The sequence below is a fragment of the Thalia democratica genome, chromosome 7, assembly GCF_965202585.1.
Source record: "Thalia democratica chromosome 7, ktThaDemo2.hap1.1, whole genome shotgun sequence".
Taxonomy (NCBI): domain Eukaryota; kingdom Metazoa; phylum Chordata; class Thaliacea; order Salpida; family Salpidae; genus Thalia; species Thalia democratica.
In genome coordinates, this window is record NC_139171.1 from 61602563 (window position 1) to 61674651 (window position 72089).

At 25.7% G+C, this 72089-nt stretch overlaps 5 protein-coding genes and 1 non-coding gene across 6 annotated transcripts; 4 read left to right on the top strand and 2 right to left on the bottom strand.

Moving 5' to 3' along the window:
• Positions 1-4391: 4391 nt before the first annotated feature.
• Positions 4392-4464, bottom strand: Trnaa-agc (transfer RNA alanine (anticodon AGC)). Its single transcript has one exon. It is a non-coding gene; the product is annotated as a tRNA-Ala (tRNA).
• A 952-nt stretch (positions 4465-5416) lies between these two features.
• Positions 5417-10916, bottom strand: LOC145840970 (uncharacterized). The gene is made up of 5 exons (XM_082948328.1): positions 10798-10916; positions 9403-9874; positions 8727-8861; positions 6168-6242; positions 5417-5722 (listed from the first exon to the last, which is right to left on the bottom strand). The coding sequence occupies exons 2-5, from the start codon at positions 9862-9864 to the stop codon at positions 5651-5653; spliced, it is 744 nt and encodes a 247-aa protein (XP_082804454.1). The 5' UTR covers positions 9865-9874; positions 10798-10916; the 3' UTR covers positions 5417-5650.
• A 5200-nt stretch (positions 10917-16116) lies between these two features.
• Positions 16117-17986, top strand: LOC145840870 (uncharacterized). The gene is made up of 2 exons (XM_082948208.1): positions 16117-16334; positions 16911-17986. Exons 1-2 carry the CDS (start codon positions 16281-16283, stop codon positions 17103-17105), a joined length of 249 nt encoding a protein of 82 aa, XP_082804334.1. The 5' UTR covers positions 16117-16280; the 3' UTR covers positions 17106-17986.
• On the top strand, positions 17263-25679 carry LOC145841684 (uncharacterized). Its single transcript, XM_082949036.1, has 6 exons — positions 17263-17286; positions 19100-19278; positions 19620-19726; positions 20089-20448; positions 24354-24597; positions 24978-25679. The coding sequence occupies exons 1-6, from the start codon at positions 17263-17265 to the stop codon at positions 25150-25152; spliced, it is 1089 nt and encodes a 362-aa protein (XP_082805162.1). The 3' UTR covers positions 25153-25679.
• Positions 25680-26499: 820 nt separating this feature from the next.
• On the top strand, positions 26500-30843 carry LOC145840187 (uncharacterized). The gene is made up of 4 exons (XM_082947356.1): positions 26500-26948; positions 27180-27701; positions 29328-29505; positions 29912-30843. Exons 1-4 carry the CDS (start codon positions 26648-26650, stop codon positions 30057-30059), a joined length of 1149 nt encoding a protein of 382 aa, XP_082803482.1. The 5' UTR covers positions 26500-26647; the 3' UTR covers positions 30060-30843.
• A 22610-nt stretch (positions 30844-53453) lies between these two features.
• On the top strand, positions 53454-60585 carry LOC145840255 (parkin coregulated gene protein-like). Its single transcript, XM_082947445.1, has 5 exons — positions 53454-53592; positions 54072-54206; positions 56332-56503; positions 59368-59517; positions 60096-60585. Exons 1-5 carry the CDS (start codon positions 53512-53514, stop codon positions 60254-60256), a joined length of 699 nt encoding a protein of 232 aa, XP_082803571.1. The 5' UTR covers positions 53454-53511; the 3' UTR covers positions 60257-60585.
• The last annotated feature ends 11504 nt before the right edge of the window (positions 60586-72089 follow it).

Consider the following 72089-nt stretch of genomic DNA (forward strand, 5'->3'; position numbering starts at 1 on the left):
ACGGTTTGTATCTTTTCCCACATAACTTGTACAAACATTGACAGGCATAAACCTGTAATAAAATTGTATTATCAATTTATTTTAAAACTATATAGTAGTAAAGTTAATTAGAATTTAGTAGAAGTTAACAACTAATTTAATCCAAAGATATTTTTTGCTTTTAACAAAAAGTGATACAACTGGCTTAAAAGTTGTAGTGACATTTTATTTTTAAGTTTATATAAAATTCATACTTTTCTTTAACAATAAATTTGTCAAAACGTTGTAATTTCAACTTAGTTAAAGTTCACTTTTTGGTTTTACAAAACTTTTATTATATTTTAGATAATTTCCATTGTATTCATTTTGGAACTAGAAATAACAAAAATATGGAGACATAGAGTAAGAAAATCTAAAAAAAAGGAAATAAAATCAATCTAACTAAGATTACCTAAACAAAAATGTATGGTTTTAGATTTTATATAGATATATTATTACATTATGTATGTTATAAGAGTTGCAGTTGCCAATCTTTAAAAAAAACTGTTTTATGGGTTAAAAAAAAATAGAAAAAAATTATTTACACTCAAACTTGTTATAATAGTTATTTATGGATAATGGAATAATTTGCTTACAATGTCATCTGTAAAAATTTTTATAAAAAATTATATTAAAATAATACAAATACTTTCGAAAATAGGTTGAAGTTAACATATGTTAAATATAACTCATGTGAGCTTTTGAAGTAAAGCAGTTTATAATGTAGAAGAAAGGAAAAATAAAATGTTTAAAAAAATACATTATTTAGCTAAGAGAAGCTCATTTTACAATGAATAAAGGGGATTAAAAGCTTTTTTCGATAAACATTGGCTTTTGTTTGAAAGCTCAAAGTATAAACTTGATCAGACTTTCTAAACTTTGATATAGTCATGTTTGTAAAAACTTTTCTGTAAATAAAAAACTTTTTAAATGCCATTTTTGTAAAAAATTAAAAACTTTATACAAATCTATCTTCCCATTTATGTTTTGAAGCTAGATACCTCAAATTTTTAGGAAACATTATTTTCATAGTTAAAATGTTTTAGAGTTAAACTTTTTTAAATGTTGTAAAATAAAAAAAAAAGATAATAAAACTTGAAACTTTTTTCTTTAGAAATAAATGTATGAATACTATGAATAAAATGAAGTGCTATGAAATTTTGAAAGTATTACTAAAAAATAAGAAGTTAGGTTTTTAGTGAAACGGTCTACTTTTATTCTTCCAAATTATACCATCTACAAGAAGCCTATTGAACTAATAAACTTTCTCTTTAACCTAAAAAAATAAACTATTTTATGCAAGTATATGATAACTATACTTGTAAAAAATAGCATAGATCCCCTGCCCTTTCAAAATTTTTTTTCAACAAAATTAATAAAATTTGTTTAAAAAAAATTAGTCTTATGTTTATGATAAATCTATTGTTTAAACTATTTTGTTCATGTTAATTTTGTTTTCAAAATATAAACTAAAAAACATTTTTTTTTAATCCCATTTTAAATGTTTCTTTTTGACCTGACAACCCTTGCCCTATGCTCTAAGTTTAGTATTGTTGATGTGATTTAAAAAATGTTAAATAGATGTAAGGAAAAAAAGAAAAAAGAAATTATCGAAAAAATTAAAGTGTTAATTTTTCTTTAAAATACAAATAGAATAGCTGGAAGTTTCTAAATTGAAAAAGAAAAATAAATTAAATACATTCATAGCTCTTAACAAAAAGTCTGTAGTATATACTGCTTTGTGTTGCTTTTGTAGAAAGGGAAATAAGAAAAATGTAGACGAAATGATGAAAACCGAAATTTTTAGGAGGAGACGGTATGGTGCCAATAATAGACTATGGTTTCATAGTTAATATTGGCAGTAATGGGTTTTAAAAAGAGGGTTTAGCTTTTTTTTCGTTTAAAACTAACTTACTATAAAGTAAAAAAAAAACAAATTCTTTAACATTGATCATAAGTTTAATTTTATTAAAGTTCTGAGAATCGATGATCAAAAAGTCTTTCTCCTTACCAATACATTTGTGAGCGTTCACATTCTTCTTAAAACATTTGAATTTGCCACTAATAAAATAAAAAACTTTTACAACATCAGCTCTACAAAATTCTAAAGACATAACTTAAAAATAGAAGTCAGGAAAATGCACTCAACAGGCTAAATATAGTCTGACAAAACTGATTTATGGTATTTGGTGTACTTACTAAATAAAAATTAACTTAGCAGTAAAAGGCAAGTCCAAGCTTTTTTATAACAAAACAACACATAAGATCTCTTTTTGCTTATGAGTACAGTCAGTTTTATGTTTATTTTATTAAATATGTATGTGTTATGATATATGTATTTTATGTTTTAAATCAAAATTTTCCAAAAAACATTGCCCACAAAAAACTTTTTTAGTAAATGTTATAAGATGGTGGCAGCTCTATTTTAAACATCAATTAGACATGTTCTAGTTTAAACAATCAAGTAAGTTTTAAAAAAATAATATTTCTGTGTAATTACTTTTGTAAAATATGCTTGCATAGTTCCACTTAAACTACTTAAGATAAATTAAGATAACAATTTAATTGTGTATGTTTTTGATTTTAATACTTTGTTGAGTTTGAGAAGAAAACAACTTTAATTTATTTTTTCTGTTGTATTGTCAGTTTATAAGTGGTCAATTATTAAAAGGTAAAAGATCAGATGTGTAGAAAACTTGTGCAAATCAAAAAAATTTAAATTTTTGATAACAAATATTTTTTATGCTTACTTAATTTTGTTTTTTAGTACATAGGGTTGCTTAAAAAATGATTACTTCACTGTAAAATTACTATTTAAAAACATTGTTTTTAAACTGATGATATAGTTTAAAAAATTTAATTTTTAACTAGCTTTTTCTTGTAAATCTGGACTGCTAACTAAAAAAGTTGCTCACCCCTGAGCTAGAAACAAGTACTATAGGTAAGTTTTATACAAAAACTTATATTAGTGCAAATATAGACTTTTAATTGTCTTATACAAAATATTTATTTTCATTGAATTTTGTAAATAACAATTTTATTTAAAAATTTTTTAAAATTGGTTTGCTTAATGTGTTTTCTAGGTTAAGTGGAAACTTAATGTAAAAAACATATAACTGTGTATATCTAACACACTAATTGTTGATTTACTTTGGTAGCAGTGATCCTTTAGTTTGGCTGGTTGAAAAATTGATTTCATAATATTGATTGAGCTACAAGCTTTTTCCATTTTTTGAGGCTTTAAACATAACACTTAAATCATGTGATTATTTGGAACTAACTTGTCACTTTTTTTGAACAAAGTTGTTTACATTTTAAGTTAAATGTAAACTGCACATGGCTCATTCAAATTTATTTGCTTAATTTCAAAAATTTTTATAGGTGGAAATTGGAAAAATGATATTGGTATTCCAATACATCTAAACATTACCTTATGAAAAATTTAGTACTTTTCAAACTATGAAATGTGTTTTACTTTACTGAAAATAAGTAATTTGATTGTAGTAAAAATATTCAAAAAGCTACCTAATGGTCTAGCATTAAAACCTTTTTGAGTTAAAAGTTACACTAGTGGTTGACACATACACAAAAGTTTATAAATTAATTGGTTTTGCTATCAAAAACTTGTCATACAAGATTGAAATTTACAAAAATTTGAACTTTATGTATATTATTAAATAATTTAAAAAACTATTTTCAAATTCTATTTGAAAAAACATATAAACTAACATATTTTATCAAGTATCAACAGTTCTACTCACTTTACTGTTGTGGAAATTCATGTAACAATAGAGCTTGTTTACACTGAGAACACTTCTTAACATTAAATAATAAAAAAAGAAGTTTGTTAATTAATTTGAAAATTCAAACTGACCAATCAAAATAAAGTGTTCAAGCAAATGTTGCTACAGGACATTTCTAAAGTTTTTTTTTCCAGTTCCTACAAGGAGCAGTTTTACTTAACTTTGTTCGATTTACTTAAACTTTATTGATTAGAAAACTTTTAAAACTCTAACGAAAAAATTCAACTTTTTACAGATAATTGGTCGTTTATTTATAGTTATATTTAATTTTAAAAAAAGTCTTGTGATGATAATTTGTTGAGTTTTTTGGTACAATTAGTACAAAATTTATATATAAAAACGACTAAAAATACTTGTCTCAGGCGATTAATTGCCTTGACTTTTTTTTCTTATGGTTTTGATGTTTTTCAAATTTTATTAACAAACCTAAACCTTTGATTTTTGTTTTGTAAACTGTACCAAGTACTTTGTGCTATCTAAAGTCTTAGACATTAACTTCGATAAAACATATAAAGATTTATTCAAAAGACATAGTAGGTGGTCAATTAAGTTTCTATTTTTGGCAAAAAGTGGAGGTGCCGGGCATCGATCCCGGTACCTCTCGCATGCTAAGCGAGCGCTCTACCATCTGAGCTACACCCCCACGCGCCAAGTATGAAATTTTTCTGTATATATACATCGTACTGCTTCATTACGTCATAACGGCTGTGCGAGCAACAGTTCTGAGCGTATTGATTCTTTCGAACGAGATTTTGCAATCTTGTTTTTTACAACAAAGTATAAATAGTTTAGCATTAAAATTTTAAAGTTGTTTTTAACAGACAAAATTTTACTATACAAAACTTAAACTTTTAAACTTTTATATCAAATCATTAAATTAGTTTTACTTAAGTTGAAAACTTTTTTAATAGTCTGTATTAAAAAAAGATTAAAGAGCACATAAAAAGTTTTTTCAAATAATCGTTTATAAAACATGTTTTAGCTTTATATAACGTTCAATTTGTTTGCATTTAAAAGTTTTTTTTTAATTAACATGAAAAATTCTACTTGAGAAGCTTTGTTTAAACAAAAATTTAAACAAAACAGTAATCACATAATTTTTAAATTTAAACTACAAACAAATTTATATATTAAAATGTATCAATTCTTTAGTTTGTGTTTTTATCAAGTATTACAAACGATTTTCACTATAAGTTAAAGACTAAACTTGATAAAAAAGTTTAAAAACACAAAAAAAGATATATTAATTATTTTTTTTTAATGGTGAGAAATAATATTTTTGTAGCACTTTTAAAACAAAAAAAGAAAGTAAACAAAAAAATTAATTAATTACCTTGCTTTCATAGCTTATTGCAAACGATTAGTTTGATCTAAAGCTAAAATGCTTACTTAAGTTAAAATGCAGAAACAGATTTAAAAAAAGCATAATTAATTAACAACAACTTTTTCCTAATTTTTTTTTAACCCATATAAATCGATTCCTAATAAAAATAAAGAAAAAAAAATTTAAAGCAGTATGACAAGCTTGTTGTTTATAATGATAATTAAATAATTTTTTTTATTTACTTAACAATTTTAAAACTTTTTATTGGCTGATTAAAACCAATCATGGCTTTTCAGAACAAGAGTTGTATGGCAACATGTTTTTTACGTTCAAAAAAAAATTAGAAACGTTTGGTCAGAGAGTTAAATTTATAAAAAAAGTTTCAAAAAAAGTCAAAATTCATTTATTTTATTTGGCAAATAAAACTTATTTCAGATTAATTATTGGCTAAAAAGGTCATTCACAAAAAAAAACTAATTCTCGGCTTCTGATTGGCTAAATTATTTTATTCCCGGCTCGTGAGTGGATGGTCAATGTGCAACTTGGCGTGGTTCAACGCAACTTCGTCATAATCAACCTAATAAATATTATTAGAATATATATATTTTACATGATTAAGATGACAATATATTATAAATATGAATATATGTTATAAACACTAATAGTTTTTTTTAAAGTTTTGGTCAACGGTCCTCGACAAGTTAAACGGGATCTAAATATTAATTTAATTGTATAACAACCAACAGTTTAAAACTTTAGCTTTAATGAGAAGTATATGATATAAAAATATCTCATGTACGAAACGGCTGTATAAAGCTGTTGTTTGTTGTATCATTAATAAAAGAAATATAATATAAATATATATACTATACACGATAAAAATGAATTCATAATCAACACAGTATGTAAAAACATTTTATAAAATAATAAATGAATAGTAACTTAAGTAATAAATGATTAAAATGTGTAATGTACTCATCGACCTGATATATAATTACTAAAATAAATATTAAACAATTCACCATGTATAACATGCTTTCATCTGCATTGTCATTTAAAATTCCCATAAATCTATCCAATTTCCTGTTCTGAGAGTTCTGTTTAAATTTGTTTAAAGTTAGTATCAATTTAAAACATTTCGTTCAAAAATACTTAATGTATCAAATTTCCTGTTCTGAGAGTTTTGTTAGGTAATTACTTAATGTTATTTTAGTTATTACTATTACAGTAACCTCTCGCTTATTTACGCACATTGTGTCCACAGAAAAAGTGCGTAAAAATATGAGAGATTGTAAAGAAACTATAGGTACCAAATATACTCACTATAATGGCTGTTTTTTAATATTGCTTCTAGTTAAAAGCAGACTGGGCACTTTCCCACTTTTAACTATTTCTTTACTTTATTTATAAATATAAAAACAACAGATAAAACTATACATATATTAAAAAAAGGATTTGAATTTCTATAAAATAATAATACGAGTAGAAATAATTTTACTACTTTAACAATAAGTAGAAATTATCTTTATTTTTATATATATGTGACATTTATACTCTTTTCTACTTTGTAAATTCATTTAATAATTAAGCATTTCTTTACAATTCTAAAATGGTTTTTTATTAATATATTGGGCAAGACTGCTGTATTATTTCTTTGTGTTTTAAACTCTCATTATTTTATTATAATTTTATTATTAAACACAGTCATGTTTATCTTAGAATTTTGATTTAATCTCTTATTGTTAACAAAATTTCTGATATACTGAGGTATAACTAAATGTTTATCAATCAGTCAAGGAACATAAATTTACAAAGTCTAAAGATATAGAGAGGTGTGTTGGCATTCAAAAACATATTTTAATTCAAAAATATAAATTAAACCTAATTTTTGCAACATTAAAAAAAATGAAAGTTTTTATTTGCTGAATTTTATAAAATTCTGAAATGCGTTACTAAACGAGAGTGCGTAACGTCACGAGTGCGTAAAGATCCGAGAGCTCACTGTAATTATTAAAAAAGTATTGACTAAATATATGGATCTTGTTGTTTTAGAAGCATTGTTTTTAGTCGTTAAGTTTGATATTAGATTGTTTTTAAACTGTTTAAAAAGTTTAAATGAATCTATCAAGTTTTATGTTTTAAGTGTTCTGTTATATATATTTTTATTTTTTATTTTTTTAATCGAATAACAAGTTTAAATGTATTTATTGAGTTTCTTGTTATGAGTTTTCTGTAAAATAGATATATAATTTAGATTGAATTTTTTGAAGTACATAACAAGTTTAGTTTGTCCAGTTTTAGCTTGAAATGTTATGTTTGAAAAATATTAGCAATATGTCTAACATTATGTTGAATTTCTTATAAGTTTTCTTAAAAAACATACAGGCTAAGAAAAAAAAAGAACTTTTTAGAAACTGTCGTTCTGTTGTTTTTTCAGTTTTATGTTTGTATAACTTTGAACATCAGTACTAACTGTTCTTCTGCATGTTCAATTTTAAGATATAAGCTTTTGTGAATTTAAAAAGACATTTGTCCGATAACATTAAATAGTATTTTAAGGTATTAAGTACCAAATAGCATTCTTTAGACAGTTTAACTGCTTTTTAAAACATTATAGTTTAGTTCTAAAAAATCATAATTAAGAACTTCATGCATAGTAGACAAAAAAAAAATCACTTTTGAGTACTATAAAACGTTTTGATGACAAAATCTTTCTCAAACTTGAGGTTTAAAAAGTTGTGTTTTAATTTGAAAGTTGAGAAATAATAAGACATTTAACATAAAGCAACATATATAAGGAAAACTATGTGCAAATCAGATTTTTTTTTTTGCTTTTTATATAACAGTTTTAATATTTTTTGTTGCCTATTTAAAAGTCCAATACCAAACAACAAATCTGTTGGTTAAGAAAATGTAAACAATAACAATACAAATAAATTACAATAAACAATACATAAACTAAAAAAAAGTTTTTAAAGATTTGATTGTATACAAAAACACGGAAGAATATTTTTAAGAAACTTATCTTTAACCTTGTTATACTTTATAAACATACAACCGGTTTATTTTACAAAAAGCTAATTAACATCTAGGTCAATTAAAACATAGTATAAAAACTAATATTTTGAATGACAAATTCGCAAAAAAGTCATTAATAACAATAAAACACGTTTGTAAAATAATTACCAACGTGTAAATACCATTTATATAGTTATAGTTTAAATTAGTTTCCATCTATTTACAGTAATTTTCTCATAACTTTTTTATCTAATGTTAGTAAATGCGTTTTACTTTTTAATATAGAATTATTGTATCAAAAATGATGAATTGTTAAATTTTTGCAGTAAAACTTTTATACACTTTAATTTTATTTCACAAATGACATTAGTTTCTTTACTTAGCTTATTTGAAATTAACACATCTTTTTCAAAAGTATACAAAAAAGAACAAGTTATTTATAACCTGTTATACTCTTTGTATTTCTAAATTTTAGTTGTGATTAGACAAAGTAGAAGTTGCCAAACTAAGACAAATTATTCATATTGCTGAGATAAATTTAATCGAAACAAAAACAAACTTACTTTATAGTAGATGCATATTCCAAATAAGAACAGCAGAACAATAGCGCTTCCTGAAATGATCATTATTGCCACAAGAAGCTCTTTTGTTATGATCATAGTTCGATCGTCTGATACTTTTGACGTAGTATTTGTAGTCTGTGATAATTAACAAAGATATACAAATTTCAAACGTAAAATATTTATTTCGTTTCAAAACTATATATTTTATGTATTGCTAAAAAATTTTTAAAATATGAATACAATACATTTTTTATACTCATAATTTGTATTTAACTAGTTGGATTATTATTTATTAATAATATGTACAAATAAAATGAATTAATAAATCAACATACTTCGTAAACATTTAATGAAACCAATACTTTTAAACAATAAATAAGCTAAGAACGACTCAACTAAAAATTAAAATTCTACTATTTCATGGTGTCTTTGTCTATTGTTTTTTTTATTTACTAATACAGCAACATATTTTTATGCAATTATTAATTTAAAAATCATAGAAAAACATAAAAGAGACAATAAAAAATTGGTTTTATACATTCAAAAAATATTGACATAACAAAAATAATGCTTGTAGATAAAGTAGAATTATTAAAATACTAAATACTCTGACAAATTGTTTTTGTTTACTTAAATTTATTACCAAACAACTTTGCAGTAACAACAAAATTCTTACCGGTTGACGAACTGTGGTAGATGCATTTTCTTCATTGTTTACAGTCGTTGAAAAAATCGAACTTTTCGAAGTTGCATCACTAACAGATGTAGTAGTAACGATTTTATCAGTAGAACTGGTTGTAATTATTTTAACTGTAGAACTGGTTGTAATTATTTTAACAGGCTCTGTAGAAGTAACAATGTTGTTTGAGGTGTTTTTGTTTGTCGTGGTGTTTTCCACTGAACTTGTCGTCACAGTTTGGTTTACAGAACTTAAATCAGTAACATTGTTTCCATCAGGGTTTTCTACGACCGTAGTATTTACTGCAGGCAAGCTTGTAATTGTGTTGTTACTTGCTTCTATTGAAGGCAAGCTTGTAGCTTCTTGTTTGCTTTCTTTCAAACTTGAACTTGAAGTTGTGTTCTGGCATACGGATATTTTCGCAAGGCAAATAAACGCAAGCACTAATAAAAGCCTCATTTTATCATTCCTAGAAATATGTTGCATGAAGTAAAAAAAAAGCTTATATTTTCTATATCTGATTATTTTATTTACTGGACTGATGTTTACTAAAATCTTTAGTTAAATTCATGTACTACTTACAAGTTTTGTTGTTTTAGTCTAAAATTATCTTTAGTTAGCATTATTTCTCGCTTAAAAATATTTATAAATGCACACACTTTGTAAAAAAATAATTTTCATTAAACACCTTTCATAAAAAGCAACTACAACTATCTAAAAACAAAACTTAGAAGTTATACTTGTACCTACATAATATTAAGTACTTTTAAAAATTGTTATAAAATTAATCATTCTAAATACTATAAGTTGAATATAAGTTACACTTAAAGTATAAAGTGTATTTAAAAATGTTTTATAAAACGTTCCAAATCTTAAACATACAAACTTATGACAATTAAATCTTGATTGACATAATGCTAAACAAAAAGTAAATCACAACAAACATAAACACTATTTTCTAAAAAAGCATATTTCCAAAAAGCTAACAAAACATTTTGTTTCAAAGTTTAAAAAAAAACATTAGCAAGTATTTTAAAGTGTTGGTTAATTATTAACTCAATGTTTACATCACGTGTTGTAAAGTGACGTCATTAAACTTTATTTAAATACAAGTTTGTTTGTTGATTTTTCATCACAAGGTAATGCAATTTTTCATTGTAATTATAAAATTATTAAGTCAAAGTAAATATTAGTTGTGCATGAGAAAAATAACTATGAAAATTAGTGCTTATTATTTGCTCATCGTGCAAATTGTTAAATATAATTCAAAATAAATTTGGCCAAAAATTAAAAACTGATTAAAAATATCATGTCGTAAAAACTGACGAAAATCTGTAAGCTTATCTACATTAAGCTAATTATTTATTCAAAAAAATGCATTTAAGATTTAACCTTTGTCAAAAACCTTGATCAAAAGCAAATTCTTGTTCACACAAAATTCAACTTGAATGAGGAACACAATGTAAAAAACTATTAAAAAGCATAAGATTAACTAAAAATAAGTCATTCTTTCACAAATTAAAACACACATTAAAGGCTAGAAAAAAACGTTTAACGCTTTTTTTCTTCTCATTACACATTTCCAAAATGGTCGTTTCAGCAAATAAAAGAGAAAAACAACATCCTGAGTCACTGTCAAAACAATACTTTGCGAAGCAGAAAAATATAAATATAACATTTTTCCATTATTTATTGTTTTTAGTATAAATATATAGCTCCTTTATACCTTTTATTGTTTTAATAAGCAAAGTCATGTGGTTTCACTGTTGAATACTGTGAAAAGTTTTAAAACAATGGAGGTGTCGTCATGAGATCATTTTATTAACCATTTATTAGTTGATAAAGTGAAAAAAAACTCTTTTATGAAATTATTTTTTTATTGTAAACATTTCATTTTGATAAGCATTGTTTTTGCTTGTGTACAAAATTTTCTAGTTTTTAAAAAGATTATTAAAGCATAAAAAACAAAAGTTTGAGCAAAATTTTATAAACTAATTTAATAAATTTTTTTATTAACAAAGCTCTATATTATAAAAGTTTAAATCGTTTTTTTAGAAAAAAATCGTATTTTTCATAATAGAGCTGTTTAAATAATAACAGTTTATCTAGAACATAAAATCTAAAAAAGTTTAGTTGTTTATATTGTTGATCAAAATGATGAAGTATGATATGCTCAATAGTAAAAAAAATAGAATAGTTTTTAATTGATTTAAAAAAAGATAATAAGATGTTCTTAAATAAACTAAAAAAACAGCACTTAAATTATAGTCATTAAATTTAATTTTCAGATAATTTTTACAACAATAAGCTCATAAATGAAATTTTGACTATTTGATTTTTTAAATATTTTACAAGTGTTTTTTAAAAAACGACATAAATTCATTTTGATTTACAAGATAAAACATGTCAATAGAGTTTGAAAAGTGTTAAACTTTCTATGAAGTAAAAAACAAATTATGACACAATAAACACCCATCTAGTTACAAAGGTTAAGAATGTGTTGCTAGTATGGTAAAAAAAAAACAACTTATAATTTTTTTTTAAAGTACTTTTTAAATAAGAAAAAAAAAGTTTATTAAAGTAAAAATGCATTTTTGTGTTTTGAAATATAGAAAAACGCTCAAAACATTTTTTGACACGGAAACGTTACAATACAGACGACTTACAATCGCGCTTGTTTTTTTGATGGAAAATTTTGGAATTCAATATTCCGACCGCAAAATATTTTTCAGACGAACTTTCAAACGTCGGAACGAGATAATCAAATCGCACCGTTCAAAGTTGTGGTCGATTTGAAACGTTTTTTGTAAGATTGAGATTGTTTCTTTTTATAAGGTCGAGATTAGAAACGATAATTTTTCACATCAAATACAAGAAACAATTATTCCCGCATGAAAATTCTTCACGTCTGAACTGAAGTTTTATCCAAGTTTTTGATGTTAATCTTTCATCGAAAAAATTAGGATGTTCAGAAATAAAATGCTGTTTTATAAGGAAAAACATTGCTCAAGTGTTTTTTATTGTTGCTTAAAAATTTTAGTTTTTTTAACTTGAAACCAGTTAATGTTACTTACAAAAAAAGACCCAAAAAATAAATTTTTCATCTTTCAAAACCTGCAACCATCTATAGGTTTTTAGTTGGAAATGAAACTTGAGTTGGAAATGAATTTTAATTTGTCAGCTTTTAAGTTGATAAATAATAAAAATATTTATTTAGTTGCAAATAAAATATTGAAAACAAACGCAGGTTGAACTTTATTTCTATTTACATTGAAAACAACAAATAAGTTGAGTGTATTGCAAAAAAAAAAGAAAAATTATTTTGAACGTGCTAGAACTTGTGTGAAACCAAATAAAAAAGTTTTATTGAAAATCTGATATAATTTACTTATTTTTTTTTAAAAATATATAAAATATTTAATCTTTAAACGTTCAAAACTGCAGTATTTTTTACGACTAAAATATTTTAGAACAGAAAATTTCTTATATATGTCAACACATTCAAAAGGTGAATTTATTTTAAAAGTGTGAGCTAAATCAAAAGGCATTAACATATTTCTTATACCGGCCTATTCAAAGCTATTAATATATAATTGATTAATACTTTGATGCCACGCGATTAAACTTTGTAGTAAATAGCACCGCAAATCTAAGCCCTGATTATGACGTAACAATAAAGTTTGATCAGAAAATAACTTTGCAAAAATCGAGAATTTTCTCTCGGTTGTAAATTGTAAAGTTGAAGGCATATAAGTTGAACATTTTGGCTTTAAATGTATGAAAATTACTTTTAATGGTGACAAGTTCTTAAAAAGCAGAAAATATGAGATAAATTTTCACGTAAATTTATCAAGTCCCACCTGACAACAGTGGACAAAGTTCAAATGTATTGAAACAATAAATCACGATGCACAAAAAACTTCGAAACTTTTCTATACAATACTCGCAGATAAAGCTATTAAAAACACAATAAAATATGAGAAAGAACTTTCCATATAAAAAACTAAAGTTCGACCTAGTAACAGTGGAAAAGTTCAAAAATTTTAGTACAGTAAAGTTAGAATACACAAAAAAGCTTTGAAGCTTTCCATATAAAGCTAATAATGAGATAACGATGAAAGTTTCTCCTGTAGTAAAAACACAATAAAATAAAAGTACAATAAAATATGAAAAACAACTTTCATGTGAAAAATTTAAATTTTACCTAGTAAAGTTTGAAAAAGTTCAAAAAAAAAAGTCAGAATACACAAAAAAATCAAAAATTTTCCATGCAAAGCTCGCACGAGATATGGATGAAATTTCTCCTGTACTTTGATAGAATTGTGCGGTTTCGAGCGAAAGAGAGGCGAAAAAGTTGTCCGAAATTCCACTGAACATATTAATCTGGCTAATTTGCACTGTGCGCACTGCTCTATTGTTTCAAATAGTTGTTGCAAATTAGTTGCATGTTAGTTCTTTTTTCTAAATTTAGTTTACAGATTAAACATTTTTTTTGTGAGGTTCAAACATTTAAGCAAATAAACACTAAAGTTTTGTATATACCCAGAACTTCTAAACAACTTATATGTTATTTGATATTTAAGGAATATAGTTTGTTTCAAATGCTGTTGCAAGTTAGTTGCATGCTAATTGGTTTTTTCGGCGTTTTAATTTGTGTTTAGGTAATGTTTAAATGTTAAAGCTAATAAAGACCTAAGTTTTAGATGTGTACAGAACTTTAAAATGTTTTGATTGTTTTTTGTTTTTTAACGACAATATACTGTTTTAAATTAGTTTTTTATAATTACAAGTTGGTTGGTTTTTGTTGCTAAGTTTGCAGTTTTAAAATATTTTAAAAATACTTTAGTTTGATTTTTACAAAAGCATGATTTGTATTTAATAATTCAATCCAAATTGCTTTAGTTTTTGTTAAGTTCATACGTTACTTTAATAAAAACTAGTTGCATACAGTAACAAGTTAGTTGATTTTTTAGTTTATTTTACAGTTTTAAAACTTGTTTAAAGTGATATTTTCAAACAATTTAGTAAATAAACATCAAAGTTTTGTGTTAATTAAAAACTTTTAAACATTTTAAGCTATATTTATTTAAAACAATAGTATCATACTGTAAACATTTACTATAGTTAGTTGGTTTCTGTAGTTAAATTTGAAGTTATATGTTTGTAGTTTATAATTGGAATTATTTTTTCTTAACCTATCTAACTATTTAAATTTTATAGAGTTTGAACTACAATTAGATATGATTTTTAATTATTTTTGCTGTGTATTACTATTTAAGTTTACTAGGTGAACTTTTGCAGCTTAAACACTTGTTTTTAATCTTAGTTTAGACTATAAACTGTACTTTACAAATGATAAGGTTTTATAAACATTAAAAAGTCGTAAATTTTATATTAATTGAAATTGCGTTTGTATTTAATTACTTATACTGTTTGTAACATAACGTTGCAGCTGTATGAATAATTTTTAAGAAAAGTTATGGCTTACCATACAAATAGTTATGGCTTTACTAGTAAACCTTCTACTTATTATATAACAACTGTTTTTCGTAAATTTAGTGGCATCTTTTAGTATCTTAATCTTTGTTTTTTTATGATTATAATGATTTATTTTTATCATTAAGACTTTTTTTAGGTTATAAATAACAACTTTTATATTCTTGTTTAAAAATACAAAGATTTATAAGGTAGTTTAGGAGTAGTTTTGTATACTAAACTTTTTTATCAAATGTACATATATCAACATAATAAACGATTTACTAGTGATTTAAGTTTGCAAAACTACAGTTTCACAGCGGTACTACTATCAACAATAAACTAACTAATAAGTGAAACTTTAGTTTTGCAATAAACTTAAGTCACTAACAAATCGTTTAATTGAAGCTCCTTAATGTTTTAATTGACCAAAGTTTCTTTGGCTTAATTGAAGTGATTTTGAAATGATGTATATAAACATACATAAATTCGTTAATGAGCCATAATAGTTTTTAAAGATTACTTTAAAAATGAAAAGTTTCAACTACAATCCGTTATTAAAAGACTTTGTCGATTAGTTTGTAATTTGAGTATGTATTAAAATAAATTAATCTTATCTAATTTGTGAGTTTAGAAAAAAGTTTTTAAACTAATCATAATGGTTAATTAACTTTGTTTTGCAGCTTTTTTCAAGAAAAAGCTCCTTATTATTTCTTTTTAAACTTTTACTATACTTTTTCTTTTTATTTATTAGCTAGACCGAAAAAAGTGAAAATTTGTTTTTTTATTTATTTATTTTATTTTCATAAAATATCAGTATATTGCAGACTTTGTTTTTGTAAAACAACTTAGCTTATGATTATATTTATTTTTACATCAGATGTAAAACAAAAACAAATTTTGTTTATAAACAATGAGGTTTTGAAAATATTTCTTGTATAAACAAGTCTTGAGAAATTTTATTATGATAGCGATTATCATGAGGTAATGAAAATTCTTTAAGTGCTTTTAAGTGCTTAGTGTTCATTTTTAAAATATTTTTTTTTAAGGTTTTACAACTGTAACTAAATATGTATACTAATTTCATAGGTAAAACTTCTGAACTAATTTATATTTTTTATTAGATAAAGCTTTGATTAGTAAGAAAACAAAAATCAATTTAGTATTTATGAAAAATCAGACCAATTTTTCATTTAAAAAAATTTAGAATTTGTTTTAAAATTTATATGAAAATTAACTCTGGTTTAAAAGCTCAAACTAATAAAAAGTCATTAAATATTCAAACGCTTCTTAACTCGCTCGTTGGAAGAAGTAAAAAATGATTGATTTTCTATTACTTTCTTCTGGATTTTTGTTGTTGTTTTAGTTTACTTTCTTCTAAATTGTTTTTGTATTTCATTATGGCCACTTATAGAAATTGCAATAACACAGAAGAAGCAAACAATGTTAATATTGTGAGTATACTTATTATTATTATTTTTTTAAATTATTAATTTGTTTATTTAAACTTTCATTTTTTTAGACTAAAAAATTTTACAAAAATGCTTACATAGTCTTTTTAATACTATTATGTTTTATTTTTTGATAGTTTTCAAAAATTTCTGTCTTTCATTTTACCAAACAAGATTGTTTATTCTCAAAACATTTTAGGTTAGATTTTCTTTTGATAGTTGTAATTGAAACAGCCAAAAAAGATAAAAGTAGTTTTAACATTTAAAAGTTTTAAATTCTAAAAATTAATGTGAAACAGCATATATAATTGATGTGAGTGTAATTTGTTTGCGTAAGTAGTAATAATGTTATAAACATAGCTAGGAAATTAAACCACAGAAAGTTCTATTTATTAATCATCAACTATTTTTGTCATCAATCAAAAGTGTTTAATATTACATAATTTATTTACAACTTATAAAAATTGGAGCTAAAGTAAGAAAGTAACCAGAAAACGACAGTAAAGAACTTAAACCATGAATGTTTTCATTGCTTCTAAAAATAACACATTATTAAAATTTCAATTAAAACTTACATAGGAGAGCAGCCAGGAAAACAATGAGGATATTCAGAACAGAACGGAATTCGTGTTTCCTACCTGGAAGAAAGTACTGAAAGTTCTGTTCATATGCTTGGTACTGTTCGCGTTCTTTCTTGTGGGTTACATTGTCGGGTACAGCATCCATAAATGTGACGATGAACCGTTTGTGTCAAACAATACTACTACAGCATAAACACTTGTTTCAAACAGTACTACGGCAGAATAAAACGATGAACCACTGACTTCAAACAGTACTAATACAACATAATGAACCACTTTTTCCAAACAAACTAAATGTATCTAGTTTTCAGTGTTACCTGTAAAATGATGTTAAAAACTCTGTAAATGGGATGGTACAAGTCACAAAAAACGCAGTAATTTATTTTGGTTAGGTTGATTTTAATAGTTTAAGTATTTTCTGCAACTAAATATTTATCACTATAGTGGTACACATGTGTCAAAAAAGTGAAAACGTTTACTCAATATTAAAAAAATTGACAAATTTTTTAGTTTTTAAGTACTAACTTTTTTATAAACAAAACAGAGATTTCACGACAAAGACTATCGATTTTAAGTCGTATTTTTCTAAAAAAAATGTTTTCTTAACTGTGGGGATAATATTCAAACAGCATGTAACGGTTAAAATATAAATTTTCTGATTTAAAATTTTCAAATTCAAAACACCTGTTATGTAGGTTAGCGGTTAATCGGAACAATACAGTTTGGTTAACCGGAGTGACACTTGAATAAGGTTTTTGTTTAATATAATATGAGAAATATGATAAAATTGTGTCTGATTTTTTTCAAACCACATTTTTATAAACCTTGTGGTTTGAACTATATCTGCACATATTATTAAATTTATTGAAAAATATTTTTAGATATTTGTGAACATGTACTTTATATAACAATAAAGTCTTTTTAACTGTACAGGGTTTTAGTTTAATTTTTATAGTAATACTTATATAGGTCAGCACTTATGCAAAATTAAAATTAATATAGTTCTAATTTGATATGAATACGTTCTATATTGAGAATTTATTTTATTTTTATGATTGATATTTTGGTTTAGATTGGAACCACAGTATTTATAAAACATTTTTGTGGTATAAGGTTTGTGAATTTGTTTTGTTTTGATACGTATAGTGTTTTTAGATCTTTGTTTTTCTAATACAATTTTAAATCCGCAGAAATAACGTTAAAGTTATATCTCTATAACCAAAAGCTAATTTCTTATTTAATTTAAAACATTGTCTTATTAAGTATTTGTTAATATTTCAAGTAACGTAATATAAGGTGGTGCAATATACTTTAGTGCTATAAAATTAATCAAGTCAATTTTTTCATGTGTTCATATTTTTACATTATATTTATTTATAGCATTGTATCAGTTAAATTAACATTAAATTGAATTATTTATCATTTTAAAGTTTTTAAAATATTATGTGCTTAATTTTTTTTTTCATTTAAACTTAAGTATACAACTCAAAATATTTTTAACTATAAAAAATCATCATAGTGTCCTAAGCTTATAACAATTTTGTGTTAATTCTTAGAAGGGTAAAGCTACAACAGCTTTTGTTTTTTTTAAATTGTTTGTAAATACTTCTAGTTTTTAAATAGCTTTCTATTACACAGTTTTGTATAACAATTGCCTTATCATACTGCTTCCTTTATTTATACTGCTTATAAAACTGACCAAAATATGTTTGTTTTTTTTTAAACTAGTTGCACTATAGCGAAATTCTCACTATTTAAAAGTTTTTTTAAATATACTGCTTATTAAACTGACCAAAATACACTTGTCTTTTTTATCTTTTTGCACTTAAGCGAAATTTTCACTATTCTTGCTAACAACAATACTTTAAAAGTTTTTTAAAGTTTATGTACACATTTAAGTTATTTTCAAATCAAAGACATAAAACATTTTTTTTAATAACGAATGTTGTGTATTTTTTTGTACTTTATACTTGACGTAAAACCTCTTGTACGGTTTAGAACTAGCAATTCATAAACTCAAAATTATATTTTATATAAATTATATTATTAAATATTTAATTCTAACAACAAATTTCAGCTACAATTTTTTTTTGTATTTAGTACTTAACATAACACTTCTTATAAGCCTTAGTTTTAAACTCGCAATTTAACCTCAGTTCATAAACTCATAATTATATTTTTTTGCAGATGAGACTTAGTTATCTAATTTTAACACTTTTGATCCTCATTTCCTTGGAAAGCTCCCACGGATCGAAATCAAGCGGGATCTTCAAGGAGTGCAAGGGATTAGAAAAGAAAGCGAGGAAGAAATGCGTTAAACAGATCAAGAACAAGATACAGGGTGATGATTACAAAAAATTTAAAAAGTGCGTGTTAAATTAGATTGCATATTTTTTACATTTATTGTTTACATTAACTATATAGGTACGCGTACACTTAGGTGTTTTTAAATTATCATTGTTATATATATATATCATTATGTATTTACGTGAGAAATTATCAATTTTTAATGTTCATTATTATTTACTTGTATATGTAGGTATGAGTACACTTATACATTTTTTTTGAAATTTATTTACACTTGTGTTTAGATACGTGTACAGTGAGATCATATTTATTGTTATATATGTATCATTATGTGAGATTATTTATTTTATTTATAAAATGTATAATATATGTTTATATATATATTATTTTATACATTTAGATACGTGTACAGTGAGAAGGACTACATGAGCATGTTGATGATGCAACAATTTAAAGGTCATTGTGACGTATGCTTGATAGGAGAAAATCCTTGCTGTAACATGACAAGTGCGTTTGTTTGGAAATTTCTTAATAAAAACATATTTGTTTAAATTTGTACTTTAAATAAGAAAATCCTTGCTGTAAGATGGCAAGTGGGTTTAGTTAAATAAACTTATTTGTAATAGACAAATCACGTTTCTTTTAGTTCGTACTTTAAATGAGAAAATCATTATTGCAAGTTTTTTTTATTTATTTTTTATGTAGAATATATGAGTAATGTTTGTTCTGAAAACTATCTAAATAGATAAAACTTAAATAAATACGATAGATTTTATTGTATATGAACCAAGCTACAAATAAGTCGTAAAACCCAATTTTCTCTACATCCTACATTAATTAGATGAAAATTTATTTTCTCAAACACGCAGCAAAACAGAAACCCGAAAAAACAAAGTTCAAGCTCGGGTGCAAGGAGTGCGGACGATCCTGCCTGGACTGCTACGAGAAGTCCTTCCTCCGATCCGCTCCCAAGAAGAACAAGTTCAAGAGGAAGGCTTTCCAACCGAACGACATGAGCCGGATGAGCGAAAAAACCGCGGAAAAAGTGCGCGAAGCTTACGGGATGATGCTGAAAGAGGGAAAACTCCCTAAAGTGGAACACCTTGATGTGGATCCGAGGAAGGAGCGTAAGATGAAGAAGAAAGACAAGAAGAATAAGAAGAAGCCTTACAAGTGTTTCGAGAAGAAGTGTGACGTTTGCAGGAGCAGCTCGTGTTGCAGTTACAAAGGTTTGTTTTCAATTATTATTAAATAAATTTTAATAAGAATACAATAAAATTCGTATACAAGTTTTGTTGCAGTAACCATGTAGTTAATATTAATGTATTTTTAAATCAAATCAGCAGAATAAAACTTTTATCAAAAAATGCTTAAAAGAATTTTGATCACGAACTGTATACGTTTATAATATAGTTTGTTAGCATTTTTACTAAGTGTTTTGTTAGGAAGAGCTATTGTTGGAGTTATTAAAGTTTATTTTCAATTAATTTTTATTATTCTTTGATAAAACTAACCAAGTAAAACATTTCAAAGATGTGTTTTTACTTATATTATCAAACTGAATATGCTTGTTTTAGAGTTCATTAACATTTTTATTCTTGGCAATTCAATTTTATATTAAATCTTGTTTTAAAGAAATTTTGAGTACTTAATAATCAAGTAGTTGACTTGACCATGTTTAAAAAGAATATTTTGAAAATATATTATGACTTTGTATTTGTACAAATCTGTTTGATTAAACAGTTTAATTTCAATATTTACTTAGGAGAAATTTGACTTATTCTATTACTTCTGTAAACGCCTTTTAAAACAACATACTGTGTGAATAATACGTCAAATTTTCTCTTTAAAACTTATTTAAAAAAAAAGAAAACATTTTAAACAAAATCTGAACAATAAAAAGTTTTTGCAAATTTTACAAAAAAAATAAGAACTAAAAGAAAAAAAATCTAATTATTAAGAAACAACTTAAGCTCTAAAATAAACAAATTTATTTAACTGCAATTAGAAAAATATTCTTATACCTTTTTAAACCGTTAAATCATAACGTAAAAGGTTGAATTAAAGAAGATTAACAATAAAACATATTACAATCACCAAAAAAACAAAATAAGAAATTTAAATTCTTATATTCTCACTCAAGGTACGCTTTTTAAATCAAAATATTCTTAAACCTTTAAACTTCAGACGAAGCACGTTGCAATTTAATACTTCTGGTCACGTGACACGATTGTGCGGTCACGTACGCCTTATTATTGCGTCACAACCGTGTTTGTTCTCTTTATGACGTCACAAATATGCTTGTTCGCTCCGTATTGTCTGCGCAGGGCTAGTCTGGGTTTTCTCATGCAGCTTCGTTTGAAAAGATAAGTTTTCGGAGATAAAGTTTTCGGAGATAAAGTTTTACAAATATTTTGAAGTAATTGTTAGTGGGTAATAGTTTATTGTGCTCCAGTCATTTACTTTGATTCAAACAAATCATTTAATTTTATTCAAACCTTTTAAAATATTATCTTAACAAGTTTTTGTATACTAAGCATTTAAAGTTTTAATTCTTTTAGAGTTTATATGTTCATTTGATTAAAAATAGTAAGCTTTTTAGGGGAAAATTTGTAAAGAATTGTCAACTTTAAATTTTTAAAATTTATTGTGTTAAAGTCGTAAAAATTAATATGTGAATTGACTTGTAAGTATTTATTTAATTGCTTTTGTTTTATACAGAAGTCATTAAAATCTTAATTTTAAAATTTTGTATGTTTTATTGATTAAAATTGATAAGCTTATGGAAATAACTTTTTATAAAGTTCTGTCAAGTTTTAAGATTAACTATAAAATGTTATTGTGCTTAAGTCATAAAAAGCAGTAAATGTTTTTGGTACACTCTAAAATGTTTATTTAGAATTTTAAAATTAATCTTTAAAGCTTTTAATTTCTCAGAGTCTAAACGTTGTAAAAAACGCAATAAAGAAGATAACATTTTATAGATGTTTTATAATAATGCTATCAAGTTTCTTAGTAGTGTTAAGATTAATTCCAATTTTAAAACGTTATCAAAAGATAACATTGTTTTTCTGATGTTTTGTCAAGCTAGACAAAATTTCTCTCTTGACTGAATTTTTATAATGTTGTTTAACAATGATTACTTCTTTTATAAAGACTGTTGTCACAATATGATGTAAATATAATATGTTTTGTCTTTTTCGTGTTGTAAAAGTTGATTTATATATTTAACTTATAAATTATTATTTGTGCTTTGAAAGTAAAAGGACTTCTAAAGTGTTTTGTTTTCAAATGCGGCTCGAACTTTATTAAAATAAATTAATTAAGCAATAAAGTTGGTAAACTTAAAAAATGTATAACAACAAAAAAAAAGCATTTGAGTTAGTTTTGTAAAAATTTAAAAGCTTTTGATTAAGTTCAGCATATTAGCAAAATTGACATAGAAACTTAAGAAAAAAGTTTATTTTATGATTTTAGTATAAATTTGAAAAAATATGAAACATTAAAGTTGTATATACAGCATACTTTACTTAACGGGCTTTATGTAATTAAGATTTCAATGTTTTACAATCATTAATTAAATTTTAATAAAAAACAAATCTTCCATGCCAATTAAGCACCTAATGAAGCAAGGGTGAATTAGTTTTAAAATAATTTGTGCTGTGAACACCATGTGTAAATTAATGTTTTCGCTAAATAATAAAATTAAGCTGTTCCGTGCCAACTAAAATGCCCGGATGAACTTACCAACCGATTAATTTTCCTACAACACACTTTAACATTGAAGTTCATATACAACTTGTTGTTGCCACAACACTTATAGCTCAATAACAATATTTATTTTCAAAAATAACAGTTGTTTCAGATGTATATAAAGTGGTTTTTATTTTTGATAAAAAATTCTTACAATTTTTTTATAACTAAAATATAATAATAAGCTTATATAGAAAAATTTCCAATTCTTTTATAACACTGTTTTTTATATAAACTAAGTTTAGTATTTAATAAACATTAAACTTTTTTTTGTTTAGTTAAACTTTATTTGTTCAGAAACAAGTTGGAATAAGATATACTTTAGGCTTTAAAAGGATAATATACAAAATAGTTTTATTCCTATAAAATTATATTTGTAATTTTGTTTGTATTCTCGCGTTTAATTAAATGAAAAGGTAAGTTAGAATTAATTTCATTGAAAAACGTTAAAAATCAGCTTATTTTCCCTTTCCAGTGATTATCTGGTTATAACTCCTCTAAAATTTACTTTTGAATATAAATGTTTTTTTTTCTATTAAAAAACAAGAGCAACATCCGTAACAAGAGCCAAATGGTTTATTACAAAAAAAAGTTTTCATAAAATCATCTAACCACTTAATTAAATTAATTAAATAAATTGTGATGGTAAGCTTAATTTTTCTAATTTTGTACACGAATTTATTTCACGTTCATAACATAATGACTATTATTTGCATCCTAATTCAAATTTAATTGGCTAATAAAATGTGTAAGTAGTAATTTTTTCTATTTAGCACAATGGTAATTTAATAAAATAATTTACTTCATCTACTGTTTAAAATTGTTATTTAATTCTATGAACTGTCAGAAGTCTAAGAAAAATATTTATCTGTGAGTTGTAAAGTAATTTATCTATTACTTACCGAATTAAGATTTGATAAAAAGCACTTTTCTTGTGACTTTAAAGAAAATTATGCGCACTTTTGTTTTATTTATTACATAATGTTTGTTTAATATTTTCAACCTTTTACACAGTTAACTTTAAGACCCAACAGTTATAAGCACATTGATACATTTAATTGAAAATATTAACAAAGTAACTCACCCAAACAATTGTTTTAATGGTAAACTTACATGACAAAGTTTACTCATTTAGAATTTTTAGCGCGTGTAAATCATGGTTTCCAAAATTAGACAACATCGCCCCTTTAGGGACAAATATACAAACAAAAAGTAAACACGCATTAAACTAGTAAAGAGGCGATATCTAACAAATGAGAGCGACTTTTTTTTTGCCAAGTAGGCAACACGTAAAACGAGTTTTGGAAACTCTGGTCCATGGTCGTAAAATTATAATCGATTTTTAAACTTTTTAAATTTTCAGAAAAGTAAATTTTTTCAGACGAAAGAGCAAACAACGTGAAAGTGTTGAACTTCGAGTGCGGAGCCACCCAGCAATGTCAGCTGAACGAGCTACAGCAGTGTGTCGACTGTTACAACCACTGCTTCAATGATGACGTCACAATACCCACCAATGACGTGGCGGAAAGCGTGACGTCACTGTTTACCGTGAAGTACGTCAAGTCGAGTTTTGGCGGGAAAAAGTTGAAGAAGAAAAACATGTTGGAGAACTATTTCGAAAAAGAGTTAGTTTTTTCTTGTTTAAATAGAATTTTCAAAAAAAGTGATCGGATATAAACTAAAAGTATACAAAAACATACCATTTAAAAATTTCTAACGAAATAATTTTATTATGAGACTTTTATTTGAACCTGAATCGAAAATAAGTTTGTTTTTTATACAATTTTTCGGAGTTGAAAAATGTCTTTTGACATAATTTTTTAAATAAAATCAAAAGTTGTTACGACTTTATGTTATATGCAAAAATAATGATAGAAAATATTAAACAAATAATAATGCAAAATAAAACAAATTTTCGTCAATTTAACTCGACTATATTAGGGTTTTTTTTTTAAAGCTTGCCTTTTAATTCTCACAGCGATATTTAATTACAACAACTAAACAGCAAAATTGATTTGGAGAAATTTTTGATGAAGAAGGCTAAAAAGCATCAGAAAAAGATCAACAAAAAGATGAATAAAAAGAAGTTTAAAAAGCAGAAGAAGAACAAAAAAGTAATTACTTTGGTTGCACCAGATGATCTAACTAAACCAGAAGTTTCTTTTGATAAAACTGAATAAAAAAAACTGCCTTTTTTAAACTAAATGTTTTTTATAATTTTTGTAAAGGTTTTTCCACATAACATCTACATAAATATTTTGACAATTTCTGCTTGAATTTGTTATCATGCCTGCCTATGAGTAAAGTTATTTTGAATGTTTAAAAAACTTAAAAAATAAACAGTTGTGAGTATCTGTTATAAATTGTTTATGTTCCGTTTTATTAAAGCTAGTGTTACCTGTTTAGACCGTTGCTTTTCATATTTTAAATGATGTTTAAAGCATTTATTTTTAAGTTACTGTTTTTTCTTTTTAAGTTTGCTTTTTTACATTTACATTTTCAAACCCAGTATTTAAAAATGTTGTAAATTCATTTGAATTCTTTTTTATTAAACCAAACTCTTCGGAGACAAAGTCTTTTTATTTAAGTTTCAAACTTTTAACAATTGATATTTTCATGCTCAATTTTGTAAACTATGTTACAGAGTTTTTTCTATCTGAAACAAAAAGTGAAATCTTGATTACTTTATGTTATTGTTTTTTCTCACAACTCTTCACTAAAATCTTACTAACACACTTAATTTTAATAAATAAATTTTAAGTTTATTATCAAGTATTTGTAAAAAACTTAGCAAAAATTAACTAAGAGATGTAAAATTTAATGTTAACTTTTCAGAATTTTAATTAAATTTATAGTATGTTTTAGTAAATGGTAAGTATGCTGCCTTTAATTGAAACAACATTATATAAGTTATTTGTTACAACAAGTTATACTAACAATGTTGCATATTTAAAAACAAATTCCAAAAACCTCAGATTTGTTTGAAAAACTAAAAAAAAAATCTAAATTGAGTTACGTTGCAAAAGCGTCATAGTTTGTTCAACAAATAATTGTTTAATTGTTTATTAACCAACATAACTTATAAGCTACTATAACTATGTGCATTGCCTTATATTAGAGAAAAATATATGTGTACTTTTCACATTTTGAAACATGTCTAGTTCAAGCCAATGAAAATAGTATTTAAGTTTGATGGTTTCATCCTTTATGTTTATAATATTTATAATACATGTAAACTTTGTGTGAAAACCCAATAATGTAATCTCAAAAAATTTTAAATTTTTTCAACAGCAAACTAAAACAAAAAAAAGGTGCTGAAAAGCAAAGCATTCGATAAAAGTTATTTGTATGCATAATAAGTTTTTAACCAATGTCAACAAATGCTGTATTTAGTTTAAAAAAGCTATAATCTTTCAAAATAATTATGGGACTTTCTACAAAAACAGTTTTTTTAAAGAAGCTTTTTTTGATTATGAAATTTTATGAAGCTTTATTAGTAAAAACCACATTCAGTTGCTAAAACTGTTATTATTTTAATTTGTTTTAATTGCAAGGACTGATATGGACTATTTATTTAATAGTAAGGTTGTGTTTCCTTTGTTTTTTTTTCAAAAATTGACATAATATTAGTCGTAGTGTCGTACCTGTAAACTTTTTTTTTTCTACAGACACATTATGAGACTAACTTATGTAACCTTAACCCTTTTACTTGTTCTCTTCGTGGTTCAAAACTCGCACGAGAAACGCCTCAAAATGATGAGGCAAACAAAAACAAACGGCCCGAGAAACCCGAAAAGGATGATGAGAATGTGCAAGAAACTGCCCAAGAGTTTGAGGAGGAGCTGCTTCAGGAGGATCAAGAAGAAGATGAGTGAGATGAGAAGAAACAAGAGGAAGTTTCTCAACAAAAAGAGGAACTATTCGAGCGCTAGAAGTTGCGGCGATTGTTTCAAAGTCGGCTGCTGCGACCAAGGAGGTTTGTTTCGTTTTATTTGCTTAATTTCAGTTTGATGAAAAAATAATGTGTTCTAAGTGACATAAGTTGACCTAAAAACTTAAAATCTTTCTAAACTCAAACTTCTATCATTAGAAAAACTAAAAAACATAAGTTTGAGTTTTTTTATATGCCTTTTACTATATATACTAATAAATTAAATGTTTATCAATGTTTTATTTACTCCTTTATACTACGACATATATTTTTCAGTTTGGGGAGTAGGGGGTGACGCAGGATCGTACCACGGGTACAAGTTCCAATGCAGGAAAGACGAAAAGTGCCGCCACTGCGTCGAGTGCTTCAAGATCGCGTTCGGGGAACCACCTAAAACGAACATCGAAGATCAGGGGCTGGATTCTGAAAGTTTGGGCGAAAGCATCGACATGATACCGCTGCCGATTGACGGACCCGACGAGAGTCTCGAAGATGATTTTGATTTAACACCTCGAGACCCCAAAGAGTCGCACGAGGCCGGCCAAGAGCGCAAGATGGAGCCGGGTTCCCCTCAAAAGAACCAAGGTTCCAAGAGGAAGCTTAAAGAGCGCCAGAAGCATAGAGAATACCAGAAGAAGCCTTACATGGGGTTCGCCACCGACGTGAGATGGCGGACGATGAAGCACCCCAAAAACTCCCGGGGGTCTCAGTGGCGGGAGATGAAGATAAAGTACGACGAGAAATGCGTTGAAGACGAGTGCGCAGCTTGCAGGAACGACTCTTGCTGCAGTTACAAAGGTTTGATAGTTTTCTGGATTAAACTTACTTGCTAGTTGAACTATTGCGTGTACTAACAAAGATTTGATCGTTTGTTGAATTTGTTAGTGAAACTTTCCGAAAAGTTTGTCAAAATAAGTAGCCAACCTACCTTTTCCGGTCAGCCTAATGATTTAAAATAGAAAAGAAAAAAACGTAACCTTTTTGAGTTTTTTGAAAACTTGCAAGATATTTTTTTGTACTATGACTTAACATTCATGAAAATATTTTCTGCTGTTGGTATTATATCTACAATAAAATAGTTGTGGAAATATAAGAGGTTTTTTAATTTACGTCTTTTAAAAACAATGTTAAAGTTTAGGATTTTTTTTTAAACGTCAGTATAAACTTGTAATAAAACTTTTATTTCAATTTTTTTATCACATATTACTCAAGTTTAAGTACCTCAAAAATATCTACAACTATATAAAACTTTGAAAATAAGATATAAAAAAGAATAAATTTAAAAAAACGGTAAACACATTTCATACTTTTAATCCTTATTAAAGTTTAAATTAGATAACAACATAAACTGTTTAGCTTATAGAAACATCTAAAAATATTTTCAATATACATTTTTATAATAGATATGATACAAGTAGTTTTTATTAAAAAGTAACATAGTTTTAGATTTAATTTGAAATTTTTGTTAAACTGAATTAGCATATATTCGTTACAATAGTTTACAAAATAAAAAATAGAAGTAAAGAATAAAAATGGTTTTTTTGGCAAAATAAAAAGTAATCAAAAGCATAAAAGTGTAATAAAAATTCAGAAGTTGGTATATCGTTATAGATAAAACTTACTACAAACTTGAAGCGTCTTTAAGCAATTAAAAGTTTGAAATATTTGTAAATAAATTTTGTAAAAAACAAAAGCAATGTAAATCTTGAAATTAATTAAATAAAAGATCGTTACAAAGGCGCACTCAGATATAAATAAAACTTTATCTTGAAAGGATGTATATTAAGATATTGCGCTCTGTAAGACGACACTCACAAAACCACGTGCAAAAAGTGAACTGTGGTCACGTACGACCTATATTCTCTCATTTCTACATTCTCTCGATTTTTAACTGTCTCGTTTTGTATTCTTACTCTCTCGTTTGAATTTTTGTTTCCAGTCTAATACAAATTGTTTCAAGTTTCTTAAAACTGATGCACTTTTGACCATATTTAAGGAGAAGGATTGTTTCGGTGTTTAATGTTTTAAAATCATTTAATGTTGCTTTATAATTATCTTTAAAAAGTAGTTCAAATACTTTATTTCATGATATGAAGCAACATTTTAATACAAATAAAATACTTTTCTACCAGAGAAAGTAATGTTTAAAAATCAAAATGTATGAACTTTTAGCTCTACTGTCATTTTAAAATTTTTTCAATCGTAGTTAAATAACATTTTTTTTTCAACATGGCTTGTAGAATTCAATTTTTTTTATAAAGTAAACACATATACTAAAACTACAGACACGGGCAGATTTTTGAACTTTAACTTCATTTACATTGAAAAAAGTAAGATAAACAAGATTACATTTTAAAAACGTTCACAAACAAATCTTAAACTTGATACATTAAACAATTACGAATCAAATATTTATATTAACAGATGAAAACGGAATTTTGAGTTTCGAATGCAACAAATGCAAGAAGCCACCCAAATGCAGCGGTTGCTCCGGTTGCTTCAATCAAATAACTTTCAAGAAAAAAATGTTCAAAAATAAAAAAAGGAAACTTTTGAGTGGTATGAACGCGAACAAGCAGCTGAAAAACTATTTTGAAAACCGGTAAGACTTTGTTTTATTCATATAATATTTTTTTTAACTATTGTAAATTCTAATTTTAATGGACTAAGTTAAAGTTTTGATAACCAGGTGAAAAACTTTGTCGATAGCAGTAAGAATTTAATTAGAATTTTACCATTCAATATATATATATATTTTCAGAGTATAGATTAATCAGATTCTTTTTCAATGTTACTTTAAAACTTACATTTTGATCTTTTTAAAATAGTTGTTTAAAATCGTATATACTTCTTTATAAATTACAGTTTCTAGCTGAAATTAGTTAAGTGTATTTTATAGTTTTGGCGATATTTTATGAACTGTAGTGAATTACTAAAATAATTAGTTCTTTAAAAGTATAATGACATAATTCTGAGCAAATTGTTATTTGTTTTTGCATTTTAAACAGTAAAAGAAACAAGAACCTGGAAAAACTTTTAATGCAAAGAGCTGGAAAGTATGGTAAGAAAATAAACAAGAACATGATGCTGAAAAGGAAAAAGAACTACAGAATAATAAAAATGCTGAAAAAAATTGACCAAGATCCACAATATTAGACAAAATAAGTTTTTTATAAAACTTTTGAAATGCTGCCTAAATTTTTATTTGTTTTTTTATTTCTAAACTTCATCTTGTCCTTATCACTACAGAAAATAGGTTATTTAAGAAATTGTTATTGCACTTTAAATACGATATCTACAATAAGTGGTTTTATGCTTTAAAGTTTTGTAAATTTTCGATTGGTGCTTTACTTGGTTGCTTTTAATTTAGTATTATTTATTAAGACAATTTGAATTTTTCTATATTCTTCTATTTCATAGTTTACAAAATCATTTTAGGTTATTTGTTTAAATACTAAACTTTTATATATACGAAGCATAAAGTTTATCAAAATAAATTATTTTTCGATATTAAACTCCACAACTTCGACTTAAAGGTCTTTTTTAGAATAATATAAATACAATGAAATTTTGTTAATATTGTTACCTTTTTTTTGTTTACAAAATTTTGATGAAGTAAAACTTCTGCACAAAGATTTGAAAGTTGTATGTTAACAAAAAAGTTCTATATGATTCACAAAACTATTTTGCAAAAATGTTTGTTTTAACTGTCTGATACAAAATAAGTCTCAATTCACAGTTTTTATTTTTAAAATACTTTATCTAGAACTTTAATTTTTTTTATTTTTGAGCTATTCGGTACTGCTTTTGTCACTTAAAAGAAAACTTACATTATTCAAACTTATTAAAAATAAAAGTTTTAAAAAATACTTTGATTAGTTTTAACCGTAGATAAGTTTTACATTGTTACAGTAAAGTTTAACATTAAAAAAAAACAGTATTATTGTTAATAACACGAAACCAATTTCTTTATATTTTAAAGACACTTAAGTCATGCAAGATACACAAAATAAACCACAAATATTCAGTAGAATTGCCTTGCCCACATTTTAAAAGGTTATTACTATCATGCAAAGCCTTGAAATTATTTCAAGTTTTTACATGCTTGAAAGCTTTTCAAATTTGCTTGCAATTTAAGAAGTTTTTTCACTTGTACACATTTTAAAAAGCGGTTTCAAACTTGCCCCCACTTAAAGAAGTTGTAATTATCAGACAAGGCCCGCATGTTCAGTCACGTGACGGTTTCATGCGGTCACGTTTTTGTATTATGACGTCACAATTCGACTACTGTCGGTAGTTGTGCGCGCACGAAAGAAATTTGCACTCGTATGAAGTTATAAAAAATATATTACTTTAGTTTCAACTGTTGTTGAACTGAAAAGCAATGTTTAGTTGTTTAATATTTGAAAAACTAATAAACTTTATTATTCGGAAATAAATTTTGATTTTGTTCCAACATCATTGAAGCATTAAATGCTATTATCAAATATTTCAAACCATCATTTACAACAATGAATTGAAACTTATTTTTATATAATGTTATATAAAATTTAATCATAAAACAATATACAAAAGTTAGTTGTTTTCTACGACAGTTTCAATTTTACCAGTAAAGATATGTATTTAGTTTAAATAAACACTTTTCTTCTATACATATTTATTTTATTTAAAAAGTAAAAGTAGTTATACATTTAGTTCTGGAAACTGATCTATAAGGGCTAAGTTAAGTTATTGAATGTCAATATCAGGTTGCAGCTTTGAAAATTAAATTTACAATAATGCATTTTATTATCTATGTAAAGTAAAGTTTGAGCTGAAATGTTTCTAACCACAAATATCGGTTTTCATAAGCTTTTTAAAACCTTTAAAGTTTGAAGCATAAAGCTTAAGTTCTTAGACCATATTAACAGCAAACTTGTGTTAATCTCAGTAGTGTTTATATATTCTCAGTAGAATATGATGTTCTTAGATGATAATCCATAAAACAAAATAGAATAATCTCTGGCTTCGTCAAACTTGAACAATTTTCACAACTGATTAGTTAATGAATGAATATCAATTCTATAAGTTTACGGTATAACTAAGTTTTCACAACTTAAGTATGAGTTACTTCAATGTAGGTTGTTTAATATGAATATGCTTATGTTAAATATGCAAGTATTACATGTTAATAGTTCTTATAAGTATTAAACAAAACATAATAACTATTAACTGCAATAACTAGGTTCAATGTTTATTTAAATGTTTATTATTTTTAGTATACATTTGACCGACAAAATGAGTTGTAGAGCATAAAGCTTAAAATTAATGAGAAAAAAAAGCTAAGTTGTAACGCTTCAGAGAACTATAAACTACAAATTATTTTTTTTATTATTGTTGGGTAGAATGTTTTATTAATTTTTTTTCAAATAACGTGAAAATTGCTTAAAATGTCACAAAATTTTGGTAGTATTTTCCGCAATAAATCATTTAAGAACTTAATAAAAATGCTTTTACACAACAATCAATCGTTTTTTAGTTATTAAGTTTAATTATAACCTTAAACTAAAGTTAAAAACCTTAAACTGTAGAATGAAATAAACTTCTGGAAAACATGTGAACATTTTCAGATTTTTCAGAGTTTATTACGTTTTTACAGTTTTTGATTATTGGGACTTTTATATTGCGGTTATTTTGCATATGAGAAAATATAATTTGTTATTAAATCAGTAAGGAGAGTTTACATATAATTCTTCATAGTTCTGACATTGACAGATAAATAAAGTTTAATAAAGTCATTAGTATTGTATCAGGGTTACTAGTACAAATTCTGTACACTTTTTTGAAGTTTGTTTTGTTGAGTAATCATGGCTCATCGCTACAATATCGATTGTCAAAAAGTACAACTATAAAGCACATCTTACTTTGACACATAAAAATACAGCGATTTTGAAACAGAACTTAAAAATGTTTATCTTATTATATATTATTCACTTTTGCGAGTTTAATTTGACAAAACGTACGTATGTTAAGCCTCATAAATCAATAAAAATAATCATCAAAAATGCAATGAACGCTAGTTGAATTAAATGTAAAAATCTCGCTACACCTGATTTGGTTTTTTATTTTTATTTTAAAAAATGTTTTTATGTTACGGTAACGATAATGCGGTAGAAAACTTCCTAGCAAAAATTTTGATGTTTGTATCAACCTATACGACATAAATGTTCAGTTCTTAATACAACTTATTTTTTAATTTACTTCTTTAATTTTGTTATTACAATTTAATATGGATAATATTAAGGTGTAATATTAGATTTCAGTTCATTTAGCAGTGGCTTTCTTCAGTTATATTAGTTTATATGCTGGAATTAATTAAATCTCATTACACTACATAAAACAAGCAAGTTTTAAAAATTTTGTGAGCTTTATTAAAAGTAAATTACACATTCAAACATAACAACTCAAACTAAACAGAATATGTAAGCAGTGTGTTAAATAGCTCTCATATTAAACAAACCAACTTATTCAACATTCAAACTTAAGTTTATCAAACAGACTCATGCAATATTCAAAAACGAAACAAACCAACTTGAGCAACGTCGCAAACAATGAACGTATACAAAAAACCAAAATCATTCCTGAGAGATCCAAAATCATTCCTGGGAGATCCAAAATCATTCCTGAGAGATCCAAAATCACTCCTGAGAGATCCAAAATCATTCCTGAGAGATCCAAAATCACTCCTGAGAGATCCAAAATTATTCCTGAGAGATCCAAAATCACTCCTGAGAGATCCAAAATTATTCCTGAGAGATCCAAAATCATTCCTGAGAGATCCAAAATCATTCCTGAGAGATCCAAAATCACTCCTGAGAGATCCAAAATTATTCCTGAGAGATCCAAAATCACTCCTGAGAGATCCAAAATTATTCCTGAGAGATCCAAAATTATTCCTGAGAGATCCAAAATCACTCCTGAGAGATCCAAAATTATTCCTGAGAGATCCAAAATCATTCCTGAGAGATCCTAAATCATTCCTGAGAGATCCAAAATCACTCCTGAGAGATCCAAAATTATTCCTGAGAGATCCAAAATCACTCCTGAGAGATCCAAAATTATTCCTGAGAGATCCAAAATCAATCCTGAGAGATCCACTCCAGCAGGGTGTACTTTTCTGCAGTCTCCACATCCCCGCTTTCGAACTTTTCGCGAACGGGCGTCAACTTGCGCAAGCAAAGATTTTCAACTTCTTCCAGGTTTCTCGCTTCAATGTTGCGCACGGTGTTCAGGAAGTCCTGAGACAGGTCACCACCCGTTCGGGCTGTCCTTGAAAATTTTACATTCCCGCTTGTGCCGGCATCGGATCATGTTCCTAGCGTCAAGGAGAAGCGCACTGAACTCAGCCTCGCTTAACCGCCTTGTGGACGGATATTCGTGAGCGGCAAGCTGGATTCTGACGAGATTGTTGAAACCGTTGCAAGCATCTTTGAGCTTCTTTTGTAAATATTCATCCAATTGTAAGAAGAGATCCATGCTTGAATGATTACTAAACTCACTGTTGAGAGTTTAATTATTAGGGTAAGTTAAAATAAAGGATAATTTAATTTAAAAAAATGCTTATAGTTTTGATTGACTTACAATTTTAAATTTCAATGGATCAATTCAACTTCTATTGACTTTTTATTCTCCCAAACCAACGTTACTGTTCAGTTTTGCGCAAAAAATAATTCCGTAACTAAAAATATTACAAAGTAATAAAAAAAAACAAATTAGAGATTATTGAATGATTTTTTTAATATAATCTATTTAGCATTAAGAATACTAATTACTTTTTTTTCAAAGTAAATGACTATGTAACAAATAAATTTGCCTGCTTTGTATTATTGAAACATTAGTTTCCAAAAACACATTTTTATTACAAAATATGTAAATTAGTTAATTATATTACCTTTACTTTTAGGTATTTGACATTTAAAATTTAGTAATTGAAACTCTTCAATTTTGCCTTATATTTTTCAATTCTGTTATTATTATAGATAGTATTATAAAACTTTTAAAGACCCGCTTACACCTGAACAATTCTTGATTATAATAACTATCGGTTGAGATTTTAATTTCTCTCAACTATTTAAACAAATAAAATAATTTTAAAATACTAGTTTCAGATTTAAAAGAATACTTTGTTTTAAATTTACTGGTTTAATTTGATAACTTATTGCAACTTAAAAGTTAGTAAGTTTTATTTCAGCGGTTATTTAGCTAAATGTTGAACACATTGATTAAAAAAACTTATTTTCTTTACTTTCCCTCACATGAAACTTTATCACTTTGATATCTAATTTTTTATCAGGTCTTACTAATGAATATAATTTTCAAAGAACTCTAGCTTTATTTGAACACAAAAACAAAGTTATAAAGTTACTATACAAAGTTTGTTAAATATTAAAAAATAATATTTTTTTGTTATGAATTAAAAGCTGACGTTTCTTTGTAAAGTTTACTTAGTTTTTAATACTAACTCAAAGTGAAGCTTATAAAATAAATACAAAATTACTTCCGAGTCGTAAGTAAATATGTTTTATTATAAAGGGCACAAATCTATAAACAAAAAAAACATTTTCTTAGAAATTAAAGCATATTAACAAAGTTGATGAAAATCATACTACATGAAAAATTTAAACAAGCAAATTGAACAACCAGCTGGAGTTTGATAACAACCATGTTTCTTCCATTTTTTTTTTATAAAAGACCCTTAGATTTGACATTATATATTTCTTGCTTTAATAAAAATTAATTTTTTTATCTAAACCAGGGTTTGCCAAAGTTGACGGTGTTGTCCCCCCCCTGATGCGATTTTAGTAGGTTGGTGGCAATAATTAGTAAAGGGGTGAAAGGAGGGGGCAATTTTAAAACTTTGGAAGTTACACTAGATATTCTTGAGTTGCAGATGATGAGCAAGAAAAAACGGTCTTAAGTATATTATATGGTATTCATGTTGGAGGGGCAATATTATTTTTAATTTGGTCAAATTGGGAAATTAAAAAAAAAAGTTTGGGAAATCATTGTCTAAACATTCCATATAAATTTTTCAAGTCTCTTATTTCTAGGTTTTAAAGATGGGTCCGTTTAAGTAATAGGACAAAATTACTTTATTGGACAACCACTTGATTAATATATTTAAACAATTTTTTTATTACATATTTAAATTAAACTAACATTTAAAAGCCTGTTAGGACATCTTTTCAATATTAACTTTTTATGTAGTGTTTGTTTTCAACGCTTATCGTTATAAATAATAGGAGAGAAGAATTTTTTTATTGGACAAGCAGTTGATTAATTTCTTTAAAATAATTTCCTATTACATAATTAACATAAACTGATATTTAAAAGCCTTTTGGGACACCTTTTAATGTTAACCTTTTATATAATACTTATTTCAACGTTCATCGTTATAATGACAACAACAATTACATGTTACTCTGAACTATTACAACACAGAAGTCTTTTAATATAAAATAAAAGCTTACAACAACCTTTGAGATGTCGTTTATATTTGTAAGTTTATGATCACAAAACATATGTTTAGTCACGATATTCAAATTTAGATAATTGTATTAAAACGTAATGAAGACTATGTTTAACCATTGCTGGAGAACTTTAAACTAACTTTTTTAAAAGATCTGCTTTATATTTTTTAAAAGACCTAGTATTTAACAGTTATTTTATTTTTTTTTCTTAGCCAGCTTAGTTTTATGCAGTAAGTTTTTTATATCACTTAGGACACCTGGTTTTTGAAATTGGCTACTAAGAATGTTTTGGTGTTACGGTAATGTATATGTTAGCCACTAACCTGTAAAACGCAACAATTAACTTTTGTCTCTTTGTATTTTCTTGTACGACTTAAACATTTAGATATTAATAAATATTATTTTTCAATAGTTCTTCAAACTCGTAAGTACCAACTGGGATGGGTAATGTTGGTGCTAAAACTTTACTTTAGTTCATTTAGCAAAAAATTCTACAGTTGTATAAGATAATATACTTCTATATTGATTAATTAAATCTCATAACACTACATAAAACAAGCAAGTTTTCAAGTTTTTGAGATATTTATTAAATGCAGATTACACGTATAAAATTAGAAGCACGACTTATTGCAATTTTAAAATTGGTAAATTTGATTTTTATGATAACTATGAGTTGAACACATTGATTAAAAAACAAACGAGTTTCTGGACTCTCCCTCACATGAAACTTTATCACTTAAATATTTTTTTTTTTTATTAATGAATAAAGTGTTACAAAGAACTCACAGCTTTATTAAAAAACGAAAACAAAACAAAACTGTAATACTGTTTAAATATAAAAAAAACTAATACTATAAATTAATAGCTGACATTCTCTAAAAAAATTAACTAGTTTTTAAATAATAACTTTATATAAAATTTATAAAATAAATACAAAATTACTTCCGAGTTGTAAGTAAATGTATTTTATTATCGTACGTACAAGTCTATAAACAAAAATAAACTTTTTTTTTCTTAGAAATTAAATTTACATTAACGAGGTTGTTAAAACCCATATTATATAAAAAATGTAAATAAAAAATCAGTTGGAATTCAACGACAACCATGTTTCTGCTTTTTTACTATATTTAGGAAAAGATCCTTAAGTTTGACATTATATATTTTATGCTATGATGAAAATTAACTTTTGGTAAGTATTTTATTTATGTATTTTATTAATGTATTTTAACAAGTTAGGGGCAATAATTTGTAAAGGGGCGAAAGGAGGGGGCGATTTTAAAATTTTGAAACTTACACTAGATATTCTTAAGTTGCAGATGATGAGCAAAAAAAAGTCTTATGTGTATTTATTACTAATTTTTAAGCTTACAGTAGACATTCTTGAGTTGCAAATTAATAGCAAAAAAGTGGTGTTTTATACGGTAATCATGTTGAAGGGGGCAATAGCCTTTTTAATTTGGTCAAAGGGGACAATTTGAAAAAAAAAATTGGGGAAACCCTGGTCTAAAGTTTCCATAGAAATTTTTAAAGTCTTATGTTTCTGGTTTTAGGCTTGGTCCGTTTTTGATAATTTGACAGAATGAACTTTTTATTATTTAAGCAGTTGATTAAAGTTTTTAAAATCAAATGACATTTAATAATTAATATACACTAAAATCATAGAGTCTGTTAGGACATATTTTCAATGTGACGTTTTATGTAGCATTTATTTCAATGCTTACAACAAACTTTGTAATGTGGTTTACTTTTGTGAACTAATCATGGCAAAACCTGCATATTTAGTCATTCAAATCAAAAAAGGTTTTAAAACGTTATGAAGGGTTTGTTTTAACATTGTTTAAGCTTAAAAACCGTAAACTAGCTTATTTAAAACACTCGCCTTATACTTATTTGAAAAGTTTATTACTTTATAACTATTTTTTTTATTTTTCAACCAGTTAGGCTTATGCAGAAGTCTCACGACACCTAGTTTGGTTTTTGTTATTTTATTTTCGAAAATATTTTCATGTTACGCTGATCTAATGCGGTAAAAATTTCTTGCAGTAACTTTTAAAAAGCCCTTTTTTAATTTTTGTTTCTTTGCATTTACCTATACGATACAAATATTCAAATCTATATACTTGTAGTAGAAACTAAGATGGATAATTTTGAGATGAAAAAAAAAAATGTTTTGCATTGGTATGCTATAGTTATTTTAGTTAAAAGCTGGAATTAATTTTATCTCATAACACTGCATAATACAAGCAAGTGTTAACAATTTTGTGAAATTTATTAAAAGCAGATAACACGTATTAAGTTAGCAGCACAATTGAATTAATTAAAATCATAAGTCAAAAATTTAAATTATATTTAACAGATTATATAAGCGGAGTATCAATTAGCACACATGTAAAACAAACAAAATTAAACAAATTCACAAACAAACGAACACACTTATTTTTCACAAAAACGACCAAGTATAAACATCTGAAATATACAAAACACTAAAATTAGCTCATGGAAATCCACTCGAACGAGGTCTCGCTATCAATATCTTGCAAATTCTCGCGCTTCAGTTTTTCTCGAACTAGCGTCAATTTGTGCGAGCAAAAATTTTCGATCTTACGTATGTTTCTTGCTTCCACGTTGTTGACAATATTTATGAAGTCCTGCGCCAGAACAGGCGCCGCGAACCAATTCGGGCTGTCTCTGAAAACTTTGCAGGCCAGCTTGTGCTGAGATCGGACCCCGTCCGCGGCAATGAAGTGGAGTCTTGTGATTTCAGCCTCGTTTAACCGTATTTCGGGCTGAAAAGTGGAAAGCTGAATTCTGACGGAGTCGTTGAAATCATTGCAAGCATCTTCGAGCTTTTTTGATAAATATTCGTCCAACTGTAAGAAGGAATCCATGGTGTGCTTGATAAACAAATAAACTTCCTGTTACGAATTTTTTTACAACTTAGTGGTAAACGAAAACAATTAGAAATTAAATTAAAAGTGAATTACAACTTCAGCCGACTTATAACTTCAAGATTTTATGAATTAAGCTAGTTTTTTAGTCATTTATTTTTCACAAAAAAATCTTTTTTATTCAGTTTTTGTTAAAAATAATCTTATAACTATAAAACATACGATTCAAATATTAATTTAAAAAAATAATAATTAAATAAAATATGCTAGTTTTGTGGTTATTTAAATCTAAAAATATTTATTAGTTTGCATCATTATTGTGGTAATTTTACACTAGCTAGATATTTCTGAACACAGATGCTATACTGGTTACAATTTTATTGAAGTTGTGGTTCTAAACCATCTAAGGTAACATCTAAATAACTTGTAAAAAAAAATCTATTATTATTAGCATTATTACTAAAATTTATGTATATAAATTGTTTATATTACCTTTACTTTTAAATATTTGACATTTAAAATTTAATAATTGAAATATATTAAATAAAACAGATTTAGAATTTTTTAACTATATTTGTTATTGTAGTTAAGCGCTTGAAGAATATTATAAACTTTTTAAGCACCAACTACCACTTTAAATCTCTGGATTAAAATAACTATTGATTGAGATTTTATTGTCTCTCAATCAACTAGTTAAGCATTATACTTTTGAAATACTAATTTTATATTCAAATTATATTTTGTTTTAAATTTTTATGATTTAATTTAAAAACTTATAGCAATTTTAAAATTAATAACTTTGATTTTGATGGTAACTATGAGTTGAACACATTTATAAATAAACAAACTATTTTTTGTACTTTTCCCTCACATGAAACTTTAACCCTTAGATATTTAGAATTTTATCAGGTCTTATTAATGAATAAATTTTTCAAAGAACTCCCAGCTTTATTTATACACGAAAACAAAACAAAACTGTAATACTGGTTAAATGTAAAATGAACTAATATTATAAATTAACAGCTGACATTCTCTTAAAACATTAAACAAATTTAACTTAAAGTAAAATTTATCAAATAAATAAAAATTACTTCCGAGTCGTAAGTAAATGTGTTTTATTACCATGCGCACAAGTTTATAAACAAACTTTTTTTTAGTTAGAAATTACTGCACATTAACGAGGTTGTCAAAACTCATATTATATAGAAAATGTAAATAAATAAAACAATCAGCTTGAGTTTAAATACAGCCATGTTTCTGCTATTTCTTTATCTAGAAAAAGACCTTTAAGTTTGACATTATATATTTTTTGCTATAATAAAAAAAAATTGAACTTAACTTTCCATAGAATTTTTTTAAGTCTCTTATTTCTGGGTTTTAAATCTTGGTCTGTTTAGAATAATAGGACAGAATGACTTTTTTATTGGACAAGCAGTGGATTAATATATTTAGTTTTTATATTCTGTAACATAATTAATTTAAACTAACATTTAAAAGCCTGTTAGGATATATTTTCAATACTGACTTTTTATATAAAGTATTTATTTTAAATGTTCACCGTTATAACGACAACAAAAAGTACATGGTACGCTGAAATATCACAACACAGAACTTTTTTGACATAAACAAGAAAAAGTTTACTTTTTTTGTGATGTCATTTTTATTTGTAAGTTTATGATGACAAAACATAGGTTTAGTCACAATATTCATGCTAAAAAACTTTAAAAATGTAGTGAAAGTTGTTTTGCCATTGACAAAGAGGTGAAGAACCGTAAACTAGCTTATTCAATAGATTCGTTTTAAACTTATTTGAAAGGTATTTTATTAAAGTTACAATTACATTAAGACGTTATGAAGAATTTGTTTTGCCATTGCTTCAGAGCTAAAGAACCGTAAACTAACTTATTTAAAAGACTTGCTTTATACTTATTTAAAAAGTTTAGTGTTTTAGAGTAATTTTTTTAAATTTTTTTTAACCAGTTTGGTTTTATGCAGAAATCTCACGGCAACTCATTTGTTTTTTTTTTATTTGGTATTTGAAAATGTTTTGATGTTACGCTAATGTTAATGCTGTAGAATACTTTAACTGGAATAACCTTTAAAACGCCCTAACTAAATTTTTGTCTGTTTATATTTACCTATAAGACATAGTTATTCAGATCTTTGTACTTTATAAAACTAATTTATTTTAAATTTTTCTTTAACATTGTTAGTAGAGACTATGATGGATATTTATGAGATGTAATATTGAGTTTCTAAAATTTTGCATTGGCATGTTAAAGTTATTTTAATTAAATGATGGAAATGATTTTAACTCACAACACTACATATTACGAGCAAGTTTTAAAAATTTTGTGACATTTATTTAAAGCAGATTACACCAATTAAGTTAGCAGCACAATTGAGTTAATTGAAATCCTAAATCAAACATTTAACATATAAAAACAGAATATATGAGTAGAGTATCAAATAGCACAAATGTAAAAACATGCAAACTTATACTAAATTCACAAACAAGCGTACCGACTTCCTATTGATAAAAAGTACCACCATTACAAACACCTGTAACATCAAAAACATCAAAATTAATCTTGCGATATTAATTCGAGCAAAGTGGGCTTGTCAACATCTTCCAAATTCTCGCTTTGCCATTTTTGTTGTACTAGCATCATTTTGTACGCTGTAAAATTGTCGATTTTGCGCATGCTTCTCGCTTCGATGTTGTTGACAATATTTATGAAGTCCTGCCAAAGTTCACGCTCCACAAAAAAGTTCGGGCTGTCTCTGAAAATGTTGCAATCTTGCTTGTGCTGAGATTGGATCTTGTTTCTAACGACAAGTAGAAGTGTTACGATTTTAGCCTCGTTTAACCGCCTTGTGTACGAATATTCATGGGTGGCAAGCTGGATTCTGACGAGATTGTTGAAACCGTTGCAAGCATCTTTGAGCTTCTTTTGTAAATACTCATCCAATTGTAAGAAGAGATCCATGCTTGAATGATTACTAAACTCACTGTTGAGAGTTTAATTATTAAGGTAAGTTAAAATGAATAAACATTTGATTTAAAAATAAATGCTTATAGTTTTGATTGACTTACAATTTTAAATTTCAATGGATCAATTCAACTTTTATTGACTTTTTATTCTCCCAAACCAACGTTACGGTTCAGTTTTGCGCAAAAAATAATTCCGTAACTAAAAATATTACAAAGTAATAAAAAAAAACAAATTAGAGATTATTGAATGATTTTTTTAATATAATCTATTTAGCATTAAGAATACTAGTTACTTTTTTTTCAAAGTAAATGACTATGTAACAAATAAGTTTGCCTGCTTTGTATTATTGAAACATTAGTTTCCAAAAACACATTTTTATTACAAAATATGTAAATTAGTTAATTTTATTACCTTTACTTTTAGGTATTTGACATTTAAAATTTAGTAATTGAAACTCTTTAATTTTGCCTTATATTTTTCAATTCTGTTATTATTATAGATAGTATTATAAAACTTTTAAAGACCCGCTTACACCTGAACAATTCTTGATTATAATAACTATCGGTTGAGATTTTAATTTCTCTCAACTATTTAAACAAATAAAATAATTTTAAAATACTAGTTTTAGATTTAAAAGAATACTTTGTTTTAAATTTACTGGTTTAATTTGATAACTTATTGCAATTTAAAAGTTAGTAAATTTTATTTCAGCGGTTATTTAGCTAAATGTTGAACACATTGATTAAAAAAACTATTTTCTTTACTTTCCCTCACATGAAACTTTATCACTTTGATATCTAATTTTTTATCAGGTTTTACTAATGAATATAATTTTCAAAGAACTCTAGCTTTATTTGAACACAAAAACAAAGTTATAAAGTTACTATACAAAGTTTGTTAAATATTAAAAAATAATATTTTTTTGTTATGAATTAAAAGCTGACGTTTCTTTGTAGAGTTTACTTAGTTTTTAAACTAACTCAAAGTGAAGCTTATAAAATAAATACAAAATTACTTCCGAGTCGTAAGTAAATGTGTTTTATTATAAAGCGCACAAATCTATAAACAAAAAAACATTTTCTTTAGAAATTAAAGCATATTAACAAAGTTGATAAAAATCATACTACATGAAAAATTTAAACAAGCAAATTGAACAACCAGCTGGAGTTTGATAACAACCATGTTTCTTCGATTTTTTATTTATAAAAGACCCTTAGATTTGACATTATATATTTCTTGCTTTAATAAAAATTAATTTTTTTATCTAAACCAGGGTTTGCCAAAGTTGACGGTGTTGTCCCCCCCCCCTGATGCGATTTTAGTAGGTTGGGGGGCAATAATTAGTAAAGGGGTGAAAGGAGGGGGTGATTTAAAAACTTTGGAAGTTACACTAGATATTCTGGAGTTGCAGATGATGAGCAAAAAAAAACGGTCTTAAGTATATTATATGGTATTCATGTTAGAGGGGGCAATATTATTTTTAATTTGATCAAATTAGGAAATTAAAAAAAAAAGTTTGGGAAACCATTGTCTAAACATTCCATATAAATTTTTCAAGTCTCTTATTTCTAGGTTTTAAAGATGGGTCCGTTTAAGTAATAGGACAAAATTACTATATTAAACAACCAGTAGATTAATATATTTAAAATAATTTTTAATTACATGATTAATTTAAACTAACAATGAAAAGCCTGTTAGGACATCTTTTCAATATTAACTTTTTATGTAGTGTTTGTTTTCAACGCTTATCGTTATAAATAATAGGAGAGAAGAATTTTTTTATTGGACAAGCAGTTAATTAATTTCTTTAAAATAATTTCCTATTACATAATTAACATAAACTGATATTTAAAAGCCTTTTGGGACACCTTTTAATGTTAACCTTTTATATAATACTTATTTCAACGTTCATCGTTATAATGACAACAACAATTACATGATACTCTGAACTATTACAACACAGAAGTCTTTTAATATAAAAAAAAGCTTACAACAACCTTAGAGATGTCGTTTACATTTGTAAGTTTATGATCACAAAACATATGTTTAGTCACGATATTCAAATTTAGATAATTGTATTAAAACGTAATGAAGACTATGTTTAACCATTGCTGGAGAATTTTAAACTAACTTATCTAAAAGACCTGTTTTATATTTTTTTAAAAGATTTGGTATTTAACAGTTATTTTTTTTTTCTTAGTCAGCTTGGTTTTATGCAGTAAGTTTTTTTAAATCACTTACGACGCCCGGTTTTTATTTTGAAATTGGCTACTAAGAATATTTTGGTGTTACGGTAATGCATATGTTAGCCACTAATCTGTAAAACGCAACAATTAAGTTTTGCCTCTTTGTATTTTCCTGTACGACTTAAACGTTTAGATATTAATAAATATTATCTTTCAATAGTTCTTCAAACTCGTAAGTACCAACTGGGATGGGAAATGATGATGCTAAAACTTTACTTTAATTCATTTAGCAAAACATCCTACAATTATTTTAATTTATAAGGTGACTTTAATTAAATCTCATAACACTACATAATACAAGCAAGTTTTTAATTTTTTTAGCAATTTATTAAAAGCAGATTACACGTACAAAATTAGAAGCACAGCTGAACTAATTCAAATTTCACGAATCATTACTCACTTGTATTTAACAGAAAATATAAGCATTAATGTATGATCTAAATTAATGTATGATCAGAATATAAAACAGCACTCATGTAAAAATGAACGAACTTTTACAAAATTCGAACCGACTTATTTTTACAAAAAGAACTAAGTATAAACACCTGTAACATCAAAAACATCAAAATTAATCTTGCGATATCCATTCCAGCAAAGTGGACTTGTTAACATCTTGCAAATTCTCGCTTTGCAATTTTTCGCGAACTAGCGACAATTTGTAAAAGCAAAGACTGCCTATTTCGCGCATATGTCTCTCTTCAATGTTGTTGACAATATTTATGAAGTCCTGCACCAGAACAGGCGCCGCGAACCAATTCGGGCTGTCTTTGAAAACTTTACACGTCTGCTTGTGCTGAGATTGGACTCCGTCTGCGGCAATGAAGTAGAGTCTTGTGATTTCAGCCTCGTTTAACCGTATTTCGGACTGAAAGTTGGCTAGCTGGACTCTGACGCATTTGTTGAAATGATTGCAATCATCTTTGAGCTTTTGTGATAAATGTTCGTCCAACTTCAATAAGAAATCCATGGTGTGCTTGATTACTTAACTTCCTGTTACGAATTTTGTTACAACTTAGTGGTAAACGAAAATAATTAGAACATTAAAAAAAGTGCATTGCATCTTCAGCTGACATAACTTCAAGCTTTAACGGATCCAGTTAAATTTATTTATTTTTTAGTTCCCCAAAATAGACTTTATTGTTCAGTTTCGGGTAAGAAATAATCGTATAACTAGAAATATTACAAAAGTAATAAAAAAACAAATTAGAGATTATTGAATGATTCTTTTAATTTAGGCTATTTAGCATTAAGAATACTCTTTTTTTACTAGTAAACGGCCATATAACAAACAAGTTTGCATGTTATGTAAAGTTAAAATATTAATTCACAAAAAAAATTAATTACAAGCAACATAAAAAAAAGTTAGTTTTGTGGTAATTTAAGTCTAACTATGTTTATTCGTTTGCATTATCTGTTAATCATTTTTATTACAATGTATGTACATGAGTTGTTTATATTAAAAATATATATATAAGTAAAAGTAATTGACATTTAAGATTTAATAATTGAAACTATTAAATAAAACAGAGTTACCAATTATTTACTTATATTTGTCATTGCAGTTAAGCGCTTGAACAATATTATAAATCTCTTAAGCACCAACTAACACTTTAAATCTCTTGATTAAAATAAATGTTGATTGATATTCTAATTTCTCTCAATTACTTAAACAACTAATATGCTTTTGAAAACCTAGTTTTAAACATAAAAGAATATTTTGTTTTTGTTTTTACTGGTTTATTTTGAAAACTTATTACAATTTTAAACTTAGTAAATTTGATTTTTATGATAACTATAAGTTGAACACATTGATTAAAAAAACAATCTTTTTTTTATACTTTCCCACACATGAAACTTCATCACTTAGATATCTTATTTTTTGTCAGGTCTTATTAATGAATATAGTTTTCAAAGAACTCTAACTTTATTTAAACAGAAAAACAAAACAAAGTTATAATACTTATAAATATAGAAATAATTATACTTATAATATGAGTTAAAAGCTGTCATTTGTTTGTAGAGTTTACTTAGTCTTTTAATATTAACTTAAAGTAACGTTTTTTTTAATTAATACAAAATTACTTCTTAACAATGAAAAAATATATTTTATTATCAAATGTATAAATCATAAAAATAAAAAAATAAACTATCTTTTATGTTTTTACTAGAAATTAAAGCACTATAACGAAGTTGTCCAGTTATTAAAACACATATTATAAAAAATTATCGATAAAAAAATCAGGTGGAGTTGAACGACAACCATGTTTCTTTAATTTTTTATTTAGCAAAAGATCCCAAGTTTCACATCATATATCTTTGCTATAATAATGATTATTTTTGGATTAATTTTTCCCAATTTTTTTTTTAAGTTACGAATTTCTGGATTGAAATTTCTTATCAATAATGGGTCAGAGTGATTTTTATCGGATAACCAGTTGATTTAAGTGTTTGAAATAAAATTACATTAAATAATTAATAATATATAAATGATAATTAAACTGAACTCCAAAAAAGAAATCTGTACAGCCAAAGTTTTAATTAAGTGCACCGCTAGTTGTTAGACAAAGCGACGTTTACTTTTCAATGCAATCCCGAAAATATTTAAAATAATTTAGTACTTTCCCTAAGTTAGGCCTGAAACCTTTTTTTTATTACAAACATTAAAAGTGTAAAAATTTTTTGGTTTGGCCGGTATGATTTCACGTTTAGCCTAAGCGGGCCGCAGTCTTAGCGCCCTGCATTTAGTTAATTAGCGAAATAGTCAACAACTAAAAAAAAATTACCAGGGCTTTAACCTTTAACTATATCGCCTGTAGCAGAAAAATAAAAGAAAAATCTTTAATAACTTTGCAATTTTTAGGTGACCCGAAAAAAAAAATTCTATGCAAACTAGTGGGCACGGGTGCACGTTGAGAAGACAACTGCTTTAATACACACAGTCTCTGTTTCTGGATTCAGCTAAAAAAATTCATTAAAAACATATGCATGCTTAATTTAGTTTTGGTTTTAGACAGAAAACTTTAGTTTCTTTAATTATAAAACTTACTAATACAAGTTTAGTCCTAAAGTTCTGGGCTGAAAACTTTTTAAATTATTTAGCGTTGACATCCGAGAGTTATAAAATACAAATAAATAAAAAACCGAACGTAATATTTTTTTGTGCACCCTAAAAGTTTCATGACCTAAAAAAAAACTTCTTTGCACACTAGTTGGACCACTGCTCTAATTTACTCAAAAAAGCTCTAATGAGCAAACTTTGCGAAAAAATGATGAAGTACATATCAATTACATTTTGCAGTATTAAATCGCCAGTCGTTTTGAATTTAGAAACGAAGTGTTTACCATTGAAATATAATTTTGATGAACTCAAATTTGGTACAAACTTAAATAAGCTTAATTCAACGTTTGCTTTGTAAAGAAACTCTAAGTGCACACTGCACATAGAATCTCTTGCTACGTTAAAAGGTATTCGTAACTTTTGACTTAATAACCAAGTTTTTTGTGCACCATGTCCTAGAATCAAACTTTTTGATCGTTTTTTGTTGTTCAATAAAATGATATTATGCCAATTGGTTTAATGTACACAGAAAAGCTACAATGTACACAGTAAAGCTCTAATGTACACACAGCGCCTTTAATGTGCAAACTTTAAAATACAGTAATGAAGATTAAATTAACTGCATTCGGCAAAACATTATTGTTAGCAGTTTTCAAATTGAAATGTCAATGTTACGATGATGTTAAGTTTGACAACTCAATGGTTTTAAAAGTTAACACCAGTTGATGTTAACGTTTGCCGTGTATTGATTCATGACGTCATACTATAATAGAATTGCAAAGGTTGACCGGGTTAGAAGAGCATAATTGCACTGATGCGTAACAACTGCAAGGACTGTTTTAACAAACTGACGACTTTTTACCTTTAAAATAGGGGTTGACAAACTACGGCATGAATATTTAAGTTCTACAATGTTTTTACGAGTATAAATAAAAAAAAGTGTAAACGTATTTTAAGAAGTGTTGTTCCATGATGTGCGAATGTATATTTTAGTAAATAAACTGTTTGATATGTAATACTTTGTTCAGTATACTGTTAATAAAAAAAAAGAATTTTTTAAACTTTATTTGTTTAGTAGTCTTTTATGACAAAACATTATCATACAATATTAATAGTCACTTTTAAAAATTAACTACTAATTAACATTCTATTATAAATAAATTTTGTTTTTAAAATATTTAAATTAAGTATGGTGGTAAAGGATTAATAAAATATCGTGGTCACTTAATATCAAAAAAGCTTTAATCATTTTTCAACAATATCTGATACAAACCTTTTTTCAGTGCATATGTTAATCGAAGTTCACTGTTAATACTTGTTGTCAATTATCGTGGTAAAACAACGCTACATGTAGATTAAAGTTTCGTGTTAAAAAAGCTGAGCTGATCTATAAATGGCTTACCTGGCTTGAAAAAGTAAAACTTAAAAGTACAAATTAGTATTTCCTAGCAACTTGTTGGTACTACAAGCTTGTTGATTGAGAAATGTGACAAAGTTTAATTGAAACAAATAACAAAACAAATACTTCTTAGGAAATTCACTTGAAGTAGTATATTATGAAAGTTTCTATCAGCTACTGTTGTAAACTTTTAGACATTAAAATAAGGTTTATTTAAGTTAATTTAACTGTAAATTAAAAAAAAAAATCTTTATTATATGTTAATTAATTAGGCTGTAAATTTTATTTGTTTGTGATTAGATCAATTGCATAGTTTTTATTAAAAAGCCTATAAATTTGCTTAGCTAATCTTACACTTGATTACATTGCTTAAATTTCTGTACTAATTTTTACTTGTATGTTTAGTCGAAAATTTTATTGAAGTTCATCTTTAAAAATAAAGTCATGATTTTTATATCATTTGTTACATCAGGGTGGCCATTCATAGAATTTCTCCAGTAATTCCACTAGTAATATCTAATAATTTTAGTTCAGGAGTTTTTGATTAATTTTTGATTCATTTTATTATACATCTTTGTGTTGAAACTCTTATAAGCCCTGGACAATACATTAAAAGGTATCCATGGTGTGTGCCACAATAACAAAAGGTTCTTTGTGCACCAAATAATCCTAGGGACCAAATAATTGGAGAATCTATTTTTGTCGTTTAATAAACTACAACAAGCTTATAATCATACCTTACTATAAATCAGCAAGGTACAAGCGGTTCAAAATTTGGATTTTATAGTTTAGTTTTGGACCCAACACTTGTGGCTCTTGATACTAACTATTTATAACAACTCTGTTTTTTTTGTATACAATTTTTATAAATTTTTCAAAAGTTCTTAAACTACAAGTATTATAAACTTTTTGAGGAATTTTTTTTAGATGATTAGGTCTTTATCTCAAAAATTGTATCAAAGTATTTTTTTAGTGAAGTTTGGAGTTTCTGAATATATTTTTTTCAAATGTGTTTCTGCATCAAACAATTTCTATAGAAATAACTTAATCTCAAAATTTAATTAAACCTGTTGTACTCTAAAAAGACTGAAATAAGTTTTATATTTTAAACTTTTATAAAATACCTTAACTAATTTTTGCTTTTACCCCTTTATGCCTTACTAAAGGGTATAGAGGGGGTCAAACATTTTTTTAATCATTTTAAACAAAATAACATTAGATCTTATATGAAAGCTTGAAGTACAAACTAAAAGCAAGTTTTTATAGAATAAAAAGTCTTATTTAAGTTTTCAGACATTGCAATTTTTATAAAAAGTTTTCGTTACAAAAAAATGGACAGTTTATTTTTTGGAGTCAGTTTTTTGCAAATTTAAAAAATCACTAAAAATCTATCTTTTTCTTCATTTTTTAAGCTAGAGACCTCAAACTTTCAGGAAACTTTCCTTTTATATTTTAAAAGACTTTGAGTTTTGGTATTTATAAAATATTAAATAATAAAAGTTTTAGCTAAAAAAAACAAAAATGTTTTTTTTATACAAAAATTATTTTTTAAAGTTCAAAAGATTTCTGCAATTAATCTCTTTAAAATTTAATAATACACTTTCTGTGAAAATTTGAAGAAGATTGCCCAAAAAAATGTAGGAGGAGATAGACTTTTAGTGAAATGGTCTTTTTTTTTTGCGTTTTTAGTTTGTGCTTCCATTAGGAACCTATTGAGGACTTTGATTGTTATATCTAAAAGAATATTTTTAATTTTTTCAAGCGATAAAAATTTTCTGATAGCTCAGATAGTACTCTATAAAATAAGATCAAATTGTAAAAATCAAGGTGGACCCCCTATGCCCTTAAATGAAATCAAAACATCAACCATTGTTAGAAATGATCAAGATATGGCCTGCAATTTAGATCAAAAGCAAAAAAGGAGCATGTATGTAAATTTTCAATTATAAAAAATCTTGAACTTGATTTTGTTACAATAGTTGTTTTACAACTAAAAAGTATGTTGCAAGTTACAAACTTTATTTTTGCAGGCTACAGTTTGCATACCCCAATATAAAGCAAGCAACTGACTGTTGGGTCTCAGGCTAGTTTGAAATTAGAAATAATAATGACTAACTCAGACTTGTTTGATTTTCTTAGCAAAATTCAGGCTGACTTGGATATGATTTTTAGTCTAAGGCTTCTTTTCAGACATAAAAGTTTGATCATACCACTGCGATCACCAGACTTGAAGCTTTGGGTAGACTGAGACCTGGGTTTTGTTTTTATTAAAACTCATCAGTCAGTTTTAACTGTTATCGTTAGCTTACCTCATAACTTATTTAAATCCAGGGTTTAGCTCTGTTAGCTCAGGCTGACTTTTATGCCCAAAAGACTTTTATGTTAACTTATAGTAGATTTTACTTGAAGATTAATTGTATACAAATATTATGTATATGTTTTCAAACTAGGTTGCTTTCTTATAATATTTTTGTAATATTATGTTAAGTTATATACTTAATTTTATTTTACTTTAGTAAAATTGTAATTATAAAAAATAAAATATAAATGACAGCTTTAAAAAAATTAACATTTAAAAAATTGTATTACATTGAATTCATAAAGTTACACTTTAGCTTAAATTTATTTAAGGACATGGGAAGGGTAAATTACTTTTTTTTTACAATTTGATCTTATTTTATGGAGTTTTAACTAAACTACAACTTGCTTTTTTCAGATTTCTAAAATTCAAATAAATATTGAGATATAGCAGGTCAAAGTCAGAGGCAAAAAAAGGTTTATTTATGGGAAGGGCAAACTAAAAGCATAAAAAAAAAACATTTCTATAAAAAACTATCTGCTACGTTTTTTGATATAAATACCTCAAACTTTCAGAAAATGTTCCTTGCAGTATTCAGAAAATTCTGTTTTAAGAAGTATTAAAAAGTTAAACAATAAAAATGTTTAGAAAAAAACTTAGCAGTTTTTTTGTTTATTTTATACATAAAACTCTTATTTTTCTATTAAAAAAATCTTCACAACAGAGTTTTCTAAATACTGCTAGGAACATTTCCTGAAAGTTTGCGGTATTTGTCTGCAAAGCTTAGGAGGAGATAGTTTTTAGTGAAATAGTTTTTATTTTCTGTTTTAGTTTGCGCCTCTCTTAAGCAACCTATTGTTGCCTCCAACTGTGACCTGCTAATTCTTTAAAAATATTTAGAATTAAAAAAGTTTGCAAAAATCAACTTGCAACTTACTTAAAGTTCTATAAAGTAAGATCAAATTGTGTAAAAAGTGATATACCTTTCCTATGCCCTTAATTACAATTTTGAATAAATTTTTTATATAACATTTTTTCGTAAGTTTTAAAAGTCAGTAATATTTTCTTTATTTTTACTTTTATTTTAAGGCCGGTCCTTTTTAAGATCTCAATATTTCAAGTGGTCTCATCAAAATTTTGTTGATAAAGTTGACTTGACAAAATTTTGTTGATAAAGTAAGGTTATACCTAAACACTTTATTAGATATAGAATTTTTCATACAAAACTATAAGGTATAAAAAAAAAATTAATTAAAAAAATAAATATAAAACCATATCTTAAAAAAAAGTAATTATGTATATAAAATCGTATCCACTCAAAATGCTCAAATAAATTGAAATCAGTTTCAAAATTTAGATGAAAAGGTTTTCCAAAGTGGTCAATAGTTTGTTTTTGAATAAATATATTAATGAAGATAAAGTTTCTATAAAAAAAACTTTTGTTAAAGGGAAATTTTCTCAGATTTACTTTTGGAATCACTGCCATAAAGTGATTCATTCAAATTATTGAATCTCAGTTTTTTTTTTGAAGTTTATTAACTACGTTTAAGCAGCTTATAGTTGTTGAGTAGTTGATACTTTATAGGTGACTAGGAAAACATTCAAAAGTTGTTGAAAAAATGTTATACACATGAAAAACTACTATAAATTCAAGTAAAAATGTGTATGTTTTTTTTTAATAAAAAATCCTGATAGACTATTTTCAATACTTGAATTTAGTTCTTTTTTAAGTCCAGAAAAAAAAGCTTGTTTCTTTGCCGACCACCTTTAGAATAAAATAAGCTCAAAATTGTTTATAATTACTTCAAATGACTAAAGGTGTTAAGTAAAGAATAGCTTCAAATTGTTTGCTTAAAAGATTTAGCTGAGTAATCTATCTCATAATAACTAAAAAAAAAAGAAAAGTTAATTGGAGTTTGTACTATAACAAATGTTATTTTTTTGATATATGCTTTTGAACTATTACAATAGTTTGTTAAATCAGACAAAGTTACATAATTAATTCTGCAAAGTTTTACTAAATAAAGTTTCTTTAAGTTACAATAAAAGTACACTTTTAACTATTATATTTTAGTCTTTGTCTTGTTACAAGCTTTTGTAACTACAATCCTGTAAATTATCCAAACTTCTGTAACACAAACTAAATTCAGTATAAACAGGGGTTTGTTATAAGATAGTTTGCCGTGTGCACTAGTTAGGAGCTTTTAGTCAAAATGTCAGCAACAGCCTACAGACGTGCTTCTGAGAAGCAGGTGGAAGGCTTCTCCATCAGATCAGGAAAACAAAACACCAAGGTTTGTTTATTTTAGAGCTATGTTAGTCCTTAAAATAGTTAGTTAATGAATTAATGATACTAAAAATTTGACAAGTATTTAAAATAAAAATGCTAACAACGTTTACAAGAAGTTTTATATAGTTTATATAAGTTTTTATAAAGAAGGTTCAAAGTTCTATTTTTATTTCAAATCATTAAAAATTAATAAATGAACACTAATTTTTTCACTGATCAATAGTATTATTACTTTTGTTTATAAAATATAGGAGTTAACTTTAATTATTACATATATACTGAAAATTACTCTTATTTTCTATATTAAGTATAATTTTTCATGTTTTCTACTAAACTTTTAACAATTACTTTCCACAGCTGGAACTTTTTTATATGTATTTATATGTGTATGATAATTTATTATAAGCATAAAAAATATAATTGCTTTTCTAAGTAAAGTATCATATGCCATGTAACAATTTTTAAAACTATTTAACCTCACAGCTAGCCAACCCACCAGTAGCAGGTGCGTTCAAACAGAGGCCAATAGTTGCAACTTCATTCAGAAAGTTTTACGAAAGAGGAGACTTTCCAATTGCTCTTGAACACGACACCAAAGGAAACAGAATTGCATGGAAGGTTATTCAGTTTTTAAATTGTGAAAACAAATGTCATATTCTTCTTTTGGTTTAGATTTATAAAACTAACAATGTTATAGCAGAAAACACAACTTGATACTAAATATACACATATTGCTTGTAAATAATTATACATTATAATTACTACAAACATAAACCTTTTGTGCAAATTTTAGTGATTATTGTATTTATTGTTTTATTTTGTAATAAAAAATACTAAAATTTGCTCAGGTTTTCTTCTGTTGCATAAAAGTAAACTTTATTTTAGTTATTTATAAAAAATATTGGGTATTAAAATTTAATTAGCAAATTTATTTATTGTTTATAGTTTGTCTTAGTTTTCAATAAGTTTTATAGTTGTAAGTTGAAAATGTTTAGTCTAAGAGTAATTAAACCTAAAAATAAATAGACTATTCTTACAAAATTTTTAGAGTATTTAGACTTTTTAAATTTTTTGGTAGCTTCAATATTTTATTATTTTTTCTAAAAGTCAACTAAATATTTTTTTACTACCTTTTATAATTTTTTTTAATTTCACAGTTTAGTTCATTTTTCATAGTAAAACAAACTCAAAGAAAAAAAATGTTTGCAACAAAATTATTTTTTTATCATTTTTAAGCAGTATAATAAAAGCTACAATTGTTTAAAAGATGACGTGCATAAATGATAGGAATACAAGCTAATTTTCAGTTTTTTTTCTTACAATTCAATGAATAATTTAGTGTTAGATTGTTGTGATGTCTTATTTATGCACTCATTTCTATATAATCTATTTTGAAAAGAAATAAGTTTTCAAAACTTTCAAATAAGCTTTTAAGCTTAAAATTTATAAAGTTTTTAATAAAAGTTAGAAGTTTAATAAAAACCATAAGTTTAATAAAAGTTTATTAATGTATTACGTTTAGTTAAGTATTTTTTTTGCTTACGTCACTGTTTCCCAAACTCATTTTCATAAACGCCCCCTTTGTAGATATTTAAAGAAAATCGCCCATTTATTATATATTGCTCCTTTACTACTAAATTACCTATTTTCGTTTCTTTTGTAAATATATGTATTTCAATAAATACTTTCGATTAAGAATTGACATTAGAAGTATTACCACAAACATTTACTTACATTTTTAAAAAGAGTTTAGAAGTAAACTTAAGACTTGAACAGTGAAGCAATAATAATTAAACGTTATAATCCAATTTCAAACCAACAGTTAATTAAAACGGGTATTACCCACACATTAAGAATTTTTCATTAAACGTTTATACCTTTTTATTATGTATAAATATTAGTCTTTTAACTTTAGTGTACCATATAATTTTAATGTTTAAATGTATATATTTTGTTAGTTTACCTGTTATATAGTTTTAGTTCTTTTGCAAAGATTTTTTTTTGATAACTACTAAGGTAGTGTCGAAACGTTGTTGCCGTATTGCTATAAATAAGTTATAAAACTTTGTTTGGTTAGTTTTTTTCCCAACTTACTAATTAACAGCCACTGACATCCATGCTAACAAATGGGCGTTTTATTGTTCATTTTGGGAAATCCTGGTCTACACGTTTAATTCTTTGTATTTTCCACCTAAGCTTTAAAGCTTCTTTATCAAAAATAAGTATTAGAAAAAGTACCTCTATTTAAATAAAAAAAAAACTTTTTTAGCTATTAGCAAACTGTTTTACTTCATAAGAGTATACTTTCACTTATTTACTTGGATAAATAACTGCAATAGTTGAGTTTTTTACATTTAAAAAGATTGTATTAGTTTAAGTAAAAATAAACAAACATCTTTTGAGTTGTAATTTTTTTTTTAATTTAAAACAAATAAGTCTAAACTAAAGTATAATGTATTTTATAAAATCTGCAAACCTACTTTTTTCCTAAATAATAATAAAAAATGTAATGAAAATCAATTAAAAAAATCTTTTTGATCAAGTCAGTAGTTTCAAAGGTGTTAACAAAAAGTTATTAATTAAATCTTAATCAATTAATATTAGTTTACCGCTAATTACATGTATCAATACTGCTTTTGGTTATGAACTAACACTAAAACAATTACCACAAAGATTTGCTTAATTAAAAAAATTTTAATACAAATTAATTTCAAATTTAACAAACTATTTTCTGTACCACTAGGTGGAGATAGAGAAGTTGGACTACCACCACTACCTGCCGCTGTTCTTTGACGGATTGTGCGAAACTGCTCACCCGTGGGAGTTCTTCGCCAGGCAGGGTGTCCACGATATGCTGGAACACGGGGGCTCTAAAATATTGCCCGTCATTCCCCAACTAATCATCCCCATTAAAAGTTCGTTCTACATCCTTAATAATGACTATTATTGTTTTATTCTACAAAGACCTAATGTTCAAACGATCTTTTTTTGTAGTTTTTTATTTTGTTATTATTTAGATGTCAGCTGTTTAGCCGATAAAAATGTTTTTTTTTTATAAATTGTAGTACCCTTAGAAAATTACACAAGTAGTTTAATATTATTGTTTTCTGTCGGTTGTATTTATAGTCGTTTGTGAAAAGTTAACCCAGTTGCAACTCTTAACTAAGAGTTTTAGGTCAGACGAAAATCTGTGTCTGTTAAAAAGTAAGACTTGGTAAATTATTATAGCTGCTGTTTTGAGAATTTAATATTCTTAAATACTAACATGATTTTTATAATTTTTGTGCTATCATTATCATATATTCTACTATTAATCATAAAGCAACTTTATCAAAGTAGTTATCTATTTGTATTAAACATTATAAGCTATGTAGAAGTAGCGACCTATATTTTTTGGCTCACTTTAGGCTAGTTTGTAGTTTTACAATATAGTTAAGTTACTAAACAATTGGAGATTGTTTTATTATTACAAGCTTGTTTTTAGAGATTTTTTATCTTGCAATCGTTAATGAATCCAATTATAAAACACACATAAACCATCTCAGTATATATTTCATGTAAATTATAATCAAAATAAAGTAAAACCTTAATCTCTACCCAAGAAAACTGAATAATTTGACACTAGTTTAATTTTGTGTCTGTTTGAATTTTTTATAAACTCATTAAAGTTAAAAATACATCGTACTAGTTGTACAATATTTTAATTTTTTTTATAGTCTATATATTATAAAAAATGTCTATATATTAGTCTATATATTACATTAAAAAAATTATAAAGCTTTAAATTTTTAGGTTTTTCTCAGAGTTTGTTTAAATCACAACAGAAATAAAGTTAAAACAAAGTTATTCAGTATTAATTTCTTAATTGGTCAGTTCCTTTAAAGTTAGTAAATTTTAATATGTATATTTCATGTTATATTTCAAGTATAATTCAAACATAATAAGCACTTTCGTAGTGTTTTAAAACAAGTGCTGTATTTTTCATTTAGAATTAATAGTATTTTTTTTAAGTTAAGTATAATATTTTGATTAAGGGTATAACGGGGCTTGTTTTTATACTGGCTCTTATTTGTAAGCTAAATACAATATATTATATATAAGCCAGTGTTTCAATAATATAAAACTTAAATTAGCATTTGTTATATAGGCTTTTTGATACAAATATAAGTCCCATAATTGTTTTAGTGTCAATTTATATGAAACAAAAAAATTTTACTTAAAGTATATCTTATCCTTTATTTTATTAAACAATTGGCCTCAAATTTTCTAATTTTCCATGCAGAATAGTAAAAATATTTTAGATTAATTATTTGAATATTTTACAAAACAAGCATTTTGTGACTGCAAAGAAAAGAAAAAGGTTAATATTTTTACAGAAAAAAAAACAAATTTTACTCAAAATTTAAAAAAAAAACTCTAAGATAAGATTAAATGTTAAATTAATATAGACTGATAAGGTTTTAGAGCAATTGTTTAAAACTGTAGGAGAAGATAAATTTCTATTGAAATATTCATTTTTTTGTCTTATAAGTTTGACTTTTCCATAAGGAACCTATTGAATTTTCTAATCTTTTACCCTATATTTCAAAAACTGATTTGATTTTTTAAATTCAGTAAAAGCAACTACTAACCAAGCTAAAAGTATTTTAATTAAGATCAATTCGTGAAAAAGTGCCTTATATCCGTTTAGATTTTAATACAGTATGTTTTAAACTGAAGTTACTATAAAGTCATAAAGTTTAATAATATTGTTTTTTTTTGTTAGAAATACCCGATTGTAAGCATATTTTTACTTTAACATCAAGCTATAAAACTTTCACATGTGGTTCAAAGAAAAACCATAAAAAAAAAAAGCAATCAAAAAAAGATTAGCTATTCTCGTTATAATTTTTGTGAAATTATTTTTGAAATGATTAGTTTAATTGTAGAAAAATTTAATCAATTTTTAAAGTAGTGTAAATTTTATATTTAAAACAGCTAAACCTTTTAAAAACTAAAATGTTAAGTTTTATATAGCAAAATACTTTAAGTATTTTGTCGTACACTAAAAAATGTATATTTATACTTTTATAGTCTTTTATAATTAAGCTTACTAAAAAAAAGTACTCAAACATACTAAACATACTTATATAAATTCCACTTAATTTTCTGCAAAAACATTGCAGCTAATTAAAAGTTTTATAACTGATAGTACTCTGTGGTTTATTTGTTTTGTGTCAAGTACAAGTTGATTATTTTAAGTACTTTTCTCACAATTATGTTATTCTTCCTAATGTTGGTTAGGTGAAATTTGCATGTTTAAGAATATTTTAAAAAACGTATCAATGTTTAAGATAACAAATTTATTTTTTAAAGCGAGGTTTTCATTTTGTAGTTTTATATCTGATAAGAAGTTGAATTTAAAGATGAAAGTTTAAAGGATTTTTTTTACTTAAATTTTTAGTTTTATAAACAATGCATGGAACAGTAATTATGCAAAATTATATAATTATTCACTTTGCTAAAGTTTAATTTTTTTTTATCCTCAAGTTTATTTTTGTTTTTATGTTATAGTTTTTAAAACAATACAACTAACTTTATTTTTGTGTTTTTATTTTCTACAGATTGTGATTGAATCTTAAATCAATTAATTATGGTTTGGTATTAGTTTAATTTGATTTAAAAATAAATCAGTTTTCCTCATGTAAGACGCAGTTACTATATATAAGAGGTTCTTAAAACAACAAATAAAACTAATAGTTTACTTTATTCAATATAAAATATTAAATTTTACACACAGACGCACTCAACACACGTAAGAGGTCGGTAATTTGCACAGCATTAAAAGTTTTACAACATCTTGTTGTTTCTGGAGAGTGCATTGGAGAAGCTCTTGTTCCCTACTACAGACAGATACTTCCCATACTCAACATTTTCAAAAACAACAACTGTTAGCAATTGTTTGTATGATTTAATTAATTGTTGTGATAGTATTAAAAGAGTTATTAGGCAAATAACAATAAAAATTCGAAAAATGTACAAACTTAAATTTTTAAATAAAATAATAATACAAAAAAATATCAAGAAGTGCTAGTTCTTTGTTTTTATACTTAATGGTTTACACAAAAACTTTTAATAAATTTTTGATATTAAGTTACATATGCTATTACAGAAATAATTAAAAAAAGTCTGAAAGCTTGTATAGTTTTTAGTTGATAAAACTGAATTTTGTAATATGATAAAAAACTAGCAACCAACAAAGAAGTGTATTTTAAGAAAGAAAAAAAAAACATAAATAAGACTTTTTATATATCTTTGAATCCTTTTGTAATTAGTTTCTAATGTTTGTATAATATAAACAGTGGCTTCAAAGTTTACTGGAAATTAGAAAAAAAAAGTTCAGTTTTAAAATACTTAAAGGGTTTGACTTCAATTAATATAAATGATAGTTCACACACAGTTTAAAAAAATTTAAATTGTTAAACCTCATTTTCTTATTAATCTTAATAAATATTTTAAAACTGACAGTGAACCTGGGAGACTACATCGACTACTCCCAGCAGAGGAGAGAGAACATCGGAGAGCTGATAAACGAGACACTAGAGGCGTTCGAGAGACACGGAGGAGAAGACGCCTTCATCAACATCAAGTACATGATCCCCACCTACGAGTCCTGCATGCTCAACTAACTCACCTCTCTCATATTAATTATCTTCTCTCATATGACTCTCTTGACCTTTTTGTAACTAGCTCTATGATTTTTGTGGTTATCTTTCTTAGCTCTTTAATATACTTTAAACTCTTATAAAAAAATTCGCAGTCGACTTTATCATAATTGAATATTGACAAAAAATTCTTTTAACTAGTACTTTAAATTTAGATATGTAAAAGTTAACTCTCTTATTAATAATCCCTGTAAATAACTTTACTCTTATTCAACTCTTTTATATGTGTACTGTTTTCTTTTGTTTGATATTTAAAATGTCCTTTCATCTTAAAAAAAAAATTCAAATAAGTATTACACGAGTTAATTTTTTAATATGTTTAAAAACTTTACATTTTACTTTAGAAATCCATTTTTATTTACTTTGCATAGTTTATTTTTATATAAAACAAATTTTGTATATCATATTATTTTTTTAATAATTTAAAGAATATTTCAACTCATATAACTCAATTTTCAACAACCAATAATGAATCCTATTTTTAACTGTGATTTTCATTATCTTTTATGTGCAAGTTTTGTCTTTATATTTGTAGTACCACTTTAAACATCACAAGTTTTAGAATAAAATACTAACTTTAAAGCGAGTTACTGCATTTAAATAAAAATAGTGTAAGTTGTGTTTTAAAACTGTTATTGGAAATATAATATTCAATAACGACTTAAATTTGTAGTTTTTAAAGATATAATTCAAGTTCTTATAAATAAACTGAACTTGAATAAGTCGTCCATAGTACCTATAAATCTTAAAACTTTGTTTGTAATTTATTATAAAAACGAAAAAAAAAACAAATAGTAATCGCACTACAAGTTTCTCCTCCAAAAGATTTGATTAAACAAAATTTAAGTTATCTTTAATATGCTTTTAAATAAAACAAAGATTAATAAGAAATAAGTAAGCCTCATAAAGTAAGTTAGCTAAGAATTTTGTTTAAGAAAAAAACTTAAGTTTCAGTCAAAACTCAAAAGTTAACACATTCACTCAAGTTCAAATAATTTACAAGACTTTAAACAGCTGTTTTGGTTTTGATAGAAACCACGAAAAATAGTTTGAAATTGTTTATGAATTTGCTTTAAGCATAGATAAAAGTATGATTTTATTTGCAGCAATATATTAAACATTAAAACCATTTCAAGCGTCAATGAACCATATACTTTCCTAGAACAATATTATCAATACTTAAAGTTGTTTTAAACAATAGAAAAATAAGTTTATATATTTAAAATTTCAACTATGGGACTCGTTATTCATTTCAAACGTTTTATTTTCAAATTGAAGGCTCAATTCTGGTGAATTTTCTGCGATTTCCTGATGCATTAAAGGAACATTGATCTGTTGTAAAATGTATTTATTAATATTGTTATTGATTTGTGTTGTTCATACACACAAGCAATAAGCTAAAAATAACACAATTAATAAAAATTAACTGTTTACAGAACTGTTCAAAAGTAAAAACTCAGCTTCTGAGTATTAAAAAATACTTTATTACGAAATAAAATATTTGTTTATTAAAAACCAACTTAAGGCTAAAATTTTAAATACGCAGTAGTGGTAATAGATTTGCTTAATTTCAACATAATTATTCAATTTTAATTTTTTTATTGACTATTACTCAGTCTAGTCTAAAAATAATTGATTGTACTTAAACGTTTAATAAAAATCAAGCTAAAAATTTCTATATATTCAATAAAAGGAATTGAGCAATAAAGTTTACAAAACAAGTATAACAAAACACATTAACAATTTTCTAAAACTTCTACCGTTGTTTATTTTTTATAGCTATTGATTTTATTCTCTTAACGCTAACACAGTAACTTTTCAAAATCATATGTACACAATAAACTAATTTTTAAATAACCGAAATTCTATCAAGTCTTTTACCTTTATTGTACATTTTTAAAAGTTTATTCATGTCTTAACACCTTAAAACGAAAAATTTTCTACTAAAACTTACTCAAAACACGAAGTAAAAATAATAAAAGTTCAAACGAAAGTTTTCGTACAATACTCATAAAAGCTCTTTTTAAAAAAAATAGTTAAGTGCTTGAACTAAAAACATTAAAGAAGCCACAACTTATGTAACAAATATAGATTCGTACTTTTTACAAAATGATCTAAAAATCTATTAATTTTTTAAATTAATTTAGATATCGTGTTCAAACAAAACTAAAAGGACACAACATGTATAACTGTTTTAAAACAGATATGCAAAACATTATCTTTTCAAACCAAAACTCTAAACTTCTTGTTTAAAGTTTTCACAAATAACTTTATACAAAAATTAAAAAGTAAACACGTAAATAAAAATTATAAATACTAAAATAAACGAACCGAAACTCTATTGTCTTGTTCGAACTCGAGTTCGGATAACGATGAATTCACTGTGTAGTTGACCGGTAAATCGAAGAAGTGAGATCGAGGTTTCCTCCGCATCCGGATAACCACAAACACGACGGTGACGCAAATGACCACAACCGATACAAGCACCATAATCAGGATTGTAAGTACGAAGTTCCTGTGAAGATAATTAGTATAAACTCAATAAACTACAACCGATACAAGCACCATAATCAGGATTGTTAGTACGAAATTCCTGTGAAGATAATTAGTATAAACTCAATAAACTACAACCTATACAAGTACCATAATCAGGATTGTTAGTATGAAGTTCCTGTGAAGATATTTAATATAAACTCAATAAACCACAACCGATACAAGCACCATAATCAGGATTGTGAGTACGAAGTTCCTGTGAAGATATTTAATATAAACTCAATAAACTACAACTGATACAAGCACTAATTTCAGGATTGTTAGTGCGAAATTCCTGTGAAGATAATTAGTATAAACTTAATAAACTACAACCTATACAAGTACCATAATCAGGATTGTTAGTACGAAGTTCCTGTGAAGATAATTAGTATAAACTCAATAAACTACAACCGATACAAGCACCATTAACAGGACTGTTAGTACGAAGTTCCTGTGAAGATAATTAGTATAAACTCAATAAACTACAACCGATACAAGCACCATAATCAGGATTGTTAGCACAAAGTTCCTGTGAAGATAACTAATATAAACTCAATAAACTACAACTGATACAAGCATCATAATTAGGATTGTAAGTACGAAGTTCCTGTGAAGATAATAAGTATAAACTTAATAGACTACAACCGATACAAGCACCATAAACAGGATTGTAAGTACGAAGTTCCTGTGAAGTTAATTGATATAAACTCAATAAACTACAACGGATACAAGCACCATTATCAGGATTTTTAGTACGAAGTTCCAGTGAAGATAGTTAATGTAAATTTACGTTTATCAAAATTGTTAGTACGAAGTTCCTGTGAAGATAATTGATATAAATTTACTAATATTAGGGTTGTTAATACAAAGTTCCTAGAAAAAATAGCATATGTATTTAAAATACTTTTATAGTTATAAAAAGTTTTAAAACATAAGTTATACTAAATCAATCTACATTACTTCTACTATTTATACAATTTTTTAGTTTAAAAACATATACTCTATTTTTAAATTACATAAAATTCAATGTCTATTTTCTAATGAAGTTTTATTTTTGATACAAAGTTAAAGACCACATAAGAACATGGTAAATATATTTTAATCTTGTTACAATTGTATATCTTAAGATAAAACGTCTTTTTTGAATTACGTATTTAATTCTGTTGAATTTCATTAGATTAGAATTGTAAACGCAAGCACAAGATGGTTATATAAAAGTTTATCTTTATTAAGTCTTTTACAATTTAAATTTCATGTTTAATATTTGAAATAAAAAATGAAAGATTGAGAACTTAATTTAGTTTTTGTTTAACCTAGTTTTGGTTTTATAGCTTTTAACTTTTAAATATACGAAATAAAGTATTTATCAGCTTCAATTCAGAAAAAAACTGTTAAAAATTGAATAGTGCTACTCATAACTTTTCAAATATTAATAATTCGATTGTTTCTAATAACTATTTGAATTAAGAAAGTTTAAATTAGAATTAAAAAACTGTTAACTTTTACGTGTAAAATAGTTTTTTGTTTAAAATAAAAAAATACAAACCAGTGTTTTTTATCCATAGTAGAAGTGTTTTTCGATTGTTGCTTTTTTTGTTCTGTAAAAAATACACTTATTCAATTTTTCAACAATCATATTTCAAAAAATATAGTAGTTTTCACTTTATTAACAGTTTTTGTGAAAAAACGAAGTTTAGACTACATAAAAACAAAACAATTTATATATTTTTTCACAGTTTTGATAATTAAAGAGTGAAATATTGTTTAATTTCGTATCCAACGAGTAATTATAACATTTTACCTTCATTTTTGCGTGAACTTTTTGTATTTTCATCTGCTGTATTATTATTTCCATACGACTGTTTTGTGCTCAGTCCATCATCATTACTTGCTGTTGTAGGTTTGTTAACAAAATGTGTAGATGAATAATTTGATGTTGTAAATAGTTTCTGTTTTGTTGATTGAAGTTCAGTATTCGTTGTCGTAATATCTTGTGTTGTTTCTTTCATATTTTTATTTGTGTTATTTTGTGTTGTTGTGTTTTTACCAGCAACTAAATTGTTAAGGACTCTTGTAAAAGTTTTCATTGAACTTTTAAGAGTCTTTGCAACAGTGTTAGGTAGCTTTTGGCTGTCTGCTAATTTATTGTGGGTTGTAAAACTGTTTGTACTTCCATTAAAGCTGTTTTTACTAGCTGTTGTTAATTCGTTGACTTTGGAAGGTACTTCTACTTTTTGCGTTGTTGTAAAATCGTTTTCTGCGGTTTTCTCAGTAGTGGGACTAACTGTTGTAGGTTTAGGTTGTTTCGCTGTATCAGATTTTAATGTTGTGGCTTGTTTCGTTGTAGTTTCCTTAGTTGTAGTTTTCATTGTTGAGGTAGTTTGAGTTGTTGGAGCAGCCATAGTTGTCTCAGCGGAGTAATCAATAGAAACTATAAAAAATTCCGTATATTACGTAATAATCTTGTATAAAAATATGTGCTTTGTATACAACGTTTTATTCTAGGTTATAAAGATTTCTACGTACTTTTTATCATAATCCAAAATATTGTTTATAAAATTATCTATAAAAAACATTTAAAATTTTTATTATTAGCAAAAAGAAACTAAAAACGTTTTGTTATGTTGTAACTTATAAATTTATAAAAATTGTTACAAGCAACTATCAATTATGAAACAACAGATACAAACAAATAAAGAGTTTGTATTGCATAATTTAAAAACGATACATTTTTAATTGGTTTTGTAAACGTAACTTGTTTTAAATTCTTTTTTAAATATGCACTTTAAGTATTACACTAGAAAATTTAAAGTCTGTATTACATGCTTTAACAATACATATTGTTTATTAAAAATTTTACCTTCTCTGTAATAAATTTGAAATTTTCTTAAATTGTTCGGGTTAGTTGTATCTTGTTTTTCAGAGCTAACTAACTCTATTTCAATTTCGTTTGATTTGTATAAAATTTTTGACTGATCATTTATTTCTCCACAAAATTTATTCGATTTGTTGTCACTTTTACCTAGAAAGTTATTATTTGTGATATTCTTTAACTTCTTAAGTTTTAAAGTTAAAGTATATTTTAAAACGTCAAGTATCTTGAATTAAACGTTTTTTATTACGTATAAGCACTATTTTATCAAAGTTTATTACTATACTCAATAACGTCATATTTTTATAAAGTTGTATAAACATCAATAAAACACCTGAAAACCTTTTTATGAAAATGTTTTCAGAAAAACATGTTTCTATTTATTATTATGACACGCTACTTTTATTAAAACTCATAACATTTTTATTAACAAAACAAGTCATAATGGTTTTAATTAGTAACTGCTACATTTTTTTATTGGTTATGACCAAAAATATTGTTAAAAGGAAAATGCTTTTTGTTATTTTTGTGGAATTTTTCTGCAACACTTATAACAAAAAAAACAATAGTAATAATGTTGCAAAATATGATGTATCTATTTAATTATTGTATTTATAAAACAAGCGATCAATCATTTCTCTGCAATATTTGTTAATTTTTTACGTTTTTTTCAGTAATTTTTTTTTGTAGTTTTCTTTGTTTTCCCTTCATTTCTAAAATTCTTAAAACTTAACAATAGAAGTTGATTATTTTCTTATTACTTAAACTCATTAAAACTTTACAAAATTTGATATAACAAGTATATAATACTTTAAATTAAGTTAATTAGGCATAACAAAATTTTCATAAAAATGAAAACTCTATTTATTACTTTGTTTTTATAACCAATAAAAAACTGCTACATACATTAAAATATTTCAAATATTTATAACAAAAACAAACAAACTTGTAATTTTCACATGGTCTTTATTCTCACAGTTTTCATATTTTCCATTTCCGAGTGTGAAATTACCGAAAGCAATGAGAATATGTTTCTGGTTTGAACTTTTTATTTTGTATTTGCACGTGACGTAATCTGGGTAGGATTTCGGGTATAAAGGCGACATTATGACGTCATCATCATCAGTTGCTTGTAACACTTCATCACACACTAGAAATATTAAAAGAGTAGTAATTAAACTCTAATTCATACACTGTGGTTAATAAAATAACAGAATAAAAGCTTAAATTTTGTGCTCAGTACTTAAGCTTATTTTGCAGTGTATTATAATTATTTTTATATTAAGTTTTTGCACAACTTTAAAACATTTAAACACAGCAAAACTACCTTACAAAAAATATATTTTTTTTATTGGCTAAAGTTAATGTTAAACATATAGAACAATTCTGAAACCCTATCTGTGTATTCTTTTAGCTCTGCAACAGCAATTATATTCTAAAGGATTTTAAATTGTTTTTTTTTTACTTTAATAAAAAATAAACACCTGCTGAGACAACGACCCTGAACCTTTCCTTTCTCAACCCCATATTTCCAACCTTGTCACTCTTAAACTGCATGTGGGTTCTCCTGCTCACCTTGTCGCCCTGAGTGAAGCTGAACAGGTAGGTGTCTTGTTTTAGGGGATTTTTTTCAGTGGCGCAAGGTTGGCGCTCGATCATTTTGTATTTTTTGGCGCCAATCGCGATGAGCTGCGTCAAAGCGACTTTATCAAGGCTGAAAATAAAAAAATCAAACTATTTATTGTGTAGAATATAAATTTTTCTTCATCGTTAAAGTATCAAAAACAGTAAGTTTTTAAAAATTACAAAAATAAAACATAAGCAAAAAAAACAACATACACAACAGAGGTTGTTAGTTGAGAACATACATTTACGTTTTTAAATTATATAAAAGAGGATAATGTGTTGGTGATTTTATTTATAAAACGTGTTTATTGTTTATATTGAAGTAAATTTGTTTTTCAAAATATCAGTTTAATATATAACACTTACTTAATTGATTATTAGCGTAAAAAATAGGCACGACAAAGTATAACAAGTAAAAGCATATATGTTAAAAACACACTAAAAGTTATATAAAAATTTCACATAACATAAAATGTTTGGAAAACAAATGTAAAAATAATTTTTTAAAGTTTCTTACTTGTATGCAAAAAACTGAACTTAATTTATTTAACTTTTTTTTACATTATTAAAACATTAAGCTGTTATGTTGAAGAGCTAATAAAAGTATGCAAATATAATACTGAAAATATTTATTATAAAGTAAAGACTTTTGTAAATACTTAAATTGTGTATAGTTGTTTTGGCTAAGTTTTTGTTAAAACGTTGTTTATAATATGAAAACTTCAAAATTAAGTTTTTTTAGTACAGTATTTTCATTTAAATTTTCAAAATTTTAAAATTAACAAACTAGTTTTAATAATTCATACGACTAAAAATTCATAGAAAGTACTTAGAACTATATAAAAACTTTAAAAACAACTTGTGTCTACTTTGAAAGTTTCAAAACTTTAGAGTTAACATACCTTTCAAAATTCGTGTATTCCATGTATTCTATTGAAATAGTTATAAGATCCTACTTAGTTTAATTTTATTTACCTTACTTTTCATCATAATTGACATATGGTTTTTAATTAATTAGTTAAACTTCAAACTATAATATAACACTTTAAGCTATATGTCAAGTATGGCTTTAATTTACAGTTATTTTTTTTAGTATTAAAACATTTTCAAAGAACTAAGTTTTTTTATAAGCTGATACCCATAAATCTTTCTACAACATTTCTAAACTGTTTCCAAAATAACGTTTGAAATACGAATTTTCATGGTAATTAACTTAGATAACTTACTTAATTTTTGATAAAAACTATCATTTTAATTAATTTAATAATTATAATGTATTTAAATTATAAAAGATATATAACATACCATCGGTTTCCAGATTTTTCCAGGAAAAGTTCCTCGAACCGGAACCGGATGCCGCTACCGAACTCCTGAGTGAAAGACCAAGTTTGACTGATGTCAGCTCCGTAGTTTCCAGGGTAACCCGGGGATTCCACGGTTACCATGCCTATGTTCGTGTACTTGACGGCTTTAGATGTTGCTAGTGACGTAACAATTACGATAGCGAACGTGAGAAGTTTTAATAAATTCATTTTGTCAATTTAACTGTTTAAAAAATATCTTATATTACATTATGAATTTTAATACGTTTTTTGTTAAACTTAACAAACGAGCCTTTAAAAAATTTCATGCTTATGCTAAGATAACGTAAATTAATTTAAATTGAAAAAATACTTTTAATAAGTTTGTTTATAAAGTATAGTTGTTGAAGTTTGTTTTTATACAGTTTAATATTAAGTCACTTAGTTGTTTGTACTGAAATATCTGTGAAGCCTTCTTGCAAGAAAAAATACAAAGCTTATTGTTTGAGGTTAGCTTAGTTTAAAACAAAACTAAATATATTAAAAAAAAAACAAAAAAATTATATTGTGAACTAGTTCGAATTTAACTTTACTTGGTTTAAATCAACAAAAACTAGAAATAAACTTTAGTGGCTTTCTAAAACATTTTTTTGTTATTTTTTATGTAAGTTAAAACTGTTTTACAAAATATTTACTTGGCTTCTAAAATAAACCTCAACCAATAAAAGTAAACTGAGCTCAGTTTACTTTAAGTAAAACTTAAAACTACCTAAACTTCTAAGAAAAATGAGAAACAATTTTTAAGATAAAAAAAAAACACTTTATTTACTGCGGTTTTGAATACTAACAAAAAGGAAGTTATTGAACTTACATCAATTGTTTAATTAATTGAACAATTATATAATGTTATATAAACTGATACTTTTTATAAAATAATTGCAATAAATTTCCGTGAAATTATTTCAATTCAATTAAATTAATTTAGTCAAATTAATTAGTCTCTTTTTAATGGTTTTTTAATTTTAATTTTTAGTTTTAATTAAAATAACTAGTTTTTTTCGGTTGAAGCTAATTAAAACATGTTGTTCAAAATATAAACTACCTGACTTATCATTCTTTTTATGAAAATGTTTTTTTAGACCAAATACTAGCTGACATAGTGTAATGTAATTTAAACTTAACGTGGTTTTCGTAAACATGAACTTTTATACACTGTGTATAAATAACCCATATAATGCTAGTTACCACTGTGAGTTAGTTTTCGTTGTTTTACGAGCAATGAAATAACTTTACTGTTGTAATTTATTTTATAAGGAATAACATATTTCAACTTTATTTGTATTAACAAAAGACTTAAATCTTTTTATAAAAACCTTTTTCTCAAACTTTGAACTTAGTAATATTAACTTCGTACGAAAAATACACAATAGCATTTTACAGTGAATTTACTTATCTAAATTACTAATAACCAATTTCACTCCAGTTTAAGCAATTTTAACAAAGAAAATTGCATTTACGTACATTCATAAAGTGGTTTTAATTTATTAATAAAAAAAAAATAAACTTCATAAATTGTTGTAGTAAAGCAATAGACATGTAGATGTATAAAGTTATGATTATAAATGAACACAATATAAACATAAGAAGAAATGATAGTAGTTGATAAGAGTTTAAGAGAAAAAGAAAAAGTTTAGCACAAACTTACAATAAAGAAAGCGTTCGCATATATTGTTATAACGACTTAAGTTTGTAGTTTTTAAAGATATAATTCAAGTTCTTATAAATAAGCTAAACTTGAATAAGTCGTCCATAATTAACTTACTTTTTTGAAGGTTTTTTTTTCAAATATGTATCGTCTAGTTAGCAAACTCCAACAACGCTGACATGGTTATTTCTCAAATAAACATTAGCTTAATATAGAATTGCTAAACTAACCCTAAAATTATATTCAAGCTATACTATTTGTGCAAATGTTTTAGTAAATTCTAAAGCAGTGTTTTTAAAAGTGTGCACAGCTGATTACAAAGTGTGCACAGCTGATTACAAAGTGTGCACAGCTGATTACAAAGTGTGCACAGCTGATTACAAAATGTGCACAGCTGATTACAAAGTGTGCACAGCTGATTACAAAGTGTGCACAGCTGATTACAAAGTGTGCACAGCTGATTACAAAGTGTGCACAGCTGATTACAAAGTGTGCACAGCTGATTACAAAGTGTGCACAGCTGATTACAAAATGTGCACAGCTCTAGTTTAGCGGCCTTGTTCCGACCCGTCCAGCAGAAATCTTCAGACGTTTTATTTAGGAAAAAAAAAGTTTTAAAAATAAAAATTTACATAACTTAATTTAGAGTGAGTGTTAAATCTTTTTTATGGAAGTTTTGATTTGATAAATTTTTAAGTATAAATCTTAAATTTAGAGTTGCTTTTAAAAAGTGTTCTTTCACCAAATTTTGTATGTTGCTTATAAAAGTCCTTGTTTAGTGCGCGCATGTGTTCATTTTTAGAGCAACCAGGATAGTTTTCTAAAAATTCGTTTAAAGTTAACTATTGTTAAATGCATACAAGTTTTCAATTGTTTTTAAGTTATCTTACAACAGAAGTCGACAACCGTTTACTAGTTATTTGATAGATTTGCGAATAAAAACATTTTGCGAGCTGACGTAAAAACTCATGCAAATAACCTGAATTGCAATTAAAAACTAATTCATTTAGCATTACTTTTTGTTTGCTAACAACTAAAAAAATATTATAAACTTAAAATAAAAAATTAAAATTAATATGTTTTTGACTGCCTGTTTTGAAGCTAAAAATACGTTGCGGGGCTTAGTTTACTATTTTATAATGTTGTTGTGTACAGATATAAATTTAAATTTATTGATAAAACACTAGTACTTTTTTAGCTTAAAAAACTTATATACGAATTGGACAGCGCTATGCTAATCAGTAAGTATTTAGATTATTAAAGTTAAAACATGTGTGCTAAAAACTAATTAAAGTCAATAAAACCTATGTTAGTAATTAGATAATCATACACTCGTTAAACCTTTCTAAATATTAAATAACGAAGTCTATAAAAAGTAGTAAGCTGTCAGATTTCTTTTTCCAGCTAAAAATTTGTATAAAAACTAAACTTACAAGCATTTGTTTGTTATCTAATTGTGTATAATTTTTGAATATAAAACAACATCATTTGATTTTTTTTAAACTTTTCATATCTTGAATAAAAACTATTTTCGCATGCGTATATTTTGTATAATAGTAAAAGTTTTCTGTAGACATTTGGTTTTGTTTTTGAACAAAAAGTGTTTTAATAACGCTTATAAAAATGATTTAAAAATTAAGCAACTAATTGTTTACTTAAGCTCGTATGATCATTTAGTTTCATAAGTTTAGTTCATTTTTCTATTTTTCAACTACTAAGTCTTTAACTTATTAAACTATTACATTTCTTAGTATTATTTGA

Bases quoted from the DNA above. Each gene is read 5' to 3' on its own strand.
- LOC145840970 (XM_082948328.1), bottom strand. From the start codon at position 9,864: ATGAGGCTTTTATTAGTGCTTGCGTTTATTTGCCTTGCGAAAATATCC. The intron at 8,862-9,402 runs GTAAGAATTTTG...TAATTATCACAG, and splicing joins CTACCACAGTTCGTCAACCG to ACTACAAATACTACGTCAAA. The intron at 6,243-8,726 runs GTAAGTTTGTTT...AAATTTAAACAG, and splicing joins GAATATGCATCTACTATAAA to AACTCTCAGAACAGGAAATT.
- LOC145840870 (XM_082948208.1), top strand. From the start codon at position 16,281: ATGGCCACTTATAGAAATTGCAATAACACAGAAGAAGCAAACAATGTT. The intron at 16,335-16,910 runs GTGAGTATACTT...AAACTTACATAG, and splicing joins AAGCAAACAATGTTAATATT to GAGAGCAGCCAGGAAAACAA.
- LOC145841684 (XM_082949036.1), top strand. From the start codon at position 17,263: ATGGTACAAGTCACAAAAAACGCA. The intron at 17,287-19,099 runs GTAATTTATTTT...ATTTTTTTGCAG, and splicing joins TACAAGTCACAAAAAACGCA to ATGAGACTTAGTTATCTAAT. The intron at 24,598-24,977 runs GTTAGTTTTTTC...ACAACTAAACAG, and splicing joins GAGAACTATTTCGAAAAAGA to CAAAATTGATTTGGAGAAAT.
- LOC145840187 (XM_082947356.1), top strand. From the start codon at position 26,648: ATGAGACTAACTTATGTAACCTTAACCCTTTTACTTGTTCTCTTCGTG. The intron at 26,949-27,179 runs GTTTGTTTCGTT...TATATTTTTCAG, and splicing joins CGGCTGCTGCGACCAAGGAG to TTTGGGGAGTAGGGGGTGAC. The intron at 29,506-29,911 runs GTAAGACTTTGT...CATTTTAAACAG, and splicing joins AAAAACTATTTTGAAAACCG to TAAAAGAAACAAGAACCTGG.
- LOC145840255 (XM_082947445.1), top strand. From the start codon at position 53,512: ATGTCAGCAACAGCCTACAGACGTGCTTCTGAGAAGCAGGTGGAAGGC. The intron at 54,207-56,331 runs GTTATTCAGTTT...CTGTACCACTAG, and splicing joins GAAACAGAATTGCATGGAAG to GTGGAGATAGAGAAGTTGGA. The intron at 56,504-59,367 runs GTTCGTTCTACA...TTTTACACACAG, and splicing joins ACTAATCATCCCCATTAAAA to ACGCACTCAACACACGTAAG.